At 51.6% G+C, this 67459-nt stretch overlaps 6 protein-coding genes across 21 annotated transcripts in view; 3 read left to right on the top strand and 3 right to left on the bottom strand.

Annotated features, from left to right (window-relative positions):
- CTC1 (CST telomere replication complex component 1) overlaps window positions 1-3710 on the bottom strand; it is a 19250-nt gene extending 15540 nt beyond the window's left edge. For 3 of the 5 annotated variants that reach the window (XM_060082136.1, XM_060082138.1, XM_060082137.1), the window contains exons 1-2: window positions 3661-3710; window positions 162-325 (exon numbers count right to left, since the gene is read on the bottom strand). In XM_060082136.1, the coding sequence (XP_059938119.1) occupies window positions 162-325; window positions 3661-3693 (197 nt within the window). In that variant the 5' untranslated portion in view covers window positions 3694-3710. Of the gene's footprint in view, window positions 1-161; window positions 326-3660 lie in introns of those variants that run through there. The other 2 variants (XM_060082141.1, XM_060082139.1) reach the window with 2 other exon arrangements.
- A 108-nt stretch (window positions 3711-3818) lies between these two features.
- Window positions 3819-25260, top strand: PFAS (phosphoribosylformylglycinamidine synthase). Of its 9 annotated transcripts, none has more exons than XM_060080680.1 (29): window positions 3819-4007; window positions 10718-10957; window positions 11896-12055; window positions 12141-12276; window positions 12745-12850; window positions 13228-13417; window positions 13506-13611; window positions 13955-14095; window positions 14214-14338; window positions 14507-14635; window positions 15249-15380; window positions 15511-15639; window positions 18958-19031; window positions 19143-19299; window positions 19587-19648; window positions 19796-19957; window positions 20202-20327; window positions 20462-20593; window positions 20840-21070; window positions 21206-21386; window positions 21465-21548; window positions 21774-21929; window positions 22151-22270; window positions 22578-22723; window positions 22848-23055; window positions 23205-23296; window positions 23376-23490; window positions 24387-24710; window positions 24801-25260. In XM_060080680.1, the coding sequence occupies exons 2-29, from the start codon at window positions 10922-10924 to the stop codon at window positions 25109-25111; spliced, it is 4071 nt and encodes a 1356-aa protein (XP_059936663.1). In that variant the 5' UTR covers window positions 3819-4007; window positions 10718-10921; the 3' UTR covers window positions 25112-25260. The 9 variants fall into 9 exon arrangements, with proteins under 9 accessions (XP_059936663.1, XP_059936668.1, XP_059936661.1 ...); XM_060080678.1 differs by lacking the exon at window positions 3819-4007 and adding an exon at window positions 9024-9065 and having other exon boundaries at window positions 10724-10957; XM_060080679.1 differs by lacking the exon at window positions 3819-4007 and adding an exon at window positions 9034-9065.
- A 1009-nt stretch (window positions 25261-26269) lies between these two features.
- Window positions 26270-26640, bottom strand: LOC132478009 (cytochrome c-like). The gene has a single exon (XM_060080688.1). The coding sequence runs from the start codon at window positions 26638-26640 to the stop codon at window positions 26323-26325; it is 318 nt and encodes a 105-aa protein (XP_059936671.1). The 3' UTR covers window positions 26270-26322.
- A 15306-nt stretch (window positions 26641-41946) lies between these two features.
- Window positions 41947-43378, top strand: RANGRF (RAN guanine nucleotide release factor). Of its 3 annotated transcripts, none has more exons than XM_060080539.1 (5): window positions 41947-42144; window positions 42233-42349; window positions 42551-42686; window positions 42798-42883; window positions 43106-43378. In XM_060080539.1, exons 1-5 carry the CDS (start codon window positions 42068-42070, stop codon window positions 43227-43229), a joined length of 540 nt encoding a protein of 179 aa, XP_059936522.1. In that variant the 5' UTR covers window positions 41947-42067; the 3' UTR covers window positions 43230-43378. The 3 variants fall into 3 exon arrangements, with proteins under 3 accessions (XP_059936522.1, XP_059936521.1, XP_059936523.1); XM_060080538.1 differs by having other exon boundaries at window positions 42551-42707; XM_060080540.1 differs by lacking the exon at window positions 42798-42883 and having other exon boundaries at window positions 42551-42707; window positions 43106-43189.
- A 263-nt stretch (window positions 43379-43641) lies between these two features.
- Window positions 43642-47046, bottom strand: SLC25A35 (solute carrier family 25 member 35). 2 transcript variants are annotated; one of them, XM_060080536.1, is made up of 5 exons: window positions 46129-47046; window positions 45171-45236; window positions 44588-44740; window positions 44097-44231; window positions 43642-43942 (listed from the first exon to the last, which is right to left on the bottom strand). In XM_060080536.1, the coding sequence occupies exons 1-5, from the start codon at window positions 46501-46503 to the stop codon at window positions 43769-43771; spliced, it is 903 nt and encodes a 300-aa protein (XP_059936519.1). In that variant the 5' UTR covers window positions 46504-47046; the 3' UTR covers window positions 43642-43768. The 2 variants fall into 2 exon arrangements, with proteins under 2 accessions (XP_059936519.1, XP_059936520.1); XM_060080537.1 differs by having other exon boundaries at window positions 43642-43801.
- Window positions 47047-57488: 10442 nt separating this feature from the next.
- ARHGEF15 (Rho guanine nucleotide exchange factor 15) lies at window positions 57489-65465 on the top strand. The gene is made up of 15 exons (XM_060082188.1): window positions 57489-58098; window positions 58571-58903; window positions 59135-59189; window positions 60001-60059; window positions 60162-60373; window positions 60496-60656; window positions 60829-60981; window positions 61116-61245; window positions 62637-62711; window positions 62813-62905; window positions 62994-63154; window positions 63238-63390; window positions 63551-63633; window positions 63744-63848; window positions 65314-65465. Exons 1-15 carry the CDS (start codon window positions 57489-57491, stop codon window positions 65463-65465), a joined length of 2535 nt encoding a protein of 844 aa, XP_059938171.1.
- The last annotated feature ends 1994 nt before the right edge of the window (window positions 65466-67459 follow it).

The following is a 67459-nucleotide window of genomic DNA, read 5'->3' as shown; positions in this document are numbered from 1 at the left end:
AAAAAAAGGAAAGCAGCTTGATGGAGAATGAGAAAGACTGGCAGAAGGGGTTTTCTTTAGACCACCTTTTCCTCCCCTTAAGTTTCCCCTTACTCAACTCAAATAAGTCCTTCCTTTTCAATCCCAAATTTAACTTTCCTGGGAACCCCACTTCTCCTTACCTGTAGCTGAGGGGCAGTGTTAAACCCTGGTTCCTTCCCTGGGACAACCAGATAGTCTTCACACAGTCAATTACCAACTGAGTCAACTGGACATCAGGCTCCTTGCCAGGTGGACACAGGGTCTCTTCGATGAAGGCCTGGGCAGCCTCAAGCCAGGCTTGCTCCTGAGGAAAGTGAAGCGAGTTCAAACACCTTCCTGACCATCTTGCCCACCAAGGAAACTGGGGAATAATAAAGGAATAGATTTTTTTTGTTTTTTTTAAATCAGGAGGGAGGACTTCCCTGGTGGCACAATGGTTAAGAATCCACCTACAGATGCAGGGGACATGGGTTCGACCCCTGGTCCTGGAAGATCCCACACACCGCGGAGCAACTAAGCCTGTGTGCTACAACTACTGAGTCTGCGCTCTAGAGCCTGTGAACCACAACTACTGAGCCCACACACCACAACTACTGAAGCCTGGGTGCCTAGAGCCTATGCTCTGCAATAAGAGAAGCCCCCGCACTGCAACGAAGAGTAGCCCCCGCTCGCCGCAACTAGAGAAAGCCTGCGTGCAACAACAAAGACCCAACGCAGCCAAAAAAGAAACAAATCAAGCGGGAAAAAAATGAAGATGTAAAGTAAAGCAGTTTAGAGCTTGAAGAAACCTTAGAAGTCTTAGTTTAGCCAATCAACTTAGACAACTGGCCATCCAGCTTTGGTCTTGCCTCTTTCTTTAACAAACCTGTACCAATCCTTCAAGTGCTCAATTAGAATAAATATTCCTTGTGAACTCTTCTTTGAGCATCCCTGGCAGAATGCTGCTCCCTCCTTGGAGCTCCCACAGTACCTTGCACATGGAGCAATGACCACCAGATACAGTGGCGGCCCACCTTCTATGGGGTCTGATTCTAAAGCCAGCAAGTTGAAAAACAAGACTGGTCTAAGGTCACTCTAAAAAAAAATCCTTTAAATTGCTCATAAGGAATAGTACATAACACTGTACAGTAATATGTATATGGAAATGGAAATGTGCCTAATAATAGACATTACATAAAAGGACATAAGCAGAGTATAATTTTTAATCATCCCCCTCTTTTTTTAGTGAAGTGTATACATTTGAATGCCTATAAGCTAAATATATATGAGATACAATCCCACTGGAATTGTTTCCTGTTCTGTCTTTGTAGCTAAGATGTGGGCTTCCTAAGGAGGACAGGAACCATCTTTGTATGTGTACCACATTCTGGGGACATAGTAGCCTTTATATATAGATAACTCTAGGGGAGAGGGCCAGTTCAGCCTACTCCTAGTGCTAAGCAGATTTTAAAATTCCAACAGAGTTCAACAATACTTAATGACCTTTACCCTTCTTGATCCCCAGTGATAATTCAAAACCATTATAGCTCTATCCCTGTTCCTCCAGTGCTCCTCCAGTCACTCCTCCACATCCAGTTAACCTTTAGCAGCTTGAAAACAGCTTGAAAAACCAGTGTTCAAGTTCTAGACGACTTCAGTGTCCTTGTGGATGGCCCTATCATTGACCTTCACCTTCACCCCATCTCAGTCAAACACTCTTGTTCATGGTCAATGTTGTCAAAATTGGACCAGGTTATCACTCAGAACTGCCCACCAACATCAGACTCCCACACTTTTTGCCTTCCTCTCTTGATCTTCTCTTTTAGCTCCTATTCCTGAGGACCTGTCCATTGGCACACTGAATACTACTGTTTCTCAAAGTGGTACTGATGCCTCAGAATCACCAAAGTTCTGTTTAAAATGCAAATGATATTTAGGCGATCCCGTCTATTGACTCAGAACCCAGGAGTGGGTGGGGTGGGGGGAGTTAGCTCCAGAGTGTGTTTTGAACTTGGGTCTTGTGTAGGGAAAGGAAGAAGTGAAAGAAGACATCCACATTTAATGGCAGAACTATTCGGTTGAGGGTTCTATTTGCCAAGTTAGTGAATATTGGAAGAGAGGTGGATTTTCTGAAAAGCTCAGTGTTGTTGGGCATATGTGGCGCCTGTAGGTTGGCCAGATGGAGAATCTGGCAGGCAGATGGATATAACTAAAGCTCAGGAGAGAGATCACAGCCAAAGTAGAGATTTAGGAAAAACCAGCATCTATCACTGGCTATTAAAGCCATGCAGTCAGTGGATGAGGTCGAGAAAAAAGTGTACAGTGTTCTCAAACTTCGGCGTATATCAGTATTAAACTGGGGAGCTTACCTAATTTAGATTCTATCTCCTCAGTATCTTTTTACTCTGTTTTCACCTCTGGAACCTCAACATTGCTGCCATGGTCGGGGTCACTACCATCTCTTACTACACTTAAACTACAGCGTTCTAACTGATGCTCTCTAGTCCAGGGGTCCCCAACTCCCGGGCCATGGACCGGTACCGGTCGGTGGCCTGTTAGGAACCAGGCAGCACAGGAGGAGGTGAGCAGCAGGCGGTGAGCAAGCGAAGCTTCATCTGTATTTACAGCCACTCCGCAACGCTCGCATTAAAGGCTGAGCTCCGCCTCCTTTCAGAACAGCGATGGCTGAGCTCCGCCTCCTTTCAGAACAGCGATGGCATTAGATTCTCATAGAAGCGAGAACCCTACTGTGACCTGCGCATGTGAGGGATCTAGGCTGTGCGCTCCTTATGAGAATCTAACGCCTGATGATCTGAGGTGGAGCTAAGGCAGTGACGCTAGCGCTGGGGAGTAGCTGCAAAAACAAATTATCATTAGCAGAGAGGTTTGACTGCATAGAGACCAGAATAAATCAATGTGCTTGAATCATCCCGAAACCATCCCCCCCCCCAAAAAGAAACTGTCTTCCACGAAACCGGTCCCAGGTGCCAAAAAGGTTGGGGACCACCGCAGTCCACTCTCTACTCTGCTACCTCAGGAAACGAAAACAAAACTTATCCACTCTTTTGCTTAAAACCCTTCAATAACTCCCAATTATCCTCCGGTTGAAATCACTGCCTACCAAGACTTACGAGACTGTCACCTTTGACCCTTCCACCACCACCCAGCTGAACTTTTTGAGTTTTTCACAGACACCTGCTCTGTCTCTTGCCTTTGAACATGTTTTTTGCCTCCGCCTTGAAACCTCTTTTAGCGCTTTTTTTTTTTTTCCTTGCTAACTCCTGCACGTACTTCGGGTCTCAGAAGCTTTTCCAGATTATCGGTTACCCCTTTCCCATACAGCTGCGTCAGGGGTCTCCCCCAGGAATTCACAGCCCCACAGTTAGCCGTTCGTCTGCTCCTGGCTTCCCACTGGGCTTGAAGACTAAAGAGTGGACAGAGGTGTCTTTATGGTTCACTGCCGGAGCCACAGCCATGATGGAATAAATATAATCGCAGAACCAGTGAGAGGGGCGGGACGAAGAGTCTCACCGTCCCCCCTCGCCTGGGGGCGGCCAGCTAAGTCAGGGAGGCAAAGAGGCAAGGTGGAGCTTACAGGAGCAGAAAGAAAATATGGGACAGGCAAGAAAAAAGGGACGAGGGACAGAGAACAGCACTCACGGAGGCAGAAGACTCAGCCCGGCACGCCGCCATGATGCTCCGGCGACTCCACCCCCTGGAAAGCGCGCCGAGGCTCGAAGGCGGGCTGGTCCGTGACGTCATCGGCGGGCGCCCCCCTGGCTCCACCTCCGACTTCTCCCCATTCAGCGTCAGGACCTCTCTGCTCCACTGCCACTTCTGTCTCCGACTCTGGCACTCCGACTCTGGCACCCGACTCTGGCACTCCGACTCTGGCACTCCGACTCTGGCACCCGACTCTGGCACCCCCACCCTCTTCCCCAGTGATATCCTGTCTGGTATCCGTGGGGTGAGGGAGCTCAGGAGCTCAAACACAGCCATTCTAGCTGGTAATTCCTATGCATCTTTCCATCTCCCTGATTCTGCCAGGCAGAGAGAAGTGTTTCCTCCTTAATGCAGCACATCATTCATACTTGCTTTATGGCCTTAACTTATTGCTGTAATTGTTTAGCTATTTTCCCCACTTGGCTGTGAGTACCTAAAAGCTTTATTCTATTCTTCTTTGTATTTGGTGCCTAGAACAGTGCTTGTTGTTAAATAAGAACTTGATAAATTTTTGTGGATCTACTAATAAAAGCCTCTGCTCTCCCTAATTTAGTCAACCAACCAATCAATCTATGGCTTAATAGGCAGTGGAGTGCACAGAATTCATGCAACTATGTGTCAGGCACTGTTCTAGGCTTTGGGGATACAACAGTGAACAAAGCAGATAAAAATCCCTGCTCACATGGAGGTTACATTCTAGAACATGGAGACTGATAGTAAAAAAAAAAAAAAGGTAAAAAGTGTAGAATGTTAGTAATAGGTGCTATGGAATACAGGGGGCAGTGTGGTGTGTCCCTTTCATATAAAGAAGGCTTTACTGAAAAGGTGACTTTATATTAAAGGATTGAAAGAGATGAAGGATTCATATGATGGGGATCAAAGAGAAAGAATGGACAGGTGAAACAACAAACACAAAGGCCCAGCGGTGGAAAGAAATGCAAGAAGTCAGTGAGGCTGGAGGGAAGGAGAGGAAATTAAAGACATAAAGTAAAAGAGAGGCATTTAACGCCATTGTACACTTATAGGAGCTTCAGATTGTTTTTGGAGCAAGATAGGATAAACATTGACTATAATATAGTAAGTATAAACACTTTAGACAATAAGAATGCTCTAGTCATAACAGGAGAATAAAGACTTTAACTCTACAAGTTATGGTATCCCCTAATTCAACTTCATTCAATGCAAGCTCTCTATTCCTTATTGCATGAACTAGTTTTGCACTGTGGCGCTAAGTTATTTATAAGGCAAATCTTTGTTTGCAGTTATTTCCCATTATTACATCAGAGATGTGTTCCTTCCCTTTTCACCAAAACAACAGCAATGAGAGATTACCGCAGAGAAGCTGAAACCTCTCTCCTACTCCCCTCCAGCCACACTGGCTCCCTAATTAGAACACCAGTCAGAGCCTAGTCAAAATCCCAAACCTAATCATTCCTTTTGCATTCAATATTTCTCAACTCTGGAAGACCCCCCGCCACCGTTTTTGTTTTTGTTTTTGTTTTTAATTTAATGTTATTTATTTTTTTAAACAGCAGGTTCTTATTCGTTATCCATTTTATACATATTAGTGTATATATGTCAACCCCAATCTCCCAATTCATCACACCACCACCACCACCCGCCCCCGCCACTTTCCCCCCTTGGTGTCCATACGTTTGTTCTCCACATTGTGTCTCAATTTCTGCCCTGCAAACCAGTTCATCTGTACCATTTTTCTAGGTTCCATATATATGCTTTAATATACGATATTTGTTTTTCTCTTTCTGACTTACTTCACTCTGTATGACAGTCTCTGGATCCATCCACGTCTCTACAAATGACTCAGTTTCGTTCCTTTTTATGGCTGAGTAGTATTCCATTGTATATATGTACCACATCTTCTTTATCCATTTGTCTGTCGATGGGCACTTAGGTTGCTTCCATGTCCTGACTATAGTAAATAGTGCTGCAGTGAACATTGGGGTGCACATGTCTTTTTGAATTATGGTTTTCTCTGGGTATATGCCCAGTAGTGGGATTGTTGGGTCATATGGTAATTCTATTTTTAGTTTTTTAAGGAACCTCCATACTGTTCTCCATAGTGGCTGTATCAATTAACATTCCCATCAAGAATGCAAGAGGGTTCCCTTTTCTCCACACCCTCTCCAGCATTTGTTGTTTGTAGATTTTCTGATGATGCCCATTCTAACTGGTGTGAAGTGATACCTCATTGTAGTTTTGATTTGCATTTCTCTAATAATTAGTGATGTTGAGCAGCTTTTCATGTGCTTCTTGGCCATCTGTATGTCTTCTTTGGAGAAATGTCTATTTAGGTCTTCTGCCCATTTTTGGATGGGGTTGTTTATTTTTTTAATATTGAGCTGCATGAGCTGTTTATATATTTTGGAGATTAATCCTTTGTCTGTTGATTCGTTTGCAAATATTTTCTCCCATTCTGAGGGTTGTCTTTTCGTCTTGTTTGTAGTTTCCTTTGCTTTGTAAAGGCCTTTAAGTTTCATTAGGTCCCATTTGTTTACTTTTGTTTTTATTTCCATTACTCTAGGAGGTGGATCAAAAAAGATCTTGCTGTGATTTGTCAAAGAATGTCCTTCCTATGTTTTCCTCTAAGAGTTTTATAGTGTCCGATCTTACATTTACCATTTTGAGTTTATTTTTGTGTATGGTGTTAGGGAGTGTTCTAATTTCATTCTTTTACATGTAGCTGTCCAGTTTTCCCAGTACCACTTATTGAAGAGACTGTCTTTTCTCCATTGTATATCCTTGCCTCCTTTGTCATAGATTAGTTGACCATAGGTGCGTGGGTTTATCTCTGGGCTTTCTATCCTGTTCCATTGATCTATATTTCTGCTTTTACGCCACTACCATATTTTCTTGATTACTGTAGCTTTGTAGTATAGTCTGAAGTCAGGGAGTCTGATTCCTCCAGCTCCATTTTTTTCCCTCAAGGCTGCTTTGGCTATTCAGGGTCTTTTGTGTCTCCATACAAATTTTAAGATTTTTTGTTCTAGTTCTGTAAAAAATGCCATTGGTAATTTGATGGGGATTGCATTGAATCTGTAGATTGCTTTGAGTAGTATAGTCATTTTCACAATATTGATTCTTCCAATCCAAGAACATGGTATATCTCTCCATCTGTTTGTATCATATTTAATTTCTTTCAGCAGTGTCTTATAGTTTTCTGCATACAGGTCTTTTGTCTCCCTAGGTAGGTTTTTTTTGTTTTTGTTTTTGTTTTTTTTTGCGGTACGAGGGCGGGCCTCTCACTGTTGTGGCCTCTCCCGTTGCGGAGCACAGGCTCCAGACGCACAGGCTCAGTGGCCATGGCTCACGGGCCTAGCCGCTCGGCATGTGGGATCTTCCCGGACTGGGGCACGAACCCGTGTTCCCTGAATCGGCAGGCGGACTCTCAACCACTGCGCCACCAGGGAAGCCCAGCAGGCGGATTCTTAACCACTGTGCCACCAGGGAAGCCCCCTAGGTAGGTTTATTCCTAGGTATTTTATTCTTTTTGTTGCAGTGGTAAATGAGAGTGTTTCCTTAATTTCTCTTTCAGATTTTTCATCATTAGTGTATACGAATGCAAGAGATTTCTGTGCATTTATTTTGTATCCTGCTACTTTACCAAATTCATTGATTAGCTCTAGTTTACCAAGTCCATGAAGGTGTGCCCTATATCCTGGGATTTACCTCTGCTAGTTCATAGGAGGGAGAGTTGAGTTTAGGCTACAGTGATCAGATTGTAAATTGAACTGGATCCACCAACACCCTCGTTGGTGTGATTTAAATGTCAAGTTAGCAGCTTAATCTGGTGGCAGCATGCAGGATCAAATGAGAGGGCCACAGGGTCTGTCAAAGAGTGGGGTAAGTATGGAGGATTGGGAGCTGTCTCAGATCCAGTGATTTTGAATAAGCTACACTTGTTCAGGGGGCAGTGGGAGACATAGGACCCAAGTCAGGAGAAGGATCAGGGACAAACTGATGAATCTGGAAGTCACTTTTCTTGTCCCTACATGGTCAAGCCAGGACTGTCATGGCACTATGGAAAAATTATTTCAGGTCTCAGTACAATGAGGGTCTTTTACTTTGATATGTCATCTTTCCATAAATTATTGTTTTTTATGTGTGCAGAGAGCATGTCCTAGGGGTCATTAACTTACTGAGCTCACTGGGCAGGATGTGGGTCTCATGCCACCAGGGTTTTATTGTTTTGGGGCATGTCTCATGCTTCTGTTGCATGGTTTGTTGCTAAGCAGGCCTGCTTGGTTTTGTGGTTAAGCAAACCTGTTTTCTTGAGTGATCATTAACTTACAGGGGTCTCCCATACTTTTTTCTTTACTTGCAATCCCCTAGTGGGATTAACTATTTAATTACCTAATTTGTCCCTTTACTCTGTCCCTATCACAGTCGTATATGTATATAGTATGAGAGTTTAAAGAATGTGCCAAAAAACAGTACAAAGCTGCTAAGTGTTTGAGTTACAAAACTAAGGAACAAGAGCATAGCAATGAGCCTCAGCTTGCACATCTGTAAAACAGGGTTGTTGTTTTTTTTTTGCGGTATGCGGGCCTCTCACTGTCGTGGCCTCTCCCGTTGCGGAGCACAGGCTCCGGACGCGCAGGCCCAGCGGCCATGGCTCACGGGCCCAGCCGCTCCGCGGCATATGGGATCCTCCCAGATCGGGGCACGAACCCGTATGCCCTGCATCGGCAGGCGGACTCTCAACCACTGCGCCACCAGGGAGGCCCTAAAACAGGGTTTTTGTGAGGATGGACGAGATCATGTAAAGTACCTTAATGGGTGCTCAGTAAATTCTTCCGATCATTATTATTGTCACCGTAACTAGCCAGAATACAGAAGTTAAAAACATATGCCTCCTCGACTTCCCTGGTGGTCCAGTGGTTAAGCCTTAGTGCTTCCAATGCAAGGGTCATGGGTTCGATCCCTGGTCAGGGAGGTTCCACATGGCGATCGGGGTGCGCCCTGCCCCCCCCCCACAAAAATATATATATATATATGCCTCCCACCCTGCTAAGAATTAAATAAATGAATTCATTCAGAAAAGATAAAAGTGAAAGAAAGAAAGCCAAGGGAGTAGGGGGAGGGAAACCGAGTCCTGGACAGGTAAGGTGCTTCTCAGTCCGTTTCCCCGCATGCAAGGTCTCCGTCAGAGCTCAAGCTGGATGCACGGATCTGACTGTATTTTCACAAAAGTTAAAACACCCCGGCGTGCAGGAGGGGGCGGGGGCGTTCTCATGCTTCGCCTCTTCCTGCGGCGCACGCGGATGACGTAGATGGGCGCGCCAGGATTCCAGGAGCTCAGGGACTGCGAGAACGGCTGCCACGTGCGTATGGTTACCGCGCGCAAACCCGGATGCCCCTGTATGCTTCACCCCTTAGCCACCCACCCAAAGCCTGATCCAAGCCGCTGCAGGATCCCCACCAGGCCGAGCTGCGCCTAGCGGGCGCCTGCGTGCCCGCGTTAGTGCAGGTGTCCATTCGCGTTTGTGGGACGCCTGGCAGGGGAGACCCCACGTAAACTCATCCCCGCTATGACCATTCATTCAACCAAGAAAAAATCCGTTGACAGCCTGTTTTATGTCAAGTACCATGCTGGTCTTTGGGGAGACAGCCCTGATGTAGACAATCCTGTCTTTGTGCTCTTGGAGCTTCTGTTTCACTGGGAATGATAGACGAAAATCAACTGGTATAATAAACAAAATGATTTCGGGTTGTGATAATTCCTGTGAAGGAATTATGGTATGGAGAACAACTGAGGCGCCTAATTTTAAAAAGGGTCATAAGGGGAATTCCCTGGCAGTCTAGTGGTTAGGACTCAGCGCTCTCACTACCGAGAGCCGGGTTCAATCCCTGGTCCGGGAACTAGGATCCCACAAGCCACGAAGTGCGGCCAAAGGAAAAAATAAATTTAAAAAAAAAATAAAGGGGGTCATAAGCATTGGGTGGGGGCCGCTGAGAAAGGGAGGAATCAAGATCTGGCAGGAACACTGGTTGCTGAAATGAGACCTGGCCTGGAACTTGTCAGTCTACAAGTTTGAGATTTTTTGGTTTTTAAGCCCCAGGTATTGTTCTAAGCCTTGGTAATCCGATGGAGGTAAAATAGCTACAGTTCATGCCCTCATCGAGATTTTGTTCTAGTGGGGAAGGCAGAGCTAAAAATAAAATGTCAGATAGTGATAAATACTATATAGGATGAAATCTAAATAACAAGAAAGCTAGCCATGCAAATAGCAGGGTGAGAAAAATGCCTTTCGGAACTGAGCTTGGCAAGTTAGAAAACAGTAATAGAAAAGAAGCCAGTGTGATTGGTGCACTGTAGGCGAGAAGGAGAGTGGTGTGAGGTAGGGTTAGAGAGGTAGGCAATGGCCAGACAACATAAAGCAGGGCACTGAGTTGGAATGTTATACCGTGTGTGATGAGAAGCCATGATTTCATTTATGCTAACTTGTGGCAAGTGGATTGTGGTTGGGGCAGTGGTAGGATCAGGGGTCCTGGTCAGGAGGGCTACTGGTGCATTAGTCCAAGTGAGTCCTGGTACTGACTTGAACTGGAGTGAGAGAGGAAAGGACGTGGACAGATTTGGGATATGTTTGGAAATGGATTCGCTGGCAGATTGGGTATTGAGAGGGCTCAGGGAAGGAAAAATTAAGATCGACTCCTGTGTTTTTGACTTGAGCAACAGATTGGATGATGGTGGTGTTAACCGAGATGGGGAAAATGGGGGGAACCACAGGTCTGGAGAAACGATAAATCAAAATTTCTGTTTTGGCCAAAACAGGCTATCTGTGTTTATGAGACATCTATATGGCAATGTCACCTAAACATTTGAATGTACTAGTTTGGAGTTTCAGGGAGAGTCAGAGTTGGATAAAGTTATGGAATCTGTTGGCAGATAGTAACTCGAATCATGTGAAATTGCCATTTTGAGTCAAACATGGTTGAATGCTGGCAGTTTCATAATAGATTGTATTTAAAGCCACAGGTCTGGATGAAGTCTCTTAGGAAGAACATTTAGAGGGAAGAGAACAAAGGGCACAGTCTTGGGCACCCACCATTGAGAGGTGGAGCAGAAGAGTAGGAGCCAGCACAGGTGACCGAGAAGGAGCAACCAGAAGGGAGAGGAGTATCGGGAGAGCGGCGTCAAGAAGCCAAGAGAGGAGGGTGTTTCAAGAGGTAGAGAATGAATAAGTCAAATGCTGCTGAGAGGTCGAATAAGGTAAGAAGTTAAGTGACCTCTAGATTGGCAATGTTGCAGTTTTTGGTGACCTTGACAGAATAGTCAAAGTCAGCCTTGAGTAAGTTAGATTTGAGATGCCTATGAGTCGTCCAAGTGAAGAAGCGGGGCAGTGAGCTTCCTTTCCTCCCACTTCCTTGGGAAGAGGCCGTGTACACCTGGGAGACCTGTGTGTGTGTGTGTGAGAGAGAGAGAGAGAGAGAGAGAGAGAGAGAGCGGGAGAGGGGGAGAGAGAGAGAGGGAGGGAGAGGGAGAGAGAGAGAGATCAGAGCTGAATGAATGGTATAGATCAGAAGCCCTCAGCTCTGCTAGGAGGGAGGTGTCCCTGAGCACTGGAGCAGTGAAGAAGGCCTCCCAGAGTTGGTGAGACCTGTACTCACCTTGACAAATGGGAAAGCTCTGGACAGGATAGGGATAGGCATAGGCATTCTAGGATGGGGCAAAGGAATGGCGAGGAGGCTAGGCAGGGTTTAGTGAGTAAAGCTAGGGTCCTATTGAGAAGCACTGGGATCAGAAGTTGAAAAGTAGTTGGGGAATAGATGTGGAGAGCCTATGACTGTTAGGCTAAAGGCTTTGGATTTACCTTGAGCAGGGAGATAATATTTTGAAACAGTGAAGTAGAGGCACTATCATTTGACTTCACTGGCCAGCCCCGTCCAGCTCATCCTTCAGGTTTACACTTAGATGCCATTTCCCTTAGGAAGTCTTTCCCACTCCTAAAGTGCTAGGTTGGTACCCACAGTCCCGTGGCCTTGACCACACTGGACGGGAAATATCAGGATACATTTATGCCTCAGTGCCCCCACTGCTTTCCCCCACCACATCCCTATGCTTCCGCAGCCTCAGCTGTCCTTGAAACTTGAAATCAGTTCAACAGATAGGCTCTAGTGAATGTTATTTTTTCTAACTCATCTCGCCAGCAAAGGACACCTACAGAGATGTCCTCAGTCCTTCACTTCTATGTCCGTCCCTCTGGCCACGAGAGGGCAGCCTCTGAATATACTCAAAGGAAACTGCAAGGGGAACTGCCAGAGCTGCAGGGTGTCCAGACCGAGCTGTGCTACAACGTGAACTGGACAGGTTGGGCCACTTACTGGATTCTTTGGGAGAGGTACCAAGTGCCAGGGGCAGTCTCTCAAGGTGTCCTTGCCCTGTCTCCCTGCAGCTGAGTCCTCCCCGAGCGCCGAGGAGATGAAGAAGCTGACATGGCTGTTTGGCTGCCCCTTGTTATTGGACGATGTCGCTCAGGAGTCCGGGCTCCTTCCCGGCTCCACTGACCTGCTGCTGGAGGTCGGGCCCAGGCAAGTGTCTCAGCCTCGGGTAGCCCATCCCGTGGTCCAGAGCCCGTCAGCCTTTCCAAACACACTGCCACCCCTTCCACTTTCATTCCTCTTCCTCCTCTTGTGGTCCTTGGGAGACTTGTTTTCCCTTCATCCTACTCCCCGCCTAGAAAGCTGTGCAAATGCTTTCCCCATGTGGGAAGGTATGTTTGAAGACTGAGCCAGCTGCCAGGCATGTTCTGGAAATATAACACGTTGTATTCTGGGAAGTTGAAATTGAAGTATTTTGTTGCTACAAGAACAGTTACGGTTTGATTTGAATGACCTTTGAAAGCAGGTTTCTTGGTGCCCAGGTCTGAGGCTGGAGGCCAGTGGTGTGGGCAGGTGCGGAGGGGTGGTTAGTAGAGGTGGGAGATTGCCTGGACAGCAGTGAGCAGGATCCACCTTCTCAGCTGGGACTCTAACCACCTGGTCCTAACCAATCCACAGGCTGAACTTCTCCACGCCAACATCCAGCAACATCGTGTCAGTGTGCCAGGCTGCGGGGCTGGGGGCCGTGGACCGCGTGGAGCCGACCCGACGCTACCTGCTCTCGGTGAGCTCGTAGGCAGCCAGGTGGGGATCAGGAGGAGGAAGCGGGAGAGATTTTGGGTCCTAAACTCTAAGGAAACGATGAGAAGCAGGGGGAGGAGTTCCTGCTTTGACGCCTGCCCTGTTTGCAGGTTGTTCACTGCCTGAGGCCACCTGGTCAAGGAGTGAATAGGACAGAAACCCAGCCTGTGCTCCCCTTACTAATCTGTGCATGCTGACAGGGACTCATGCCTGGAAGGAGCATCTTTTTCTAATCTGAACAAAGGTGCCAGAGAGGCTAGCAGTGGGCTGGTCCCGTGTGGCTTGGAGGACGAGGGTGGACCATTTTGTCCATTCTTCAACCCTGCACCCCTTGCCTTCTGTGTGTGTCTCCACCCCTAGTTTGCCCACCCGCCTTCGGCTGAGCTGGAGGCCATCGCCCTGGCTACCCTGCATGACCGGATGACGGAGCAGCACTTCCCCTGTCCCATCCAGAGCTTCTCCCTGGGGTGCATCCCAGCACCCCTCGGCGGCCCAATTGACATATTGGCCGAGGGCCGGGCTGCCCTGGAGAAAGCCAACCAGGAGCTAGGTGAGCAGGGGTCCCTGGAGGAAGGCCCAGGCCAGGCTAGTAGGGGTGCTGAGTCCCACAGTCAGCTCTTCTGGTGGTTGTCTCCTAGGTCTGGCCCTAGACTCCTGGGACCTGGATTTCTACACCAAGCGCTTCCAGGAGCTGCAGCGGAACCCCAGCACTGTGGAGGCCTTCGACTTGGCTCAGTCCAATAGGTGGGGAGGAATGGGGACATTCTGATGTCTGAGCCCGTGGAGGTTGGAAGGAAAGACCACAGGGACTCTCCATGGCTCTCTCTTGGCCTAGGGGCCTCCCTGAGTCTGTTTGAGTACCTGGGTTCCCCATCGATCCAGTAGTCTGCATTCACATCTTGGTTTTATCTTCACGCTGGATCTGGACCATCCACAATGACAGACTGTTGGAAGCTTATGACATCTGGAATCTATTTTGACCTGTGGCCATAACTCTGCCATTTATGCTGATGAGAAGACATGGCAAGGCCTGAGAAATGACCCATGTTTCCACCCTGCCTTTCCCTCCCCACGTCACCCCCTGCAGTGAGCACAGCCGACACTGGTTCTTCAAGGGCCGACTCCACATGGATGGGCAGGAGCTGGCACACTCGCTGTTTGAGTCCATCATGAGCACCCAGGCATCCTCGCACCCCAACAACGTCCTCAAGTTCTGTGACAACAGCAGGTGGGCTGTGCCCTTAGCTGGGGTGACCTCAGACCCAGGGAATGGGAGGCCCCAGGCTCTGGTGGGGTAAGTGCAGATGCCAGGAAGGAAGTGAGACTCAGAACGGATGTGTCCACAGTGCAATCCAGGGGAAGGAAGTCCAATTCCTGCGTCCCGAGGACCCCTCACGGCCAAGCTGCTTCCGGCAACGTCAGGGGCTGAGACATGTCGTCTTCACGGCAGAGACCCACAACTTCCCCACGGGTGAGATGAGTCCCCAGGAGGGATAGGCAGGGTCAGAGTATAGGGTAGGGCAAAGGCCCCAGGCCCACCTGGGGACCAGCAGGTTGGCTGCATGTCCTTATTTTCAGTGGGGTGGTCAGAGGTGGAGTTTGCCTTTTCAGTACCCATACCCTCCCTCTCTCTTCACAGGAGTAGCCCCCTTCAGCGGTGCGACCACTGGCACAGGGGGCCGGATCCGAGATGTCCAGTGCACAGGCCGCGGGGCCCACGTGGTGGCTGGCACTGCTGGCTATTGCTTTGGAAACCTGCACATCCCAGGTCCCGTCTTTTTCCTCTCGACCCATCTCCCCTTCCAGATCCCTTGTCCTGGCAGGCACCGGACACTGTTGTCTCTTAGGTCAAAGGGTCATCATGGTTACCTTTTCTTGGGAGGGAGGGCTCTAGAGTAGCTGGCCTTTCGCCAAGCATGGTTGTGAGGACAGTAGGCCAAGGAAGACCCAGATCTGGCTTTGCAGAACCACAATTTTCTTTATAAACTAGTATCTACTTAGCCAAGAAGAATTGAGGTACTGGGTTGGACTTACGGCCATCAACTGCCCCCAAAATCCAATTTTTTTGTTTTGTTTTGATGTGGACTATTTTTAAAGTCTCTATTGCATTTGTTTATTGCTTCTGCTTTTATTCTTTGGTTTTCTGACTGCGAGGCACGCGGGATCCTAGCTCCCCAACCAGGGATCGAACCCACACCCTCCCCCCCACCCCCGAACTGGAAGGGGAAGTCTTAACCACTGGACAGCCAGGGAAGTCCCCAAATCCAATTTCTTGGAAAGTGTTAAGAACTCTGATCCCAAGAGTCAGACTCTTCCTGAAGGGCCCTGACTCCTCCATCTTCCATCTTTACAGTCCACCCATCTTTCTCCTTCCTGCCCAGGTTACAGTATGCCCTGGGAGGATCCAAGCTTCCAGTATCCTGGGAACTTTGCCCGACCCCTGGAGATTGCCATCGAGGCCAGTAATGGGGCTTCTGACTACGGCAACAAGTTTGGAGAACCAGTTCTGGCTGGTGAGGCTTGCAGGGGCATGGGGGATGACAGTCCCAGAGGCGGGGTGGGGTGAGGTGTGTGACCCGGTAAGCGCTGAGGAGCCTGGCTGACTAGACCCCGTCCCCTGTCCCTGTGCCGTCTACGCTCCAGGCTTTGCCCGTTCCTTTGGCCTCCAGCTCCCAGATGGCCAGCGGCGTGAGTGGATCAAGCCCATCATGTTTAGTGGAGGCATTGGGTCCATGGAAGCTGAGCATGTGAGCAAGGAGCCCCCAGAGCCAGGTAAGAGCCCGCCACCTCGCTACCAGGTCCAACCAGCTTTCTCCCCAGCACGTGGCAGCCGCAGGAGTAGAATTTAGAGGAACTTCAGTGGTTTGTTTTTTACCTCCCAGCTCATGTTTCCTCTCCCCAGTACAGGCTTTTAAGGCAGGGCAGGGCTTTATGCCAGTGGGGCAGGCTCAGTCTGTGTGGCCTCTGTTTCTTCCCGGGTTGACTTCTGCATGGCAGGGGCCCACCCTGCTAAGTCAAGGCAGCCAGTGTTTATCCAGGGCCTGTTTTTATCTGCAAGCTCATTTCAATCGGTCGACATTTACTGAGCGCCCATCGGGTGCTGGGCACCATGCTAGGACCTGTGGTGGAATCTAGATAAAGGCCAGGTACCATTTATTGAATGGGTGACCCGTCACATGGCTCAGAATTTAAAAAGCCAAGAAAGGTTATACAGTGGAAACTCTCCTTCCCCTGACCTTCAGCCACCCAGTTTCCCTCCCTAGAGATAACCAATGTTAATTGGTTACTTTCGTACCCTACCAGAGGTTTTTCCTGCATACATAAACAGACCCATGTGTATATTTGCCCCCCTTTTTTAAACAAATAGCATGTGTGCACACCTTTTTTTTCTTTTTGGCCTCGCTGCGCAGCTTATGGGATTTTAGTTCCCCGACCAGGGATCGAGCCCAGGGCCCCAGCAGTGAGAGCACCGAGTCCTAATCCCTGGACCGCCAGGGAATTCCCCACCTATTTTTTTAATAACCATTTTATTAAGATGTAATTCATGTAACATAAAGTTTACCCTTGTAAAGTGTACAGGTCAGTGGTTTTAGTCTATTCACAAAGTTGTGCATCAATCACCACTAATTCCAGAACATTTTCATCATCCCAGAAAGAAACCCTGCACCCATGAGCAGTCACTCCCCATGCCCCTTTCCTCGGCCTCTGGAAGCCAATAATCTACTTTCTGTCTCGATGAATTTCCCTGTTATAAATGTTGTGTCTGGCTTCTTTCACTCTGCATGATGTCTTAAAGGTTCATTCATATTATAGTATGTATCAGTACTTCATTCCTTTTTATGGCTGAATAATATTCCGTCATGTTGCTATATCATTTTGTCTCTCCATTCATCAGTTGGTAGACATTTGGGTTGTTTCTGCTTTTCGGCTATTATGAATCATGCTGCTATAAACATTTTATTTATTTATTTATTTTTGGCTGCGTTGGGTCTTCGTTGCTGCGTGCAGGCTTTTCTCTAGTTGTGGTGAGCGGGGGCTACTCTTCATTGCGGTGCGCGGGCTTCTCATCGCAGTGGCTTCTCTTGTTGCGGAGCACGGGCTCTAAGCACATGGGCTTCAGTAGTTGTGGCTCACTGGCTCTAGAGCCCAGGCTCAGTAGTTGCGATGCACGGGCTTGGTTGCTCCGAGGCATGTGGGATCTTCCCGGACCAGGGCTCCTGCATTGGCAGGCAGATTCTTAACCACTGCGCCACCAGGGAAGTCCTGCTATAAACATTTGTGTACAAGTTTTCCTATGTACTTACGTTCTGAATTCTCTTGGGTAGGTAACTAGGAGTGGACTTGCTAGGTCACATGATAACTGTACTCAGTCTTTGAAAAAACTACCAGACTGTTTTCCAAAGCAGCTGCACCATTTTACATTCCCCTCAGCAGTGTGTGAAGGTTCTGATTTCTCCAGATCCTTGCCAACACTTATCTGTCTCTTTGATTATAGCCATCATAGTGGATGTGAAGTAGTATCTTATGGTGGTTTGGATTTGCATTTCCCTAATGACTCAGGATGTTAAGCATCTTTTCCTATGTTTCTTGGCTATCTGTATACCTTCCTTGGAGAAATATCTATTCATGTCCTTTGCCCATTTTTAAATTGGGTTGTCTTTTTTTTTTTGGAGTTTAAGTTAGAGTTCTTTGCATATTCTGGATACTAGCCCCTTATCTGATAGGTAAATGATTTGCAAATATTTTCTTCCATCCTGTGGGTTGTCTTTTTACTTTCTTCATGGTGTCCCCTGAAGCACAAATGTTTTTAATTTTGGTAAAGTATAACTTATCTGTATATTTTTTCTTTGTGGCTTCTGGCTTATATTGTCATGACTAAGAAACCACTGCCTAAGCCAGGGTCACCAAGATTGACTCATATATTCTCTTGTAATACTTTTATAGCTTTTAGCTTTTACATTTAGGTCTCTGATACATTTTGAATTTTTGTATATGGTATGAAGCAGGGATCCAACTTCCTTCTTTCACATGTGGATATCCAGTTGTTCTAACAATCCTTTTTGAAAAAAACTGTTCTTACCCCCATTGAATTGTCTTGGGACTCTTGCCAAAAATCAGTTGGCTATAAATGTTTGGGCTCATTTATGGACGCACAGTTCTATTCCAATAACCTATCTATCTACCTGTCTCCTGCTAGTAACACACTGTCTTGATTACTGTAGCTTCACAGTAAGTTTAAAAGCAGAAAGTATGAGTCCTTCAATTTTGTTCTTCTTTTTCAAGATTGTTTTGGCTTTGTTCTAGGTCCCTCGAATTTCTATATAAATTTTAGGATCAGCTGGTCAGTTTCTTTGAAAAAGGTGGCTGATTGTGTTGACTCTGCAGTTCGCTTTGGGGAGTATTGCCATTGTAACAATATTAAGTCTTCCAATCTATAAGCATGAGATCTCTTTCAATTTATTTAGGCCTCCTAAGATATTTCATAATTTTCAGTGTGTAAGTCTTAAGTATTTTATTCTTGTTGATGCTGTTCTAAGTGGGTAGGCATACTTCTGCACCTTGCTTTTTTTCAGCTTAGCAATATACTTGGAGATCATTTCATATTGATGAGATCAGATTACTTCATTATATTCATATGTAACTCTCTTTTTCGGGGGCAGTCCCTGGTGGTCCAGCGGTTAGGGCTCCGTGCTTTCACTGCTGAGGGCTTGGATTCAATCTCTGGCTGGGGAACTAAGATCCTACAAGCTGCACGGCATAGCCAAAAAAAAAAAATTCTCTGTTTTGGTGGCTTAGTTTTTCATTATATGGCTTATACCATAGTTTATTTAACCAGTTCTCTGTTGCTAGCATTTAGCTTATTTCTTGTCTTTGGTAATACAAATAATGCTGTCGTATTTAATTTTGTACGTAGGTGCTTTCTACCTGTGTGAATAAATCTGGAGGGTAAATTCCTCAAAGTGTATTTACCCAATCAAAGAATTTTGATTGCTCTCCTCTAATACCGGCTTCCCTTTATCCTCACACTGCTTCGTTCTCACACGTCTGGTCACTTCCCGGGTGTTCCGATTCTGCCCTCCTTCCTCGCAGGCATGGACGTTGTGAAGGTTGGGGGTCCTGTCTACAGGATTGGAGTTGGGGGCGGAGCTGCTTCATCCGTGCAGGCAAGTGCAAATAGCTCAGGTGCCAACTCCATGACATCTCTGGGCCCCATGCATGGGTGGGGTGTGAGCTCCCAGCCCCCCTGAGCTGAGATGTGCCATCTGTCCTCCCAGGTGCAGGGAGACAACGCCAGCGACCTGGACTTTGGGGCTGTGCAGCGGGGAGACCCGGAGATGGAACAGAAGATGAACCGTGTGATCCGGGCTTGTGTGGAGGCCCCCAGAGGAAACCCCATCTGCAGCCTTCATGACCAGGGCGCCGGTGGCAATGGTGAGAGGAGGGGTTGGGACGGAGGACCAGGCCTACCTGGTCTCCTGCCAGGTTCAGTTTGGGGAGAGGTATCGCGGATCTGCAACCAACCAGCTAGCTCTGGGCCCCACTCTGCACCCACTACACGTTCTGGACAGGCTCAGGGTTAGTTGCTGGAGAGGGTGCAGTAGCAGTTCAAACAGGGTTGCACAGAATTAGGGGCTCCTTTGGAGGCTGGGAACGGCCTTTTGTTTGCCCGGTACTGACCAGGGCCAGATGAGAGCCTCTCCCGGAAACCCTCTCACCAGGCAACGTCCTGAAGGAGCTGAGTGACCCAGCTGGAGCCGTCATTTATACCAGCCGCTTCCAGGTGGGTCTCCTCCCTGAAGTCTGATTGTCTCCCTGCCCCTGCCGGTCCCAGCCGGCCCCACCCATCTGTCCCCCACTCCCAGCAAAAACATGAGACTTGGGAGCACCCGCTGACCCTTCCCTTTCGTCCTCCCCCATGGATGTGCAGCTCGGGGACCCGACCCTGAACGCCCTGGAAATCTGGGGGGCCGAGTACCAGGAGTCAAATGCACTTCTGCTGAGGCCCCCCGACCGGGACTTCCTGAGTCGTGTCAGCGCCCGGGAACGCTGCCCAGTTTGCTTTGTGGGCACCATCACGGGAGACAGGAGGGTGAGTTGGCTCAGGGAGTCGGTAACAGATGCTGTGCGTGGGCTTGAGCTGCCCAGGAGGGAGCGTGTCTCAGGAAAGAGATGAGAGCATGGGCGCCGTGGGGACCAGCGTGGGGCCAGGGGGCTCAACAGGAGAAGCCAAGTCGGGTGGGCAGAGCACCTCTGCCCGGCTTTCCAGAAGGTGTTTATTCCCCGCTGGTGGTCACAGTCTCGTTCTCTCTGGGCGGTGTCCCTGTGGTCTACAGATAGTGCTGGTGGATGATCGGGAGTGTCCTGTGGGAAGAGATGGCCAGGGGGATGCCCCCCCAACACTTCCCCCGACCCCTGTGGACCTGGATCTGGACTGGGTGCTGGGCAAGATGCCCCGGAAGGTATATGGGGGGCGGGAGGTTTCTCCTTCTCTGGCCCAGCCCTTCAGACCATCGTCTGCCCTACACGTGCTTTGTCACCTGTGTGCCCAGCGCCTCCCCAGGCGCTCACACCACTGTTGCCACCTGTGTTGCAGGAGTTCTTCCTCCAGAGGAGTCTCCCCGTGCTGCGGCCCCTGGCCTTGCCCCCAGGGCTGAGCGTGCGCCAGGCCCTGGCACGGGTCCTCAGGCTGCCTGCGGTGGCCAGCAAGCGCTACCTCACCAGCAAGGTCCGCCCCGCCCCTTGCTCCGCCCCCTCAGCCCTCTGCGCCCTTCCCTCCGCTCGCCCAGCCCAGGGGATGGCTGTGGGAGCCCACCCGGCCCGAGGGGGACGTGGCAGGGGCAGGGCAGCTACCCCGATGGCCTGAGCCCCTGCTGTCCACCCCGAGTCTTGTTGTGTCCAGGGTGAGCCAGGCCTCCGTCCACCCCCTTGCCCCTGTTCCTTGGCCTCTTGCCAACTCCACCTGGTTCCGCAGGTGGACCGCTCGGTGGGCGGCCTGGTGGCGCAGCAGCAGTGTGTGGGACCCCTGCAGACCCCTCTGGCAGACGTGGCAGTGGTGGCACTGAGTCACCAGGAGCTTGTCGGGGCCGCCACAGCCCTGGGAGAGCAGCCAGTCAAGAGTCTGCTGGACCCCAAGGTTGCCGCCCGGCTGGCCGTGGCCGAAGCCCTCACCAACCTGGTGTTTGCTCTGGTCACCGACCTCCGGGTGAGTCCCCTGCAGCTTCTGCCCTGGAGCCCCAGGCCTCTGGGACGCAGACGCAACCACCGCCTGCTCACCCCTCCGCCCGCAGCCTCTCCACACCGCCCTCCCTCCCTAACGCAAGTATCTGCCGCTTCCCAGGACGTGAAATGCAGCGGGAACTGGATGTGGGCGGCCAAGCTCCAGGGGGAGGGCGCGGCTCTGGCCGACGCCTGTGGGGCTGTGGCGGCTGTGATGGCGGCCCTGGGTGTGGCAGTGGACGGTGGCAAGGACTCCCTCAGCATGGCCGCCCGGGTTGGCGCTGAGACCGTGCGGGCTCCTGGTGAGCTCTGGGCGCCCGAGGGCGAGGGGCGGGTCTGTGGGCCGGGCTGCGCCTCACTCTCCACTCCTTGCTCTGCAGGGTCGCTGGTCATCTCAGCCTATGCTGTCTGTCCAGACATTACAGCCACTGTGACCCCAGACCTCAAGTGTCCCGGAGGGAGAGGTATGCGTTCTTCCCTCTCCTCGGTGCACTGTGGATTCACAGCCTGGTCCTTTGTTTGGGGTCTGCTTCGTGAGTGCTGGGCCCCCTCGTTCAGCACTGGGGCCGTGGTGCCTTCTGGGGCTGGTGGTCTGGGTGCCTCACCACATCCTGGGAACTTCAGCGAGCATGGCGGGAGGGGTTCTCCTGAGCCACCCATCTCCCCTCACCCCGCCCCTGTCTCCCCAGGCCACCTGCTCTACGTGCCTCTGAGTCCTGGGCACCATCGGCTCGGGGGCACAGCTCTGGCCCAGTGTTTCTCCCAGCTCGGCGAGCAGCCTCCCGATCTGGACCTTCCCGAGAACTTGGTGCGAGCCTTCGGCATCACCCAGGGGCTGCTGAAAGGTGAGTGAGGCCCTGGAGGAGACGGTGCCTGTGGCTGACACGGGGCAGGCACTGACCAGCTGAGCGTGTGAGGGTGGGCCAAGAGGGATCTGACGCCCTTCTCTCTGGTTCTCTGAGTGAGCCCACACTCTCGCCCCCGCCCTCTCCCGACTGCCCAGAAAGGAGGCGGGGCCGCCAGGTTTGGGTCCCAAGGCTGCCGAGCATTTTATTCCTTCCTCCAGACCGCCTCCTCTGCTCAGGCCACGATGTCAGTGACGGAGGTCTCATCACCTGCCTGCTGGAGATGGCCTTTGCTGGGAATTGTGGGATAGAGGTGGCCGTCCCTGCCCCTGGGGTCAATGGTGAGGAGCCTGAGGTCTAGATTCCAGCCTGGGCTGCCTGCCCCATCCTGCGGACCCCAGGTCCTATTAAAGAGTAGAGTGTCCCCAACTCCTTCTCCCCTGAGTCCCTGGCTGTCTTCTGACCACTGAGCCAGGTGGCACCTCTGAAACCTCCTGCAGACCCTGCGGCCACATCCTTGGTCCTGCTTTCCCAGGCCTCACCCCATCCCTGACCCCTGCCTTCGTTCCTTTAGCCATAGCCACCTGACTCCACCTCTGAGTCCCTGGCAATACCCTAGTCACCTTGACCCCTCTGTTACTCTCCCAGCACTGCCTGTACTGTTCGCTGAGGAGCCAGGCTTGGTGCTGGAGGTGCAAGAGCCAGACCTGGCCCAAGTGCTGACACGTTACCGGGAGGCTGGCCTCCACTGCCTGGAGCTGGGCCGCACGGGTAACGCCGGGCCCCACGCCATGGTGAGGAAGTGAGGAATGGCAGGCCTGCAGAGGGAAGGTCGTGGTTTGCCTCTGCCAGCCTTGGAGGGGGCCCAACGTGGACATCTTTGCTCTCAGCCCCTGAAAGATCTGCCCCCCTCTCTAGGTCCGGGTATCAGTGAACGGGGCTGTCGTTCTGGAAGAGCCCGTTGGGCAGCTACGAGCCCTCTGGGAGGAGACCAGTTTCCAGCTGGATCGGCTGCAGGCAGAGCCCAACTGTGTGGCCCAGGAAGAAGGGGGGCTGAGGGAGCGGACGGGGCCCACCTACTGCCTGCCCCCCACCTTTCCCAAAGCTTCTGTGCCTCATGAGCCTGGTGAGGGAATGTGTGTAGTGGCTTGACTGCCCGGGCACTTTGGGGAGGAGCCCAAGGCTTGGACGCGGGGGCCTGCCCTGGACAAGGCGTCTGGGGGGCTGGGGTGGGGGAGTAACCCTCTGGCACATGGACACTCCTTCTCCCCCCAGGTGGTCCCACCCCCCGAGTTGCCATCTTTCGAGAAGAAGGCAGTAACGGAGACCGGGAGATGGCCGATGCCTTCCACTTGGCTGGGTTTGAGGTGAGCAGGTTGCCTGGCAGAGCCGGGGCTGGGCTTTGGGCCATGGGCCCTCTGACACTTGCCCTCCCCCTCCTGCCAGGTGTGGGACGTGACCATGCAGGACCTCTGCTCTGGAGCAGTCAGGCTGGACACGTTCCAAGGCATGGCCTTCGTGGGCGGCTTCAGCTACGCCGATGTCCTGGGCTCTGCCAAAGGTGGGTGTGCGGCCCTGCCCGCTCGCTCCCCGCACGTTCCTAAAGACCTGCCTTAGCCCCCTTCTCCCTTGACTGAGAACTGGCCTCTCGCCTCCACGAGGCTGGCCAGGGGAGTGAGCGCATTCATTCTGGGCCAGCCGCCAGCAGGCCTGCAGGTAGCTTTTTTTTATTCATTCATTCATTCATTCATTCATTGACTGCATTGAGTTTTCGTTGCTGCGCGCGGGCTTTCTCTAGTTGAAGCGAATGGGGGCTAGTTTTCATTGCATTGCGCAGGCTTCTCGTTGTGGTGGCTTCTCTTGATGTGGAGCACGGGCTCTAGGCACACGGGCTCTAGAGCACAGGGTCAGTAGTTGTGGCGCACGGGCTTAGTTGCTCCGTGGCATGTGGGATCTTCCCGGACCAGGGCTCAAACCCGTGTCCCCTGCGTTGGCAGGCGGATTCTTAACCACTGCGCCACCAGGGAAGCCCCCTGCAGGTAGCTTGTGAGGCAGGTGGGCTGGGTGGCGCCGTGCCAGCCCCAGGGGCATGTGCCCTGTCAGAAGCGGCAGCTGCTACTCAGCTCCAGCAGGCTATCCTGTCCGAAAGCAGGCTCGGCACAGCCAGATCTTTCTGTTTTTCAAGACAAGCCAGAAATCCTGATTAAATGTTAGGCAACTGAATAAAAATTTTTGAAAATGCTCTGCTGCCTAAGCAGAAAACTCGTCATGGGCCGTCTCAGGCCCAGGAGTTGGCAACATGTTTCAATCAGTTAAACCTGCTTTTTTTCCCTGGCGTTTGCCCTGAGCTCTGCAAAGGGGGGAGGTCCTGGGCGAGTGTAATGGGGCATGCTGGGATGGAAAGGCGACGGTCCCCCCTCATTCCGGCGCTCACCCCAGCCTCCTGTTCCCTCCTAGGGTGGGCAGCCGCGGTGACCTTTAACCCCCAGGCCGGGGCTGAGCTGAGGCGCTTCCGGCAGCGGCCAGACACCTTCAGCCTGGGCGTCTGTAACGGCTGCCAGCTGCTGGCCCTGCTGGGCTGGGTGGGAGGCAGTCCTGGTGACGAGGCGGCGGAGATGGCCCACGGGTCCTGGCCGGCCCGGCCCGGTCTCCTGCTGCGCCACAACCGGTCAGGGCGCTTCGAGTCGCGCTGGGCCAGCGTGCGAGTGGGGCCCGGGCCGGCCCTGATGCTGCGAGGGATGGAGGGTGCGGTGCTGCCCGTGTGGAGCGCCCACGGGGAAGGTCAGGCTACGGGGAGGCGGGGAGGGCCTGAGGGCAAGGGTGGGGGAGGACACCAGGGAGCTCTGCTCTCATGTCCCTCTTCTGCCCCAGGTTACATGGCATTTTCTTCCCCGGAACTCCAAGCCCAGATTGAGGCCAGGGGCTTGGCTCCGCTGCACTGGGCAGACGATGACGGCAACCCCACGGAACAGTACCCCCTGAATCCCAACGGGTCCCCAGGGGGCGTGGCTGGCATCTGCTCCCCCGATGGCCGCCACCTGGCTCTCATGCCTCACCCTGAGCGATCTGTGAGGCCTTGGCAGTGGGCGTGGCGACCCCCTCCATTTGACACTCTGACCACCTCGCCCTGGCTCCAGCTCTTCATCAATGCCCGAAACTGGACCCGGGAAGGAGGCTGCTGAGCAGGCCGGACAGACTCCCCTGGGCCCCGTGGTTTTCACCCACGGTGTCTTTAGAAGTACCTCATATTATTTCTGTATGTCTTGGACAGACAAGGACCAAAATGCCCAAAAAAAACCTTGGCTAATTTTATGAATCTGTCTATGCCTTACGCTGTTGGATCTGTTTTCAGTTCTGTTCTAACACGTTTTGTCCTTTGTGGGCCCGGGAAGCAACTTGCGGTTCAGAGAAAAGAGCCTGCGGTGGGAAGTTAGGATGCATGGGGGGAGGGGGTTCCACTGCCCCGCTTCCCTGCACCACATCACTCATGTCACTTATCTGAGCTCGGAAGGATGTCCTATGCCCCCCTTCCTCGTCGGGGTTTAAGGGGATGGGGGCGGACAAAAGCAAGCAAGTCAGGACCTCAGTGTGCTCATCTGGAAAACAGCAGAAGCTTCCTGGATTCTTTCTATTTTTATTTTATTTTTTAAATTTTAGATAGAGAATTTTAATTAAATTGGCATAGTTAAGACCAAAAAGATAAAGTGGACATTGTCAGTGTATCTTTTTTTTTTTTTTTTCTTTTGCTGTACGCGGGCCTCTCACTGCTGTGGCCTCTCCCGTTGCGGAGCACAGGCTCCGGACACACAGGCTCCGCGGCCATGGCTCGCGGGCCCAGCCGCTCTGCGGCATGTGGGATCTTCCGGGATCGGGGCACGAACCTGTGTCCCCTGCATCGGCAGGCGGACTCTCAACCACTGCGCCACCAGGGAAGCCCTGTCAGTGTATCTTCAGCCCTTGCTTTAACAGGCAAATGAACACAACTTGAAACACAGGTGAATTTTGCTCGTCTATGAGACAGTGAAGGGAGCTTCTCAGTATTTAAATATATTAATATAACCAGTTATAGAAATCTAAATATAAAACCAATCTCCTATAGGGTTTGAGAAGGCATTCACCATATCCCTGAAAAGTTTAACATTCCTTATTCAAGTTTAATCATCTCTTTAGAAGGGGAAAACAGTGATAGGACTTGTTGAACCAGAATTACTATCAAAACTCAAAAAGCTGACCATATTCATTTAGCCACAAGCCAATCTTATTCAAATCAGGACAGAAATACTATATCATCCATTCATGATCTGAATTCTAGTATATGAGATCAATTTAAATATGGTACACATAAAAAGTCATGAGACACTTGTTTCATAATAAATAAGGCAGTGGCCAACTATTACTCATTAGTAGCTTTTTTGAGATAAGCTATCAAGTCTGCCCTTTCTCCCTTCTTCTTAATGCCAGTGAAGATCACTTTTCTTTCAGGGATGTACTTCTTAGGATTCTCCAAATACACCATCAGCATCTCCTCTCCCCAGGTGATGCCTCTGTTCTTGTTGGCATCTGTGTAAGAGAATCCCACAGGCTGACCTGTCTTTCGTCCAAACAGACCATGGAGGTTTGGCCCAGTCTTGTGCTTGCCTCCCTTTTCCACAGTATGGCACTGGGCACACTTCTGAACAAAAATCTTCTTGCCCTTCTCAACATCATCCATTTTTAAATCATTCTTTCGACGTGCACGACTAAGAGGTTCCCACTCACAAGCCGAACATCCTGCTCTCTCGATTCTTTTTTTTTTTTTTTTTTGCGGTACGCGGGCCTCTCACCGTTGCGGCCTCTCCCATTGCGGAGCACGGGCTCCGGACGCGCAGGCTCAGCGGCCATGGCTCACGGGCCCAGCCGCTCCACGGCATGTGGGACCTCCCAGACTGGGGCACGAACCTGTGTCCCCTGCATCAGCAGGCAGACTCAACCACTGCGCCACCAGGGAAGCCCTCGATTCTTCTTTTTAAATGCAGCGCTGTGCTAAGTAAGCAGTTGTTGGCAGCTTCTATGACAGTGTCTCCAGCTGAGTCATAGGACTGCCCTACTGCTGGCCTCTGAACTCAATATTCCTGATCTTTGCTTCTCCTAGTTTAGCAGCTCCCTTCCTTATCCCTAGCACTGAGCCTTTAGTATGCATTTATTCTTTGATTCATTCACTCATTCATTCCATTAATTTTCGATGGTTTGCTACAGTGCCAAACACTGTCGCTGCCACCAGGGAGTTTATGGTCTAATAGGCTTTAAAATAATATCTGTGGGACTTCTGGTGGTGCACTGGTTAAGAATCCGCCTGCAGTGAGAAGCCCGTGCACCACAACGAAGACCCAACACAGCCAAAAATAAATAAATTAAAAAAAAAATCCGCCTGCCAATGCAGAGGACACGGGTTCGAGCCCTGGTCCAGGAAGATCCCAAATGCCGCGGAGCAACTAAGACCATGCGCTATAACTACTGAGCCTGCGCTCTAGAGCCCATGAGCCACAACTACTGAGCCCGTGAGCCACAACTACTGAAGCCCATGTGCCTAGAGCCTGTGCTTCGCAACAAGAGAAGCCACCGCAATGAGAAGCCCACACACTGCAATGAAGAGTAGCCCCTGCTCTCCACAACTAGAGAAAACCCGTGCGCAACAACGACGACCCAACGCAGCCATAAATAAATAAATAAATAAATAAATAAATAAATAAATAAATAAAATCTGTATGCGATGTATATATGTATATACACAACGGAATAGTATTCAGCCACAAGAAAGAAGGAACTCCTGTGTGCGACAACATGGATGGACCTTGAAGGCATTATGCTCAGTGAAATAAGTCAGAGAAAGACAAGTACTATATGATCTCACTTATATGTAGAATCTAAAAAAAGCTGAACTCAGAGACTAGAATGGTGGACGGGGGAAAGGGGGATGTTGGTCAAAGGGTACAAACTTCCAGATATTAGATGAACAAGCTCTGGGGATCTAAGGTACAGCATGGTGATTATAGCTAATGATACTGTATCGTATACTTGAAAGTTGCTACCAGAGTAGATCTGAAATGTTCTTACCAGGAAAAAGAAGTAGGAATTATGCGATGTGATGCAGGTGTAAGGTGTGATGCAGGTGTACGGTATGGTGGTAATCACTTGCTAGTGTATCAGATCAACAATCTGTACACCTTAAACTCACATAATGTTATATGTCAACTATATCTCAATAAAGCTGAAAAAAAATAGTTTCTGTATACGGCACCTACCATGAACCAAGCATATGCTAGGCATTTTATATGTAACTAAATTATTTTTCATAAGAGTTCAGCAAAGTACTTGATAGCCCCCCTCCCTTTTTAAAACAAAGGAAGAATTAAGGTTAAATAAATTGCAGCATTTGCTTCCTACTGCTCTGCAATCACATTTCCGGAGGCAGCATTGTCAGGACTTCTTGCTGACAGCTGTCCTTGCTCCCTTTGCTCACAGGAGTGTGTGTAAAGGCCACTTCCTCGTGACCTCTGTGACTGTCCTGTCGTACAGCTCAAGTCAGTTTGCTCCCTGAATAGCTCAACATCTTGGTTAAAGAAATTTCTCTGAGAATGGAGACTGGACTCTCAGATCCCTGAGGGCGTTGAACCTGTCGGGGAATGGGGAGGCTGAGTGGTGCACTCCTAGTAGAGTAGCCTAAGGAGAGACTGATGAAACAGTGTTGAATCACAGTTATGGAGAAAATAACTGTTTCAGGTCTTTTTCTCACTGCTTTGCAAACTGACCTCCCCTGAGCAGTTTGCGGGAGTAGGGGTCATTTTTGGCATTTCAGTATTCCTCCCTGATGCTGGGAAGCCGTGTGTGTGTGTGTGTGTGTGTGTGTAAAATATAGGTAATCTCAAATGCACAATTCTGAGGGCTGATACCAAGTCTTGGATGTCAGGTTTACAAGCGCTTGACGCAAAAGCTTCTAGAAGGATGGTATGTGAGGTACCCTGCTGATTGGCTGTGATAGGTAAATTCATGCATTTTGGAGTTGGAGCGGTTTCTGGTTTAGATTACCCTGGCTAAGCAAGACCCACCCTCGGACACTACCAAAACCAAGTCAGCTCAGCTTCTGTTTTTATCCAGAAGCCTCACAACCCTGTCCTTGCTGGTCCCGACCCAGCTTCTATCTCCCCACCTCTCCCAAAGGCCGTCTAGCAAACTACCGGCTAGCTCTTTTCTGCCTCTCTTTGCCTTCCCGGGAAACCAACTGCTCTGAAAGCCACTCCACAGCCCCTCCAGGTGGTGGCGTTTATTCTCAAACCTCATCTCACCTTCCTCCGGCCAGGGAGTTGGGGTTTGGGTCCTCTCTGTACCACTCCCAGATTATTCTCCACCCCCTTCGAAGAAAATCTTGCCCATTTTAGGTTCATGCCATCCTATATCACCTTCACCCCCTACTTTGTGTTCTGCTGACTTCCCCATCACTCCCTGTGGAAGGGGATGCCAGTTGTTCCCCGATATCTGATTCCCTTTTCTAGAAATAGGACCCTCCAGTATTTTAGCAGGGGTTGTGGCTGCTCAAAATAAAGATGACATCTCTCAGTGTCCCTTACAGCTGTGACTAAATTCTGTTTTGTTTTTGGCCATGCCACATGGCATGTGAGATCTTAGTTCCCTGACCAGGGATTGAACCTGTGACCCCTGCAGTAGAAGCATGGAGTCCTAACCACTGGACTACCAGGGAATTTCCTGTGACTAAATTCTGATTGGTAGGAGAGAAAATGATGTATACAACTTCTACGTGTTCTTAAAGGAAGGGGTGCAACCTGAACCTTTTTCCAATGACTTCCTCCATTCTACCTCGGCCATGGAATTTTGTCATCACCCAGATGGGCTTCATTTCCACACTCACTCAAGCACCCTACCTCTGACCATAACCTCCCTTCCTTCCATCATGCATCTTCCTCTTCAGTACTCGGATCTCAAAGTCATCAGGACCTCCAGCTCAATCACATCTTTGCCCCAATCCATTTCTTCTCTCTTTTTCCCTCCTTATCCAACTTCCAGTAACAGCTTTTTCCAGTGCCCTTCAACTTGACCCAGTATCTTTTCATCATTCCCATTTGACAAAATCCCAACCCATCAGCTTTCCCAGAGAAAGCCAGACAACAGGGCAGATTGTCCCATTAGAAATTCAGCATTACCCACCTATGGGGGAAGCGGGGAATCGGAATGAGAAACAGAGACCAAAGGTAATAAGAGAGGGCACCCAAGTGGAGCAATGATAATAATGTACCATGAACAGAAGGAGTATGGTGACCTCAGCTCACTACACCCGAGGTCTGAAACAAGACCATTAACAATGTCCAAACCTAAGTCTTGTCTTTTTTGGGGGTCTCATCAGTCAACAGCTCTCTGACCAAATTCTTTGTTAGACACTGGAGGCCCCTACGGTAGCATCACACACCTCCTTTTCTAGCCCAAGTCACTGTTGTAATTTCTTTTTCAGCATTGCAATCTTTTGTTGTTGTTGTTTTGTTTTGGTGTTGTGGTTTTTTTTTACCATTGCAATCTTAACATTGAACGATGTGTTTCTTTGCTCAATGAGTCCTCTCCTCAGTAGAGTGTAAACTCCATGAGGGCAGGAACTCCATTTCTGCCCTCCACTGTATCCTACCACCTAGCATGGTGCCTGTCACCTACAAGGTGCTCAATAAATATATGTTGAACAAATGAATAAATGTGAATGTTAAAGTTAGTAAAGGTTGATACACATTTTTTTCCTTAATAGAAGAGTGAACTTAGTGAACTGGGCTTATGGGTGGCTTTGCTTTGCAAGTCCTCAAGCATTTCCCTTTTTTTACTTCATTCCTCCAGTCATTCAAAGTTACAAGCTCTGTCCTCATGTCAAATGAAGGACGGTGTATGCATGTGTTGGAGCGGGGCGGGGTGGGGCGTGGAGAGACAGGGAGAACCAGTAAGTCTTGTCTCTGTCTTAACACCTGCCTGGCAGCCAACAGGGCCTTCAATTTCACAGAAAAAGACACGGTACTGAACTGAGCATGCGTTCATCCCTTTCAGCCTGATATGTGCTGGAAGAAGGGCTCCAGGAGGGCCGGGCACAGAGATGGGTACGTGTGTGCAGGGGTCCGGATGGGACCCCTGGAGAAGGCCACTTTCTCCAGAGCGGCTCCCAGCCTCTCTAACAGGCCAGCGCACCCCTGGGCGGCCCTCCAAATAGCACCTGGGACACCCCGCCCAAACCCAGGTGTGGACAACAGGGGTAGAAAGGAAAAAAGGAGGTGGACGCCAGACAGTTGCGAGCCTGTGGGAGGAGGGTGTCCCCCAAAGCAGCTGAGCCTTCAGAGGCCCCAGGGTCCCACAAGCTGTATTTATTTCCCCAGCACCTGCTGCATTCAAGACCCTGGGGCGGAAATCAAAGAAATCCTCAGCCTGTCATTAGACACTTGGGAGCAGCAAACAGCCAGATGGTGGAGCCTCGGGCACTGCTGCGGTGGGGCCTGGGTTAGAGACCTGTCTTGGGCTTCAGGAAAGACCTTCCTATGTGAGCAGTCCACTAGGAGTGCGGCGACTGTGGGCCATTTTCTCCCAGGACGGGTGGCTTTGTGCAGCTTCATCTGTCTGCTCAGGCTGGAGGAGAAGCCCGTGGCTAGAGAATGGGACAAAGGGTGTGAAACAGGGAGCCCCACCCCATCTGTCACTCAGGTAAGAAAACTGTCAAGGGCCTCCTCCCTGGGCAGGTGCACACACAGTGGGAGAGGGCCGTGAAGCAGACAACTTCAATGAAACATCTTTGAGAGGAAGCTCAGGGTACAGGTGGGAGCTCACAGCAGGGGATGCAGCCCAGACACTCTGGATCAGGGAAGGGTTCCCAGGATTAGCTGACACCTGAGGGATGACTAGCGGCTGGTCACGGGAGAGGGGAGGGAGGGAAAGCTGAAGATATTTGCAAAGCCTCAGAGGCGAGCAATAAAGCGAGTTAAGGAACTGAACAAAGATGAGTCTGTCTGGAACATTAAGTACAATGGGAAACAGAACAGGCACAGTTAAGGGCCTAACAGAGCATGTCAAGGAATCCGGATTTTATCCTAAGAGCAATGGGAAACCACCCAAATGGGTTTATATTAGGGAGAGACATGATCACTCCAGCTGCAGAGGAAGAAGACAGGAGAGGATGTGGGGAGTCCCATAAGAGGGCTTTGCACGCTCCAGACAGAAATAGTGCTGGCCAGGACTAGGGTGGCGGCCGTGGAGATGGAGAGGGATGAAAGGACTCAAGAGATGTCAGGAGGGACTTCCCTGGTGGCGCAGTGGTTCAGAATCTGCCTGCCAATGCAGGGGACACGGGTTCGAGCCCTGGTCCAGGAAGATCCCACATGCCGCAGAGAAACTGAGCCCGTGCACCGCAACTGCTGAGCCGGTGCTCTAGAGCCCTTGAGCCACAACTCCGGAAGCCCACGCGCCTAGAGCCCGTGCTCCACAACAAGAGAAGCCACAGCAATGAGAAACCTGCGCACCGCAACAAAGAGTAGCCCCCGCTCGCCGCAACTAGAGAAAGCCCACGTGCAGCAACGAAGACCCAATGCAGCCAAAAATAAATAAATGTATTAAAAAAAAAAAGATGTCAGGAGGTAGAATCACCAGGCACTGGATGTGAAGGGAGGAGAGAGAGGAGCTGATGATGAAGCCCAGACTTTTTGCTTGGACCACTGGGTAGGTGATAATTTCATAACTGTGATAGGAACACGGGAGATGGCACATGTATGGGAGGAAGATGATGTGCTCTGCTTAGGACGTGTTGAGTTTGAGATGTCGGTGGGACACAAAAATGGAGGTGTCCCCCAGGTAGTCAGAAGAGATCTGGGATGGAGATGAAGGTTTGGGAGGCACTGGTCTGTGCGTGGGGAAGGTGATCTGGGAGGAGTGAGTAGAGCCTGGTAACCCAACATTGAAGGGTTGGCAGCAAAAGAGGAGGCTGAGAAGGAAGGGCACCACTAACCTTACAGTCTAACCAGCTGAGTGGCTTCCCACTGCCCAAGTCACTGGAGCATTCTGGGATGCCCCTGGGAAGGTATCCAGGGCAACAGAAGGGACTAGGGAGCCAGCCTGTTCTCCTCACCACTGAGTCCTAGCTCTGCTGACCCCACCTTCACAGCGAGGCAAACCCTTCTCTCCCCTAGATCCTTTCCCAACGTAGTACAGACAGCCCTCCCCACTCCCAAACACCTCACCTGCAGAAGGTTACAAGGAAATGGCTTGGCTAAACAAAGCAGGTGAAAAGAGCTAAATTCTGTGGCACTTTGGAGTCTGCGGCCCCGTGGACTCCCAATGGCTCCTTATAGGAGGTTCCAAGGGAAGGAACAGGGGGCATCCCCACTGGGTTAAGGACACAAAGATCCTGGCCTGGGTCACAGCCCGAGGAAACTTCTCCTTACCCTTGAGGATGTGATGGGCACCCCCCTCTCCATGAGGACCCATCAGATTATGAAACGCAGTGATGGGACCAACCCCCAAGCCCCTCACCCCCACCACCCTCAGACTCTAAGCAGGTCACCAGGGGGGATATCCACCACCACGCACCTCCTCTCCCATCTGACCACGTCCAAGTTGCCTCCTGCTCCCACTTCTGGAATAAATGCTGAGAAACAGGTGTGAGATGCAGGAGGGCAGGTTAAGGAGGCAACACTGGGAGTTGCCAGAACTTTGTCAGAAGAATACGTAACTCGTTCTGAGGGTGGTGGGGACGTGTGTAGCTCACTGGCTCCAGACACAGGGGCCTTATGAAGAAATGGTACAGAGCTCTGACATACGGCTCAGTCATCCCTGCTTTGCTGGCCAATGAGAATCCCACAGTGAAAAGCGATGCACAGCAGAATTCCACTGTTGGCGAGGGGGGGACAAAGGGTAAAGTGCCCCAATTGTGACCTGGGGGCAAGAACAGAAGCCCTCTCTCCTCGTTGCCCTATCCACAGTCAAACCCTTCATCAGAAGCCCTGTTTCTGTCACTGGTGTCTCCGTTCTTCCTGGCAAAGTCTCCATCTTTGAACCTGCTCTTTCTGCTCCATACTTTATGGATCATCCATATCACTACTGCCCTTGCTTTTTGCTTATCTGGCTTCATCTCCTCTCCCACCTCTACCAGCTTAGTGCAGACCCTCATCACCCCAAACTTGGGATATTACAATGACCTCTTCTATTTCACCCCTAACTGGTCTAACACCAACTGGATGTACTATAATACAATTCTGGTATATATACACACACACACACACACACACACAATTACCAACTGTGTATATGTGTGTGTGTGTGTATATATATATATATATACACACACAGACATATATATATATACGCACACAACACACACATACATATATATATATATACCAATATATGTATATACATATACCAAATATTTTATGTTCAGATCCACTTTTATTAAAATTATTTGGCAATTCTGGCAGCAGTATAAAGTCTTTGACCACTGGACACATTAGCCATGAGTTTATAATTTTGGTTTGTTGTGGGTTTGGGCACATGTACTTTTCTAAATCTTCTGCCCTTCATTTCATCACCAAATGGCAAAGTGCCTTAAGTTTCTCTATCTGAAATACCCTATTATTTATAGAACAGGAATTTGTAAAATAAGATTGAAAAAATAAAATGCACAGATTCAAAAAATTCTCTTCAAATATCAAAAACGTACAAAGTATATTGAAGACATCTACGTTTAGTCCAATATGTGTGTGTGTATATATATATATATATATATATATATATACCAATTTACACACACACACACACACAGTTTTTAAAGGTTACACTCCATTTACAATTTTGTTTTTTAATTTTGATAACTGTATTTAAGTAGTTTAATTTTCTTTGTATTCCTATATATTTTATTTTTTTATAATGGTTATATTTTCCTGTACATATTATCCTTGTTGCTTATCCATTAAATTAAATTAATTTATTTATTTTTGGCCACGCAGCATGTGGGATCTTAATTCCAAGACCAGGAATTGAACCCACACCCCCTGCAGTGGAAGCGCGTAGTCTTAACTACTGGACCGCCAGGGAGGTCCCCTATATATTTTATCTTATGAATTTAAGAACATTATTCTGAGTAGGAGGGGTCCATGGGCTTCACCATACTGCCAAGGGGGTGCATGGAAACAAAAATGTTAAAAACCCTGCTTGGAAGAAATAAATATTGTCCTTACTCTTCCCAAAGGGATGCTTGACTTTGTGCACTGAGTTACCTCTCTGGTCTGAGTCCATCACTTCCACCGCTTGGTGCCCTCAAAGGTGATGGGGGGGGGCGCTCTGAGACAACTGTCCCCAAAGCAAAAAAACTGCATCAACTGCATGCAGGGCATTGGAAGAGGGGAAGTCCCAGGGGTACAGAATCAATCAGTTGCAGGCCTACTTCAAACCAGTGAGTTGAGAGCTGGACACACCCTCACACCCTCTTGAGAAAAGTAGCTTCGGGCCATCTCAGCCTTCTGAGATCTCTCCCATGATACTGGTCATCCTAGCCACAGCCAGCTGGACAAGGAAGGGATCTCATCCGTGTCTGGCTCGTGGCCAGGCAAGAGAGCTGGCCAAATGGGTACTTTCAGATTGGATGGTGACTAACTGACCCAATTTGATCCTGTCTCTTGGGAAGTTTGAACTTGAACACGCAGGGGGAGTCAGCGGTTGGGAAGGCCAGAAGAAGTGACAGACACAGAGAAAAAGGTGAAAGGTGAGGGAGAGGAAAGTGGAGTCAAGAGCAGGAACTTGCCAAGTTAAGGTTTCCTTCCACCCTACTCTCCCAGAGGAGGTCCCGCCCTGCACCTCTGTCACTTCCTGGAGGTCTGCTTCCTACCATCTGGAAGAGCCCACCTAACCTGTGCCCCAAGGGCTCCAGAATGGTGGAGGGCCAGGCATCCCGAGATGCACAAGAGGCTCACAGCAGAGCATGACGCCTAACGTGCCAGAGACCAAAAGTGAGGAAGCTGGGGGGATTCTCCTCAGTGTCCCGAATCTAGTCTGACCTCCTCCTGGCCCATGAATAGGCCCCCACCCCTTGTGCCTGGTGCCAGGGCCCTGTTAATTTCTATGTCCTTGCAGGTCCCTTTCCAAGGGCTCCCTACATGCTTGACTGCTCACCAAAGCAGCCAGAGCCAGTATTGCCAGTGGGGGCCAGGTGGGAGCAGAAGGCAAGCCAGCAGAAATGGGGAGGGAGGGATAGAGAGGTACATCACCCCCTACGTGAGGGAGGCAGCATGGGGTTGATCCCTGTGACCTGGCTCCCTTGGTTCCCCATGTCCAGGTGCCTTCTCTCCCTTGGGGGTCTGTAACACACCCCTCTTCTTTCTAATTGCTCATGGATCAAACTTAGTCCACTCTCTTTGCCCCAAAACAGATTCAGTTCAACTACATCCGTACTTCCTTTACTCCTAACAATGTTTTAGAGTTGAGGAAATGAGGCTCCGAGAGAAGCCTGATGCTGGCTGTCAGAAGTGAGGGGTCCACGCTCCTCAGCACACCCTGACCATGGCCAACCCTCCAGCCTCACAGCTCCCTGCCATCCATTCCCCAGGGCACCCTCGCCAAACTGATATACATACACTCCCCAAAACATGGCCCTCTCATTTCCAAGTCTTTGCTCCCAACGTTCCCCTTGGCTAGAATATCCCTAGGTTACCCTGGTGAATTCTGAGTCAACCTTTAAGACTCAGAGTGTCCTCTACTGTTCATTGTATACTCCTGGTGAGGCAGGGGCTCTGTCCTAATAGCCTTTATATCTCCAGCCTTTTGTTTAAGGCCTGGTAAGGTGAGGGACCAAAGAATATGTGCCCCTTGGCCCCAGTGTCACAAAATTATTACGGTACAGAGGTATGATCGGCACTTGGAACCCAGTGGGTAGACAGGCTGGGACCTGGGACCTTTTGCTGCAGTGCTGCAATGCTTCCACCTGGACACACCTCTCCTCCAGCAACCAAATACAAAGAAACGGTATGGGACTAAAAATAACTATGTGTGCATGCACAGTTGAGGTAAATTCTGGACAAAAGATACAAAGAGACCAAAAAACCCAACTGCCACTTTTGAGGAGCCTGGAGCAAAAGCAGGGGGTGGCAGGGCCTTGGCTTCTATGACTTCATCTAGACTAACTGTGGCATACCCTGCCTTTCGGTTTCCCATTTCTAGAAAACTGTTCCCGTCAGTAAACCATTCGACCTTAGGGCTGTCAAGAGGCTCATCTAGAAGATCAGGCCTGCTGGAGTAAGTAAGTTTGTTCTCTGGTCTCTATACACTGGTGCAGCAAGTCTCCACTCTCCACTGCTGGAAGCAGAGTTGCTGGGTTCAGGGTTTGGCACACCTTTAAGGTAATGTCGGGGGTGTCCATTAGGAGGGACAGATATCTTGTTAACCTTCCTCTAGTCAACCAATGATGTCCTTTGACCTCCAGCACAGACTGTACCTGATGAGGGGTCAACACATCTAAGTTGTAAGGCCAACTGGCCCGAGGCAGGGGAACGCAATCAGATTCACAGGTTGCCTCAGACCGAAACTCTCCGGACCACCCAGTTCCAGGAACTGACCTGGGGACCTTCCACCCGGCCCAGCCTTCCCGCCTTTCGAGGGGTGGGACTAACGGTCCCAAGACTGATGCAACTGGCACCAGATATTGCCACGATACCCGAAGAGACCACCAAATAAGGAATACCCTGCGCCCTCCCAGATTCACCACACCCCTTTCCCTTCTTCCCCTATAAAATCTTGCCCAACCCTCGCCCGGGTGCGACTTCTCTGGCCCCTTTCTCTTGGACCAGTGAACCTCGCCCGGGAGCGCCCCCTAATAAAGCTCACTTGAAGCTTTCCTCTGTTTCGCGATGCCGTTTGTTAAGATCCGACCTTACATAAGTGTTGTCCCAGGGTGAGCTTGGAAGCCTCATTAGCCAACAGGGCTGCAGCTGCTACTGCCCGCAGGCAGCTTGGCCATCCCAGGCCCACTGGTCCAGTTGTTTTGAAAAGAAAGCCACTGGTCTCTGATCTGGTCCCAGCTTTTGGGTCAGGACTCCTGGTGCTCTCCCTGACCTCTCGTGAACATAGGGTGAAGGGCTTGTCCAAACGTGGAAGCCCCCCTGCTGGTACTCTGATCAACTCAGGCTTTAGAGTCTCAAAGTCCTGCTGGCGGTCCTTATTCCATTGAAGGCATTCCCTTTCTCCTCCCTTTAGAGCGTCATATAGAGGTTTTGCTACAAGGCCGTAATTTGGAATCCAGGTACGACAGAACCCAGCCATCCGGAGAAAGTCTCGGAGCTGCCTCTTTGTGGTTGGAGACGGTAATGCACTAATTGCTATTTTTCGATCTATGGCCAGGACTCATGCCCCTGGGGTCAAAACAAATCCTAAATATTGAACCCCTTGCTATGGGATCTGAGCCTTGGTTGGAGAGACTTTATATCCTCTTTTTGCCAGAAAATTTAGGACCCTAACAGTATTTTGATCTGAATCTTGTTTGGTCTCACTACTTATCAATAACTCATCAACATATTGTAACAGAGTTCCCTTCTCAAGGCTCAGTTCCTTCAGTTCCCTTGCAACGCATTTCCAGAAAGATGGGGGCTGTCCTGAAAACCCTGCGGACGCACCATCCATGTATACTGGGTAACCTCCAGGGGGTCAGGGTCCCTCCAATCAAAGGCAAAAAGGTATTGAGAGTCTGAGTGTAGGGGAATACAGAAAAATGCATATTTGAGGTCCAAAACAGAGAAATACTGGGCGCTCCCTGACACCTGGGTGAGGAGGGTGTATGTATGGGTTTGGCACCAGAGGGTGAATAGGGATGACTCCCACATTCATGACTGTTGCACAAACCGACACTCCCTGAACGGGGAGGATCAGGGTGGTGCAAGGCGATTGGCAGGGCCTAATGAGGTCGTGTTTTAGGTTGGATTCCCCTCAGGGCCTCAGGCTTTAAAGGATATTATCTCTTCCAGGGGTATTTTTCCCTAGGCCTTAACCTTATTTTTATTTGGGGAACACATTTTGCCCTTCCTGGCACCGAGGTATCCCAAACTGCAGGATCTACTTGTTCTCTAATTTCTTGAGGGATGTCTCGGGGAATATTTTGATGCCCAACAGGTGGGTCATCTGGGGCTACTAATAGATGCACTCTCTGTTCGAATTCTTCACCTCCTTGGACTTCACCCTGTCCTAAGAATACACTAGCTTCTAACTTATTTAGCAAATCTCTCCTGAGGAGAGGGACAGGGCGTTCTGGCATGTACAAAAATGAGTAATAATAACGGACCCGATTCCGCAGGCAAGGGGAGACGTAAATCGCCTTACCTTTAGCTGTCCATCAACTCCTGTCACAGTACAGTCATGGTTGGAGAAGGGGCCGGTTGGCCAAGTCAGAACAGAGCAGGCAGCTCCAGTGTCTTCAAGAAATTCAGTTCTCCTACCTGCCACATGGAGGGTGACCCGAGGCTCCACTGGAGAAATGAGGATGGATCGAGCGGGATCTGGAATCGGGTTTGCCCCTCGGGCGTCCCACAGGAGGGCGCTCAGAGCATTCCCCCTTCCAGTGCCCCTCCTTCAGACAAAAGGCACACTGGTTTGGGCCCAGGTGGTTTCTTGGTGGTCTGTCCCGCCTTCTTGTCCTTCCAGGGTCCCCTTGAAGTGGTGGGTGAATCAGAGTAGCCAAAAGCTGCGTTTTCTTTATTAGCCTCTTATCCTTATTGGCCTCCTCCGTTAAGTCTCAGTTGTTATAGACCTTGAAGGCCTCCTCTACCAGGGTTGACAATGGGATTTGGGGCCCAGCCTCAAGCTTTTGTAATTTTCTCCGGATATCAGGAGTAGCCTGGGTGATAAAATGCATGGCCGACAGTGTCCTCCCTTCGGCAGACTCAGGGTCTGTACTGGTGTCCTTCCTGAATGCCTCTGTCAACCGGCTCAGGAAGACTGCCAGGTTTTCATCTTTTTCCTGTGCAACCTCTCAGACCTTATCATAATTTACAGGCTTCACCATACACCTTTTCATTCCTTCTGATAAACGAGTAATATAATGTCTCATCCTAGCCTGGCCTACACAGTATTCATAGTCCCAGTGTGGGTCATATTCTGGGATTGCATCCCCATCCACCTGATAAATCTGGTGGTGTGGATTGGTGGCCAGTAGGCCATCTGTGTGTTCCCTGGACTTCCTCAGTATACGCTCCTTTTCATCCGGGGTACAACAGTGGGCCAGAATAGCCATGATGTATTTGGGGAGTCTGTCAAAAATTTTAAAAAGTTTTAAAACACCCGGTTGGATAGGATCATATGTTGCTGTGAACCAATATTGATTCCTTGAGCCAAGGTAGGGAAAAAAATCAAAAGTAAATATAGATAATTTAAAGGCACAGGAACTCACACGATCTGTTCTCAAAAGCAGCATTCCAGGACAACTTTGTTCTCTTATGAGAGACACAAACCAAATCCAGTCTTGCATCAGCCTGATCTTCATAGTCTATCTACCTAATTAAATTTAATCCAACCTTAGAAAATCCTGATCACATACAAAATTCTTTTCTCACTGTTCCTGTTCCGCAAACCTTCTGAGGCCATACTCTGTCCCGTATTCTTTTCCCATTCAGAAATAGCCAGCTCTAGTGATACAGGCTGCAACATGGGACCCTTTGCTGCAGTGCTGCAGTGCTTGCACCTGGACACACGTCTCCTCCAGCAACAAAATACAAAGAAATTGTATAGGACTAAAAATACTGCACGCATGCACAGTCGGGGCAAATCCTGGATAAAAGATACAAAGAGACCATAAAACCCAACTGCCCCTCTTGAAGAGCCCAGAGCAAAACCAGGGTACTGCGCATGCCTCCTGCACACACCACCTACGGGGTGGTAAAACCACCAAAGCCCCCCCTCCGGCCTGACCCCTGGACACACCCCTACCCTCACCCACATAAAGAACAAGTTCACCACCCCCTCAGGGAGCCAGCAAGCAAGGGAAACTGTTGTTTGCTCTCACTTCCCCCTGCTGCAGCAGGGGCCCCAATAAAGCCTTGCCTGAATTTCTTGTCTGGCCTCTGATCAATTTCTATTAATTAAGGAGGCCAAGAACCCTGGTCAGTAACAGGATGGCCTCAGGATGAGAATCACTCTTGCTCAGTTTTTGGATTGGAAGTAGATGACATCTAGAACCCCTGAGGGTATGGGTGGTCCCCTGGGTTCCAAAATTCACCCTGTTGGGTTTATTCAATCACTCAACAGTACATCATGGGTCTGTTATGCTCTAAACACTCTTCCAGGTGCTGGGGATCAAAGATGAATGGAGCAATTAGCTGGGAGGATACACTTGAGCTGAAACCTTAAGAACACTCAAAATCTATTAAAAAAAACAGTTTATTCTGTGCTTTCGTCCAGGCCTGTGTGTGAGGGGTGGGCCACGCCTCCCTCCCCACCCCTCCATCCCCTCGCCTCACCTCAGTTTCCAAGGCGAAGATTTGAAGGGGATCACATGTATAATCCCCGGTTTGGGTCTTGCTTTCAGGAAGGCGTGAGGCCTGAATCCTAACCCGGCCCCGCACACCTGGCCCCACTGTTCCCCTAATTCCATGCATCCGAGAATTAGCGAACTGGCTGGCAGCTCATTCCCTGTCAAGAGGCCCGGGAAAGTGATATGGGAGACCCTGAAACTATCCCCACCAACTCAGGAGACCCCAAAGATATCGGTCCCTTGGACGAGCAACGCCCCTAAGGAGGGTCTCAGGCAACACTCTTAGAAAGTGCGACCCCTTTAGAAGGGGGAGACCGGCGGGCGCGGGTGAGTGACCACGAGAGTGTCACAAGTCCTAAACCGAAGTCTCAGCTCCTAGCGGATCCCCCGGTCCCGCCCCGCGCCCTTCTAAGAGCTTGGCTTCCGGGAGGAGCTCCGCTGGGGCACCGCCCCCCCCAAGGCGCGGGCGCCAATTGGCCAGCGTGATCGCGGGGCGGGGCCAAATCCTAAAGGGTCAGGAGCAGAGGAAGACCTGAAGCGGGCCGGGGCTGCTGCGAAACCGAAGTGATGCCAAGTGGCCCCATGTGGGTTTCTTTTAAATCTTTAATGCCCATACCCTAGTCTCAGGCCCATGGAGCCTACGCGAGACTACCCACTGTTTGGGGGCGCCTTCTCCGCCACTCTCCCTCCGGGGGCCATCGACGTAAGGTAAGAAGGCCCGGGTGCCAAAGGAGGCTGACCAGGTGGGTTGCGGAAGTGGCCGGGGTCAACCAGGGCCTGCCTCGCCTCTCTTCAGCGACCTCCGACCGGTCCCGGACAATCAAGAAGTTTTCTGTCATCGCGTGACAGACCAGAGCCTGATCGTGGAACTTGTGGAACTGCAGGCCCACGTGCAGGGCGAAGAGGCGGCGCGGTGAGGGAGGCGGGCCCGCGGCTGGCCAATGGGAGGACTAGAGCCGAAGGAGTGGGCGGGACCTGTGGCGGGAGGGTTAGTCTGGGCAATGAAAACTCCAAGGGTAACACCACATCACCAGAAATGAGCGAAGTTTAGGATGAGATGCTTGTAAGGGGCAGTGAGAAATGCCCCTCCCTGACCCTGCTCCCCCAACTCCAGGTACCATTTTGAGGACGTTGGCGGGGTGCAGGAGGCTAGGGCTGTGCAAGTGGAGGCTGTGCAGCCCCTCCTTTTGGAGAACCTGGCCCTGAGGGGCTGCTGTCAAGAAGCCTGGATCCTCTCTGGCAAGCAGCAGGTAGCTAAAGAAAACCAGCAGGTGAGGGCCAGGGGAGTGTGAGACGTCTTGGAGGGGTGAAGGGGGTGGCTCTAGGGAATCAGGTAAGCATCCTGACTCTGATCACTTTAGGTAGCAAAGTATGTGACAATGTACCAGGCCTTGCTGCGGCTGCCCCAGTACCAGACTGATTTCCTGCTCACCTTCAATCAGCCCCCGTAAGGAGAACAGAAAGGGCACATGGCTCATGACTGGGTCCCCAGGAGAACTGGCTTGGAGGGGCAGAGTAGGGAGACTGGCTGGTGGGGTCCTCCAAGGAAGTGGGAGTGGGCCAGGGGTTTGGGGTCACAGATAACCAGGTCCTCTGGGAAACAGGAAATGGGAATTTACAAGCCCAAGGCCCGGATGATGTTCTCTCTCTATCTCTTCCCCACCCCAAGCCCTGAGAATAGGTCATCTCTTGGCCCTGAAAATCTGTCACTTCCGCCCTGGAGCCTGGGTGACTTTGAACAGTTGGTGACCAGTCTGACCCTTCACGATCCCAACATCTTTGGTCCCCAGTAAGGAGGCTGAAATGCTGCATGCTGCTTTTGAAGACTTGGGGCCTCTGTTCTGCAAGGGGATCAAAGGGTTGGATATATTCCCCTAATTCCTTCCCAGTGCATAAACATAAGACACCTCCTCTCTGCAGAAATAAACTTGCTTTATAACCAATATAATCTGTGCCTTTGAATCTAACAGAACACCTGGGTCCCCCCAATTCCCTTTGGTCTTGGACAGTGGAGTTTAAAATTGTGCATGGGATCAGAAGGGACCCAAGGCCGGCAGTGGAAGAAGGGAGGACATACACTTTGCAGTGACTGGTTCAGCCCTGAGAGAGGGGTGTGAAATTCACAGGGGTACGGGTAGGGAAGGTTTAAAGCGACACCCAAGGAAGGGAGGGAAACGATCCCTTGTAGTGATTCAACCCTGAGAAAACAGATGGGGAGTGGGGTTGGTGGTCCCCCTCTGATGGATGAAAGATCATCTGGTCAGAAGTCACCAGGTCATAACAATGGAGTCAGAAGAGTCCAAGGAGTGCCGACTTGGTGGAGTGGCTGTTGTTATTTGGTATACATGTAGTAGAGTGTGCGCAGCTGGTCCCAGAAGAAGAGGGAGAGGATGGTGTGGGGGCCGAGGCGGAAGTAGGAGGCACCTATACCCTTGTACATGCCCCAAATGCCCTCTATCCGAGCTGTCTGCAGCAGAGCATCCAGCAAGCCCCGGTACATGAGGCCCTGAAAGGTTGAAGAGGAAGAGCAGAGTTTGTCAGAGCCCACCAGGGGCCTCACCTCAGCAGGCTGCATTTTAGGCTTTCTACCTGCACCCACAATCTGCTTCCCTCACCCCATGGCTTTCCCTGCCTGCCTGCACACCAGAGCACTCCCTTACCTTGCCCTGAGCATCTGTGGGCTGGTTGTAGAGCCTTGTGCTGACCACATCAAAGGGTGTCATGGCCAGGACCACCGCAATGCCACTCACCATGGCGGCCACCAGAGCCACCTTCCAGCTCTGGGGTGGAAATATCTAAGGGGGGCAGGGAGGAAGAGCTCTGTCAGTCAGCCAATCATTCAGCCCCTCGGAAAGCCCAGGCCCTGCGCTGGGGGTACAGTGGAGAGCTGTTAACTCAAGGAGCTTCCACTCCACCGGTGATAACACTGTGAAGGTGGAAGAGCAGAAGGCCCTGAGGACTCAGGTACACCTGGGAGGAAGTGACGACAGAACTGTGGGAAGGTTGTAAAGAGACAGTGATCCCCCCAAGCCCTCCTGCCGCTCCCTCACATTGAATGTTGGCACTGTCCCTCTTCAAGCTGAGCCCACTTCAGCTTGCCCTCCCCCTGCCCACATTCCCAGGGTGGCCCCACCCCTTTCCCAGGCAGTACCTCCTGCTGGGTCACGAGGTCCTTGGTGGACGAGAAGGTGCACAGCTGGGTGGAGGAACCGACGATAACTCGGGGCAGGCCGCCCAGGGCCCCACGCCACAACCCCACCAGACCATGTTTCTGGCCAATCTTGATTAGCGCCTGAAACATGCCCTGGTTGGGGGCGGGGGGGGCAGAGAAAAGACCATGGGGGTGGTGTTCAGTCACCCAGGCATCAGGGACTGCCACCCCTTAACACTGCCAAGTATGGGTCCATAAAAGGCACCTGATGTCTAGACAACCAGTGCCATGTGGGCTTAGAGCATGAATGTGGCCCTCTCTTGCCACCCCAGAACAGGGCAGGGTATATGCAAATGAGGACATTAGCAGGTCAGGAGAATGGGGCAAGAGAAATAGGTGCAGAAGCTAGAGGAACAGGGAACGTGGGGATAAGAGGGTCTGGGTGGACTCCAGGGGCAGAGTAGGGCTGAACTGATGGGCTGGGCAGAGCCGTGGCTGGGTTGCAGCTGTTGGGTGCAGGCAGAAACCTGGGGGAAAATGGAAGAGAATGGGCAGGGATGCCAGTGTGTTGGAAAACCCTCACCTGATGGTTATACTGGTGCCCCACAGCAATTTCTGTGGCTGCCTGTGCCTGTAGGTGTGTCTTCACCTGGAGACGAGAGAGTATCACAGCCTATTGCCCAGCGGCCAGCCCCCCACCTCAGACAGCCAAATGCCTGACCCCTTCACACTTCCTCTGTGGTGTTCAGCAATGAATATCCTTCTAATCTGACAATTGTTGTTGTTCCCACTTAATAAATTGGGCGTGAGACTGTGTCCCTTGGCTCCAGTCCCGGGGGATGGCTCTCCTAGCGCTGCAAGACTCCCTCTACATCCTTCTTCCCTTGGGGGAAGGGGCGGGGATGGAGAGGTTGGAGAATGGCAACAATTCCTCAGACTGTTCATGTTAGGCAAGACCTGGTGTCCAGCCTCTCATGCCAGCTCCTACTCCCAGACCGGCAGACAGGATCTTCAGCCACCATCATGACCAGGCTCCCCATCAGACTCTGGGGCAGGTTGTGAGAGGTCATCGGTAAAACTTGCTCTCTGGCCCCCAAGCCCTGTGGGGGGCATGTGTCCAGCTGACTTTGGAGAAGTCACTGTCCCTGAATTTCATACCCTGGGAGGGAGACCAGACTGCCTCTCCTTCTACAGAACTCATTGCCTCCCAACGTCTTTGCAGAAAGGGCGCTAAGCAGGGCCAAGTCCTAGCAACAAGCAGCTGTGGTGACCTTGAGCTAGTCACTTCCCCTTTCTGGGCCTCAGGTTCCTGACACTTCACCGATACCAGATTAACTCAAAGGGGCAGACTGTGGGATAGTAATTCTGTAATGCCCAGGACTTCCCCTGATCCCCATGCTCAATGATGTATGTTAATCAAATTCCTCACCCTCCCCTACACAAATCCACTTCCAACCTCAGTATCAGGTTGTCAAGGCCCAGGCACCCACCCTACACCAAAGGTCTGCCCTGAAGGCCCCAAGCAAGACCCTTCTTCTCACCATGTAGATGGGGCTCCCCAAGTAGGCTCCCATGACCCCAGCCAGGGCCCCAGCTGCTGCGCTGCGGACAGGGCTCAGGGTGCCTTCAGCCGTGTGCAGGCAGCCCCCAGCTTCAGCCAGCCCGTAGGTGCCCAGCCGGACTCCGTTCATCAGGAACTGGTATAAGAGGGCAGGGGCCAGGCCCTTCTGCAGGGCTGCCAGGCCGTCCACCTTGCCGATGGTGATGAAGGCATGGAAGACGTTTCGGTAGTGTCGTCGGTAGGTCCCGGGGGCCTGCAATTCTCCCTGCAGCTGCATCCTGGTCTTCACCACCTCCAGGGGATTGGTGAACAAACAGGCCCCGCAGGCTGCCAGGCCGCTCATTAAGAAGTCCATGGTGGGACAGCAGCAGCAGGAACTGGCCCAGGGGCAAGAAAGTTAAAATGAGCTTCAGAAACGGAGTCAGAAAATCAGGGGAAAGCCTCAGTTCTAGCAGTCCAGGCTGCAGGAGGTAGAAATGCAGAAGTCTGGAGTCAAGAGTGTCAGGGTCAAATATCAAGAGGTCAAGGGTTAGCTGGAATTTGGGGGTCAGGAGATGGCAAAGAGAGAAGAAATATGAGTTTAGGAGAGTCTGGCGAGAAGGTTATGACAGGGACTTGTTAATCAAGGGATTTGAGGTCAAGGAGGGGCAGAAGCCAGGAGGGCGGCAGGTGGGATGCTGAGGATGGCCGACTATGGGGGCCGGGAGTAGGTGAGGGAAACGCGGAGCTGGGAGACCGGAGCCAGGGAGGAAGGAAAAAGAAAATCAGCAGGAAAAAGAAAATCCAGGAGAAGATCCAGTGGCGTCCCCGGACAGCAACGAGGTCTGGATCGGGGAAGGAAGTCGAGGCTCCGGCCGGGTATGAGCGCCCTCAGGCAGCTGCCGGAGCCCGCAGCAGCTTCACCCCAGGGAGCCTGCGGAGGCCGGGCCGCCACACTCCAATCACTGGAGAGCGACGCCCAATGGGGAGCCTTAGCCGAGAGCCTCAGCCAATCAGCGCCGAGCCGGCTCTGCGGCCAATGGGAGGTGCTCTCGGCGACCCGGCCTCCGGAATCCGCAGAGAGGCGATTGGAATTAACTCTCCCCACCCCGGTACCAGTGCCTGGGTTGCGGACTCGGAGTGCTGGGAGGGGTCCCCGGGGAGCAGAGGTTTTATCACTGGCGGGGAGGAGAGGTTGGACCCTGGGTTACTGGACGGGCGCAGAGGCCGAGTACGGAGGCAGCGGTCCCTCATCTGCATGTTTTGGGCTGTTGCTCTTGCGGGCGGAGGGCTCCCCTCCTTCGCCTTGTATCCCGGGTCATCGCCGGGTGGGGTTGCCAAACTGTAGGTCCACTCCCTTCTCGGTTCAGGCGCCAGGAGAGCCCGGAAACTGCGGCTCTTCCCGCGAGGCAGGTGGGACACACCTGCTGGACGGGACAGATCTCCTTAGGCTTGGTAAAATATTTGTAGGTTCCAGCGCGGGGGTGTGGTGGCTGCGGGCGCGGAGGAAGGGGTCCCGAAGGATGGCGAGGGAACATAGTCACATCCCTACGCTCTTTTGATCCTCACAGCAAACCAGGGAGAAGACCAGACAGGCTAAGTAAGACGGGATTTTGATCCCTGGGCTTAGGTTACACAGGGCCAGCAAGTGGTGGGAGAGGTCCTGAGACTCTGGACTCCCTCCTGTCCTAGTTCGTGAGCCTGGTAATGGTTAATTACGCAAGAACTTCTGAGGAAAGAGACTAGGGAAGCTAGCTGGGAAGGGGTTGAGGGGGGAAGGCTTGGAGAAAGGTGGCAGGAGGATAGGAGATGTCTTCTGGGGCGGGAGGAGGAGGCAAGGGGGCACAGCTCTGTGTGAGGCAGCCACCAAACTTAGACTCAGAGGCCTTTGGAGTTCCAGTTTGGGTCTTCCTGCTTACCAGCTGGACAGCCTTGGGCAAGCTACTTAACATCTCAGAGCCTCCTTTGTAAAATGGGAATGATAATTATTTATTGCACAAACCTGAGTGAAAGTGTTGCATTTTCTCTAGATTCTCAATTATCAGTCTCCCTGTGCCCGTGCGTATCCTGTTCCCACCGCCGGTGAAAGTCCTTGCACCCTTATTTTGGTGACCTCCAAATCACTTCATCTTGAGCTTCATCTCCTGATCCTTGAAGCTTTTTAGCCACTTCCATCCTGCTTTGCTCCTCAGGCATTTACCCTTGTTTCTCATTTGATTAGTAGTTGTTTACTCTGAGTCCTCCAGTACTCTGGGAGTTCTTGGATGCCCCCGGGGCTGGGGGGCTGAGTCTGGGTCTTATCTCCCCAGTGTACTGCTAAATCATTGAGCCTCTGGGTTAGGCAGGAGGGGTGGAGCATATAACGGGGCTTCTCAGGAGAGGCTCTGAAAGGGTCCCCTGAAAATTTCCAAGGAATGCTCCCCAAATGCCTCCACCTGCTGGCTGGGATTGACACCCAGAAAACTGAATTCATCTCTTGGTGAGTGTCGAGCCAAAAGACACAACCAAGCCAAAGAGCGGGAGAAGGAAGGATTTGTAAGTAAGTAAGAACACAGGGGATCTTTCCCAAAGCAGTGTCTCCCGAACAGCAAAATTGGAGACGTTTTAAGCTAAGGATACATGCATATTAGTGAATGGGTTTGGGTGGTGTATGCTTATTCGTGAAGGGGATTGAGCAGAAGAGGAATCAGCATAGAATAGGGGCGAAGGTTGCTAGAGTCCAAGCTTTAGTTGATTGAAGTCTCAAGCATCTGAAGAAGGTTAACATCATTAGGTTCCCACCAGTCTGCGTGTTAGCCCCTAGTTACTTACCAACCTCCACCTGCATGGGGGACCTTGGTTCCTGTAGAACAACTAAAAAGATCAGATTGTTATGCATATCCCTTGAGGAGGACCTAGGACTCTGTTTTATCGCTGAATTGTTGCTTCTTGAATGCTTTTCCTTTGTTCCTGCATTCTTTTGTTCTCCTAAGATCATTAATTACTGAGACCTGTTCTAGGGCAAGCATTGTGGCCAGGCTGAGATCACAAAATGGCTTAGGCCTAAAATGGCTTCTCTTATGTCAAGAAAGCCATGCGGGGTTCTCTTTCTCTGGGACCCCCTACCCTATCTGCTTATAGGATGAGAGTTCATCATTTTTTTTTTTTAAGATGTTGGGGGTAGGAGTTTATTAATTAATTAATTTATTTTTGCTGTGTTGGGTCTTCATTTCTGTGCGAGGGCTTTCTCTAGTTGTGGCAAGCGGGGGCCACTCTTCATCGCGGTGCGTGGGCCTCTCACTATCTCGGCCTCTCTTGTTGCAGAGCACAGGCTCCAGACACGCAGGCTCAGTAGTTGTGGCTCACGGGCCTAGTTGCTCTGCGGCATGTGGGTTCCTCCCAGACCAGGGTTTGAACCCGTGTCCCCTGCATTAGCAGGCAGATTCTCAACCACTGCACCACCAGGGAAGCCCCCATCATTGTTTTAATCTTTGAGTTTATACCAGTGATTCTCAAAGTGCAGTCCCTGGAGCAACAGCAGCAGCACCTGGAGACTTTTAATAGAAATGCAGATTCTCTAGGCCCATCCTAGACCTCCTGCACTGAAGGTGGGGGCCTGACAGGGGCTTAACAAACCATCTAGGTTATTCTGATATGTGCTAAAGTTTTAGAACCACTGCTGAAGGCTTTCATTTTTAATATCCAGATGCCCTACAGATAGACAACTTTTAAAGTGTTATTTTTTAAAAATAAGCTTAATTTTTATTTTTTTAAAAAAATATTTATTTATTTTTGGCTGTGTTGGGTCTTCGTTGCTGTGCGCGGGCTTTCTCTAGTTGCGGCGAGCAGGGTCTACTCTTTGTTGTTTCGGTGGCTTCTCGTTGCGGAGCATGGGCACTAGATGTGCAGGATCCAGTAGCTGTGGCACATGGGCTCAGTAGTTATGGCTCTTGGGCTCTAGAGCACAGGCTCAATAGTTGTGGCTCACGGGCCTAGCTGCTCCGTGGATGTGTGATCTTCCCGGGCCAGGGTTCGAACCCATGTCCCCTGCATTGGCAGGTGGATTCTTAATCACTGCGCCACCAGGGAAGCCCTTTTTCCTGTTTTTTTTTTTTTAACTGGGTTGTTTATTGTTGAGTTTGAGTTATTTGTGTATATTGGATAACAGTCCTTTATCAGATAAGTGTTTTGCAAATATTTACTCCCAGTCTATGACTTGTCTTTTCATTCTCTTAATAGTGTCTTTTACAGAGCAGAAGTTTTTAATTATAATAAAGTCTAACATCAATTTTTTTCTTTCATGGATCATGTTTTTGGTGTTGTATCTAAAAACTTATTGCCAAACCCAAAGTCACCTAGATTATCTCCTATACTCTTAAAAATTTCATAGTTTTGTATTTTACATTTAGGTCCATGATCTTTTTTGAGTGTGAATGATGTCTGTGTCTTTTTTACACATGGATATCAGTTGTTCCAGGAAGTTTTGTTGAAAATACTACCTTTTCTCCATTGAATTGCTTTTGCTCCTTTGTCAAAAATAGGTTGACTCAGGGAATAGAGCCAATATTTTATCATAACTATAAGTGGAATATAATCTATAAAAATTTTGAATCACTATGTTGTACACCCAAAACTAAATCAACTATACCTCAATTTTTTAAAAATTGAAAAAATATCAGTTGACTGTATTTGTGTTGGCCCATTTCCATTGATCTATGTGTCTGTTTTTTGACCAATACCATGCTGTGTTGATTATCATAGGCTGTTATCATTTTATTTCCCCCTGGGTATGAATGTCCTGAGACACGTGTGAGAGGAGTGGAGGGGAAGCACAAAGATGGCCCCAGGTCTGAGAGAGGAGGTGAAACCACAGAGACGGGAGAGTGGACGATGCAGAGGCCTGGAAGGCACGGAGCTGTGCCTCTTCTGCCCCTCTACCTGGGGTGGCCTAGACACCCATAGCTTCATATTGGCTGCCAGGCCCCACACCTGAAGTGCTCACACTCCACCTGGTGGCAGTTGGACAGAATCCTCTATCCTCACATAGATTAGAACCTGCTCGGATTCCCAGAGCAGGCCAGCGTTTCCTCACTGCCCGCTTCCTGATTTATCCCACACCACAGGCAGGCTACCTACCCCTAATAGCTTTCTAGACAGAAAAGAGGGCCTAGGTGTTTTGTACTCCGTGAAGGATTCTACTGGAGTTCAATGTCCTGGCCCTATCAGAGGCCAGTGGGACTCAGCACTTCTTTCATCACTCCTCTCCCATTGGAAGGGATTTTTTTGCATGAATTAAGCTTTGTCCCTGCTTGTGTCACACGCTCACCCCTGAGCCAATCTCAGTAGCTAGGGAAGAGGAAATGTGCTGACTGGCTGCTTCTGGGCCATACATTCCCCCCAGAATGGGCCATGTGGACCTAGAATGATGGAAGGGCGGGTCCCCAAGAGAAAACTAGGTGCTGGTACCAGAAGGTGTGATGGGTGGGGAACTGGTTAAAACTCTTGCCACCCACTCCTCCACCTGCTCAGAAACCTCAGTGCCTGTTCTGCCCTGTCTGGTTGCCTGTGGGGTGGCCTCTACATGTTCCTCCAGCCTCATACTCCTCTTTTCATATCATCTAAGCTTCCCTTTCACAGTTCTCCAGATGGGCCTATTCTCCTCTTCACTGTTTCTCTACCTCCATGGTCTCCCCAGATGGTCACCCATGCCTTGCCTCTTGGCATGGCCAAACTTTACCTGATTTTCCTAACAACCAGGTGAGTGACGTAAGGAGGACTGAAGGAGGGTCAAAGCCACCTGATGTGGAGGTAAAGGGGTGAGATAGAAAGACCTAAGGACTCCTCCAACCTTCCAACAAAGAGTCTTTGGGTAAAATCAAGACCAACCACCTTGAAGCTTCTGGGGCTACTTTGTTAATCATTTTTATTTTTTTAAATGTTTATTTTTTTGGCTGCACCTCACAGCTTGCAGGATCTCAGTTCCCCAACCAGGGATTGAACCCAGGCCACGGCAGTGCAAGCCCGGAATCCTAACCACTAGGCCACCAGGGAACTCCCCTTAATCATTTTTACATTGAAAGTATTTCATTTTGTTTTTCACAAAGATGTTTACTGCAGCATTAATTGTAATGCCAAAAACTGGAAGCTGCCCAAATGCCCTGCACTCGAGAATGAATTACAGCGTTTAAGGTTCTTTCAACAGTAAGTGACAGAAGCTCAGCTCAAACTAGCTTAAGCACAAAAGGGAATTCAGTGGCTCCGGAAACTGAGCAGTCCAAGGGGGTTAAATGATGTCAGGCCCCCTCCATCTCTTGGTTCTGCTTCCCTCCGGTGTGGGGCTCATTTTCTCTCACTATTGACTAGTTTCCTCCATTGTGGGGAAAGGGAGGCCAAGACACAGATTGCTCCAGACTTATATTATTCCTGCTTTGTGACCTTGGAAGAAAGAGAAAGATGCCCTTTCCCAGAGACCCAGGGCAGGACATCCTGGCATGGGTGATTTGCTCATTCCTGGGCCAGTCTCTGTGGCCAGAGGAATGGGATCCTGTGATTGGCTGAATCTGGTTCTGGTGGCCAGGAGGACGTTGCTGTGATTGACCGACCCACCGGAACCACATGGAGTGGGGTGGTGGATGAAGAGTTTCCCAGAAGACTTCTACTGCTGTTACCAGGGTGACAAAATCTAGTTGATGTAATATTACATTCCAGGAAAAATTATAATTACAAAGTCCATGTATGTAGTAACATGGCAAATAGTTATGAAGCAGAAAACAGAATTGAAACTATGATGGCACGTTTGGAAGGTAGAAAAAGAGAAAACTTCTGCTTTGTTGGGGTGGTGGAAGAATGTATCATTATATTAAAAATCTTCTGGGACTTCCCTGGTGGTGCAGTGGTTAAGAATCCACCTGCCAATGCAGGGGACACGGGTGGTTCGAGCTCTGGTCCGGGAAGATCCCACATGCCACAGAGCAACTAAGCCCGTGCACCACAACTACTGAGCCCGAGTGCCGCAACTACTGAAGCCTGCGCACCTAGAGCCCATGCTCCGCAACAAGAAGCCACCACAATGAGAAGCCCGCGCACCGCAATGAAGAGTAGCGCCCGCTCACTACAACTGGAGAAAGCCTATGCGCAGCAACGAAGACCCAACGCAGCCATAAATAAATAAATTTAAATAAATAAATAAATAAATAAATAAAAATCTTCAGTACCTTTGAAAAAATATTTGTACAATAAATAAAAGGTGTTTGTGCAAAAATAATCTGGCACATATCACAGGATACGATTTTCAGAGCTAAGTTTCTTTTCGGAATGAGATGGGGCATAAATAGACAGTGATTTGTATAGATCTGAAATGTCATGCTTTTCATCTTTGTGGTTGCTTTGAGCAGGGGGCCCAATGGAACCTCTTTGTCAGGAGTGTTAGAACATTCTCAGTGTAGCTCCAGTGAACTTTAGTTCCCCAAAACATGCTATCCTGCCTTTGGGAGTAGAGGAAGTCTCTCCCCACCAGGCAGGCAGGTGAAAAGCCTCCAGGTGGGTCTCTGATAAGGACAGAGAGAGGACAAGGAAATAAGCTCAGACGAGCCAGGAAGGACAGGTAAAGGTGCATGGGCAGCCCAGCCCACCTAATTCCTCTTTTTGTGCCCATACCCCCATGCAGAGCTGGGGTGGTTCATGTAGTACCAAGTGCCAACATGTCTGCAGCCGACAACCAGCACTTTGGGGTTATCTTTTTATTTATTTTTCTTTTTGGCCATGCTGTGTAGCTTGCCGGATCTTCCTTCCCCAACCAGGGATGGAACCCGCACCCTAGGCAGTAAAAGCGTGGAGTCCTAACCACTGAACCGCCAGGGAAGTCTCAGTTATCTTTTTAAATGTTATTTTTGTAAGTAGTAAAACTAATAAAGACATTCCTATTTTAGTAAAAACAAAAAACAGGATTTGTTTGGCTACACACATGTATCTAGCTTTCTTGATAGGGTCTCTGAGGCACTCTTGTAGAGATTTCCTCTCCCTGGAAGCCGAAAAGGATCTAGAGGTGAGGGCTGGGAGACTGGATGTCTGGTCCTGGTGTGTGTGTGTGTGTGTGTGTGTGTGTGTGTGTGTGTGTGTGTGAGAGAGAGAGAGAGAGAGAGAGAGAGAGAGAGAGAGATGGGAAACTGGTGAGATCAACAGAATTATGGAAATGGTCTGTAGGAAAGGAGAGCCAGGGAGTAGTGAGTGGGCTGTGGGGAGGATTCAACTCAGTTTGTTCAATTCACCAAAATATTAAGCACCTCTTATTATGTGCCTGAACTTGTTCCAGAATTTTAGGGTATATCAGTGAACAAAAAAGATAAAGATCACACCTCCAGGAAGCTTACTTTCTTCTTTGTAAAATGTCATCATTTATTTATTGACAGGAAGCTCACTTTCTAATGTGTATGTAGCTATAAACATACTATGTCAATTTAATAGTAATACACTATATGCTATGTTATAAGGCATGATTGCTATGGGAAAAAAGGCAGGTCAGGAATTTGGTGTGATGCAATTTTAAAGAGTGGTAGGGCAGCTTCACTGAGAAGGTGATATTTGAGAAATGAGGTGAGGGAATCTTTCATGGGGATGTCTTGGGAAGGGGGTCTCCAGGCAGAAGACACAGCCAGTGCAAAGGCCCTGGGGCAGGAATGTGCCTCAGAGGAGAGGTTTAGGTTCATTGTTGGACCTTGTCTTTTACTCTGAGGAAAAATGAGTTAAAACATATGTTTTATCCCAGTTTTCTGGCTTTTCTTCTTAGTGTTTTGTTTGGAGTGTGTGTGTGTGTGTGTGTGTGTGTGTGTGTGAGAAAATCTGGCAAAAGCAGGCACCTGGGCGTGGGCAAAGGCCCCCTGAGTTCCTAACTGCCCTTGCATCTTCCTCTCATTACCCTACTTCCCAGGCTGAGGTGTGGCTCATTCCGCCCCCTCAGTTGTTTTTATGACACACTCTGAGCCCTGGGAACTCAGCTCTTCAATCACAGAGCAAATTAGAGGTGAGAGGGACCCCTGCCCACTGCCCCCGCCCCCAGGGGTACCGACTCCCAGCCAGTCAACATCAAAGCCTCCCAGGGGGACAGGGAGAGTCAGGGGCTGGGACCCTGAGAGACAGGGACTGAGAATGGGGAGCAGGCAGGGGGCCCAGCAAAGGGCATATCCACCTGGGGTGCACCGAGATCTCACACTGACCCCTTGGTCCACTACACACACACGCTCGCCCGACACAATGGCCGGGTGGGGCTGAGGAACTGGCTTCCTCTGCGGAGATCTCAATCTGGGCCCTCAGTTCCCACCCCAGAAACACAGGAACAGACCATCAGAGACCTGGCCCCGTGTTCCTTGCTCCAAGGGGCAGGCAGGACGGGCTGAAAATAGAAACCGCTTCCAAAAAGATAAAGGTAAATTTACGGAGGGGGAAACCGGGGCGGGCGGTGGGGTCCCTTGGTGTGAAATAATGGGCTGACTCACCCCCAGGGGACAGGTTGGATGCGAAAGGGACAGGCTGTCATGCGAGGTGTGGAAGAGATGGTCAGACACGCCGTCGAGGGACACACACCCCATCCCTCAGCGATCCAAAGGTGTCTGGAGCCCACGCCCTCCTGCCAGCCCAGCCAGTGCTATTGCCACCCTGCCCTCACCCCCACCCCTGTCCACCCCCGGCCGCTGTCCACACAGCAATGCGGACCCAGGACAGAACGTGCACATACAACGTGCACAAACAGCCCACTCTCCACGGCTGAGTTTCATCCTTTCCCCAGACTCTGTTATCCTCCGAAACCCAGCATTCGGGGTCCCTCACATCTTCCAGAGCCCCAGTGTGCGCATGTGGAGTGTGGTGTGGTTTGGGGGGGGTGTCCGGTTGGGAGGAGGATCCGATTCCTGTTTCCTGCCCCTACTCACTCGGCCCCGGGAGGTGACCGAGAGTGGAGAGGCCTCGAGGGTGAGTGCTTGGGCCGAGTACCTGGATCCCTGCGAGAGGCCTGAGTGGGGGGCGGGGGAAGGAAGTTAGGGCAGGTACCTGAGGGGGACAGGGATCTCTGAGGGGGGCAAGGCTGGGGAGGAGCTGGCCAGCTGGCAAGGCTACTGCCCGGGGTCACCTAAGGAGCTTCCTGCCAGAACACAGAGGCCATTGAGCTGCAAGACTCCCAGCCTACAGCTCCCAGCCCCCACCCTGCATCATTTCTCAAAAACCAATCTGGGGCCTGGAGGGATCTGACTCTCCTGCTGACTCCACAGGGGAGTTTGGGGGCGCCAGGTCTCCCAGCCCGGACCTTGCTGCCTTCTCAGGATTACAGCGCCTTCCCGACGGGAAGAAGTGAGCCCAGGCCCCAGCATCTTGGCCCCATTGGTCCTCACCTTTAGTCTGGCCTCCTGACCACCCTCTAGGCATCCTGGCAGGACCCAGGCTTCCACCGGGGCCTCTCTTCAGGACCAGGTGGGGGGCTGGGAGACAGGCAGGGATGAGGATGGGGCAGGAGAGACCATGCCGGGGCCTCCTGGTTTCTTGGAGTCAGAGGCTCCAGGAATCTTCATGGCAGGAAAAGGAGACTAAAAATAATCCGGAAAGGGAGAGTCCGGAGAGAGGAACTGGGAAATGGGGGCGGAGGGCCCGTTGGAGCAGGGAAATAGTGATGCATCTCTCACGGCCCAGGCATGGGCGGGCGCGCAGGCAGACGCACACCGCACATACGCCCCACACGACAGCACAGAACACACACACCCTTGCAGCCCCATCTCACACAACACACTAGACACACTGTGTACTCCACTCTCCCACTGCATACTCGCGTGTAACAGATACACTCTGAAACACAGCATCCAACACCCCATTCATGTAGCACTAGAAACACACCATGTCCACTCACGCTTAAACCACACACGCAAACCTCCACAGCACACACTACAGACACAAAACACAATAAATCAGGTAGACACATAGCGGCTCTACCGGCATACCCCATTTCCCTTACTGATCCAGTTCTCTTGCACCCCTCCCGCAGCCTGGGTCTCTACCCAGGTGCCCCAACTCTGGCCTCACTGTCTCCTCTGGCCTGACTGGGGCAGCAGAGGCTGAAAGACAGAGCACAATGGAGGCTGGGGGTGCCAGGGAGGGTTCAGAGTCCTCAGGGGATGGAATAAGGAGGGGTGAGAGGTAAAGGGAGAAGACAGTGGGAATGGGAAGAGAGGAAGTGTACCCGCCTTCCCTCCTGACTCTGAAATCTTGGCTTATTTACTTGCAAACATTTCTGCTCACAGGCCTCAGTCTACTCCTGGGCACTAAGGGTCTCTCCTCCTGCCCCTCTTCCTCAGGGGATGACTCCAGCAGTGTACCCCACTCCTTGGAAGAGCTCAGAGGAAGATGTCAGCTCAGTCTCTTCCTGCAGCAACACCCCCTACCCAGAAGCCCCCTCGGATCATCCGGCCCCGCCCCCCTTCTCGCCCCCGGGCTGCCCAGTCCCCGGGGGCGCACCACAACGGCTCCTCTCCACAAGAATTTCCCCTCACTGCCAATGAGGCACCAACCCTGATGTGCACCCCCATCTTCTGGGAGCCCCCAGCCTCGTCCCTCAAGCCCCCAGCCCTTCTGCCCCCGTCAGCTTCTAAAGCCAGCCTCGACTCCCAGACTTCCCCAGACTCGCCTTCCGGCACCCCCAGCCCAGCGTCCCGGCGCTCCATCTCCCCAGAACCTGCTCCCCGGTCTCCAGTGCCCCCACCCAAACCCTCCGGGTCACCCCGAACACCTTTGCCCCTGCTCCACTCGACCCGGGCCCCTGGCCAGGATGGCTCTGCCTCGGCCACAGGCACCGTGCGGAGACTGGCTGGCAGGTTCGAATGGGGGGCTGAAGGCAGGGTCCAGGCTCCAGATGCCCTGGAGCCGGGTCCTCCCGGGGGACTGGATGTGAATGGGGAGAGAGAGACCGCCCAGGGCATCCTCGCTGGGAATGGGTCCCAGGAGAACGGCACTCCAGGTAAGCCCGGGCTGGCTCAATCCGGCTCCTCTTCTTTGTTTTCAGGGCTTTGGGTACTTTAAGGGGCTACTTTTTTTTTTTTTTTGCGGTATGCGGGCCTCTCACTGCTGTGGCCTCTCCCGTTGCGGAGCACAGGCTCCGGACGCGCAGGCTCAGCGGCCACGGCTCACGGGCCCAGCCGGTCCGCGGCATGTGGGATACTCTCGGACCGGGGCACGAACCCGTGTCCCCTGCATCGGCAGGCGGACTCTCAACCACTGCGCCACAAGGGAAGCCCAAGGAGCTACTTTTTAAAAACTGGATTCCATGTTTGGAAAATCTGGTTTTCAGATTTCGGGGGGTTTGAAGAGAGTCAGGGTAGAGGGGATAGATGCCTAGGGCTGACCTCCACGTTCCTGCTGCTGGGCAGGTTAAGGAGAGGGCGGAGGCCTGGGGAGGGTGGGTGTCCTAAGGATGCCCCTGTCTCCCACAGATGCTGCGCTGGCCTGCCCTCCCTGCTGCCCTTGTGTCTGCCACGTAGCCCGGCCCGGCCTGGAGCTCCGATGGGTGCCACTGGGGGGCTATGAGGACGGCCCCAGGGCACCCTGCCGGGCCTCCCCGCTGCGGACCTCCCGCTCCCGCCCCAGCCCTCCAAGCCTCAGCCAGCCCCCAGTCGTCCTCACGTCCTACCGCTCCACTGCTGAGCGCAAACTCCTGCCACCCCTCAAGCCCCCCAAACCAACTCGGGTCAGACAGGACGTCACCAGCTCTGGGGACGCCCCACAGGCAGATCTCGATCTGCCCTCCGAAGATGGAATCCAAACAGGTACAGGGCCCCCGGGGAGTGGAACTCTGGGCTGGGAAGGAGCCTCTGGGCTCCACGGGGTGGAGGTGGACCCCCAGCGGGCCCTGGGCTTCTTGTTCCTCCACCAGCTGCTGCTCTGGGACTGACCGGAGTTGTAGTTTTTATAGTAACAGTCTCTGCTGGGCGGGAGTCAGGAGTCCTGGGCTGGGGATCCTGGAGGCTTGCTCTCTTCTCTCTGGATTCTCTCTCTAGGGGACAGTCCCGATGGCGCCCCTCAGAACGATCCTCCAGCCACCGCGGAGGGCAGGTACCGAACACTCCCACCCTTATTCCTACCTGAGAGCAGACTAACCTTCGGGTCCACCTGAATCCCACCCCCACAAGTGTGGAGTGAAGAAGGCCTAGGCCTCTAGGGACAAGCAGTGCTGGTTTCTAATCCCAGCTCTGTCCCTTATCAGCTGTGTGACCTTATACAAGTCACTTAACCTTTCTGGGTCTCAGCCGCCTCACCAGTAAAATGGGGGTAAACATACCAAATACTTCATAAAGTTGTTGGGGTCTGATATTGGTGACGAGCCAGGGCCATAATAAACCATTTTAGTTCCCCCACTTTGAGCTGCTATCGAAATTATTGTCTGCGAATCCATGTACCAACCAGGAACATCTCTCCTGTGCTATCTGGGCCTGTTAATCATTTCACCACCATTATCAGAGTTAATCTGAGGCCATCCATTTATTCAACAAACATTTACTGGAGTTTATTCTCCCGGGCTTTTACTTTGGGTGAAAGGGTGCATGGTGGTGCTGATGACCAGAACAGAGCGGGGAGGTGTAAGAGCTGGGTTTGCCCATGTTGAGTTGTACCGAAGCACCCATAGGACATTCCAGACAATGGTCATTCCATGAGAGCCCTGGAGATGGAGGCTTGGAAGTCTCCGGTGCACAGTAGTTGAGACTGCAGGAATGGATGGGGCCCACTGAGTACAGGGCCTCACATACAACAGGCATATACAACGATCCGGGGTTTGGTCACAGTCCCTGCACACAACCTGCAGGCACGCCGTGTACCCCCTTACACTATCACGTGAGGAGCACTCCATCCCTTTCTCTTTCCACAGGGAGGATGAGGAGCTGGAGGAGCTGAAGGGGCAGAACTGGGAGCTGCCCCTGCAGGACGGTGAGGGCCTCTGCACCTGGGGCGTCCCTGCTGAGACCGTCAAGCGGTGGGCAAGGGTTCCGGGGCACCGGACTTCGCTGATGTGCGACATCTGCTCTCCAGAACCCCTGTACCAGACCTATCGCGCAGCCGTGCTGTCAGAGGAGCTGTGGGGGGTCAGTGAGGACGGAGGACCCTCTTCAGCAAATCCTGGGGAAGCTCCCCCCTTCGCCCGGCCCCCCGGACCTCGCAACACGCTGTGGCAGGAGCTTCCGGCTGTGCGAGCCAGCGGCCTCCTGGACACCCTCAGCCCCCAGGAGAGGCGCATGCAGGAGGTGGACGCACCTGGGGTCGGGCGCGGCAGTGGGGGGGGCGGGGGCGGGGAGGAGCTTGGGACCCGGCGCCTGGGCTGCCTGGGAGCTGGGCTTTCCATTCTGGCCCTGCTGTTCCTCCTCAGAGCCTGTTCGAGGTGGTGACATCCGAGGCCTCGTACCTGCGCTCCCTGCGGCTGCTGACCGACACCTTTGTGCTGAGCCAGGCGCTCCGGGACACGCTCACCCCCCGGGATCACCACACCCTCTTCTCCAACGTGCAGCGCGTCCAGGGAGTCAGTGAGCGGTCAGTGGGGCCGCCACCTCTCCGCAAGCGGGCCTCGGGAGGAAGCACTCCTCAGCGCTCTCCTGTCCCCGGGTCTCCCCTCCAGGGCCCCCTTAGTGCCCAGCCCTTCCCTCGAGAAGCCGGGACACCTGGCTCTCTGCCCGCCTCCATTGCTTGTCGCCCACTCCTCCAGGTTTCTAGGGAAGTTACTGTCCCGTGTGCGCTCTTCCCCCCACATCAGCGACCTGTGCGACGTGGTGCACGCCCACGCCGTGGGGCCTTTCTCCGTGTACGTGGATTACGTCCGGAACCAGCAGTATCAGGAGGAGACGTACAGCCGCCTGATGTGAGCGTCCCAGGGGCGGGGCCACGTCACCAGTGCTGGCGGGAGATGGGGAGCAGGGTCGGGGTCCAGGCCAGGGCAGGTTGCGGGGAGATCGGGGCCTCGAGGCAGACGCCAGCCTGCGCCTGCTTCTACAGGGACACGAACGTGCGCTTCTCCGCGGAGCTGCGGCGGCTGCAGAGCCTCCCCAAGTGCCAGCGGCTCCCGCTGCCGTCCTTCCTGCTGCTGCCCTTTCAGCGCATCACGCGGCTCCGCATGCTGCTGCAGGTACCCGTCCTGGCTTGGGCCCTTTTCGGCCCCACCAACCCCGTTGGAGAGCTCTCCCCAGGGGCCTCCTGCCCCGCCATCACCATTTCCCAGCCCACCACAAACACAAGAATCCCCTAAGTCCGCCATCACCATTTCCCAGCCCACCACAAACACAAGAATCCCCTAAATCAGGACTCCTAATCAGGGCCTCTCCATCCAGGACCCACCAAACCCTACCTGGAGCTACCCAAATGTTTCAAGGGGCCGTCTGGGTGCAGGAAAAGAGCCTCTGGCTAGAGGCCTGAATTCTAGCTTTAACTCTGCCACTAACTGGCTGAGCGACCTTGGGCAAGTCCCTTTTTCTCTCCAGGTCTCAGGGGGAATGTGGTGAGTGGTCTTTGAGGTCCTCTCAGTCCTGCCTTTGACCGTATGCCTTCCCAGTGGGGTGATATCACCCTCAAGGAGGAAAAAACTCGTTCTTTGGGGGGCGAAAAAATCTTCAATATTCCAATGGTTTGTGGTACTCCAAAGGGCCGGGGTGTATAAATAGATACACAGTATATTTGTGGTATTAAAATTTGATGGGGGCGGGGAGAACAATTAGGGAAAAAATATCTAAAAAGACGCCTTAGTGGGTTGATACTGAAAAAAGGGGTGAGAAACACTCTTCTGTTGCAGAGTAGAAACTTCTCCCTAAACTAGGTCGCCTGATGTGGGGATCTCAATGTGAAGAGTCCCCAACTAGATCATCAGTGCCCTTGCCTTATTCAGCTTTATATATCCCCAGTGTAGACAACACCAATGTAATAATGATGATGATATTAATCATAATAGCTCAACAACTCTTGGGTGTCTGTTCTAGACATGGTTCTAAGTGCAATACGCTCCTTTAACCTTACCAACGACTATGTGAGGGTAGGAACTATTATTGACCCCACCTTATAGATGAGGAAACTGAGGCTCAGAGAGGTTAAATAACTTGCCACAGGTCACACAGATAATAATTGATGGAGACAAACTTTAAATCCAGGCACTCTTAACCCCACGCTATATTGTTTGAACTGATAGCTGTGGTTAATAATTATTAAAATAATAGCAATCCTCTTTTCAGCATTTACTATGTCCCAAAGACTATGCTATGTACTTTATGTATATTTGCTTGCAGAATCCTCACAACAATGCTAATGGTTTGGAAGGTGGGAGTTATCCCCATTTTACAGATGGGGTAACTGAGACTCAGAGAGGTAACCTGACTTGCTCAGGGTTATGCAGACAGCGAGTGGTGAGGCTGGTTCCCCAGCCCTGTGAACCCCCAAATGCCAAGCCAGGCAGGGTCCTCTGAGCTGCATCCCCTCTGAATCCCAGAGCCACAGCGCAGGGGCCCAATTACCCTTCTTCCTCATCCCCAGAATATCCTGCGCCAGACAGAGGAGGGGTCCAGCCGCCAGGAGAATGCCCAGAAGGCTCTGGGTGCTGTCAGCAAGGTTGGAGGGGATGCTGGGGCTGGAGGAGGTGAGGAGGCGGTAGGGAGGGATGGAAGGGGTGGACGGGAGGAGGGGTGGGTGACTTGGCTCCCCTCACCCAGATCATTGAGCGGTGCAGCGCCGAGGTGGGGCGCATGAAGCAGACAGAGGAGCTGATCCGGCTCACGCAGAGGCTGCGCTTCCACAAAGTCAAGGTTAGATCCTGCCCAGGCTCCCTGCTTCCCTTTCCCCACGGTGCTGGTGCTGCAGGGAAGTCAGAACTTCCTCCCTGCTTCCTCACAGGCCCTACCCCTGGTCTCCTGGTCCAGGCGCCTGGAGTTGCAGGGGGAGCTGACGGAGTTAGGATGCAGAAGGGGGGGTGTGCTCTTCGCCTCCCGCCCCCGCTTCACCCCCCTCTGCCTGCTGCTCTTCAGTGACCTGCTGCTCATCACTCAGCCCAAGAGGTGGGTCTCCGGGAGGGAGGGAGCCCAGGCAGGATTCCAACTGGACCTCTGCTCGCCCTCTGAACTTCCTCTTCCCTGGGCAGCGGTCAGCGGCTACAGGTTCTGGACTATGCCCATCGCTCCCTGGTCCAGGCCCAGCAGGTCCCGGACCCATCTGGACCACCTACGTTCCGCCTCTCCCTTCTCAGCAACCACCAGGGCCGTCCCACCCACCGGCTACTCCAAGCTTCATCCCTGTGAGTTGTGTCTCCTTCAGAAAACACCCTGGGGACCCTCACCTGACCTCTCCGAGTCCACCACCCTCCTCCCTAATCTCTCTCCTCCGAAGCCCCTGCCTAACTAACCCCCAGGAGGATCTCCCGGGCCAACTGTGACCCTTCCCTATATTCCCACCAGATCAGACATGCAGCGCTGGCTGGGAGCCTTCCCTACCCCAGGCCCCCTTCCCTGCTCCCCGGGCACCATCTATGAGGACTGTGGTGAGTGTTCCCTAGAGGGGAGGAGGGAAGGAAAAGTGAGTCTTCAGGGGAATATGGGGAGAAGCTAAAAAGAGTCTGGATCCCACTGTAATGTTACCCGCCCCGACCAGACTGTTCCCAGGAACTCTGTTCAGAGACTTCCACACCTGCCAAGACTGAGGGACGGAATCTGGAGTCCAGGGCTCCCCTCAAGCACCTACACAAGAGTCCCGAAGGTGAGAGATTCTTTTACTTATTCATTCAATAAATATTTATTAAGCACCTATGAGGTGCCACTCACTGTTCTCGGCACCAGTGAACCAAACACACAGATATTCCTGCCCTGCTGGACTACACATTCTAGTGGAGGAGAAACAAGTAAATAAGTAACATATATACAAGGGAATATTACTCAGCCATAAAAAGAAACAAAATTGAGTTATTTGTAGTGAGGTGGATGGGCCTAGAGTCTGTCACACAGAGTGAAGTAAGTCAGAAAGAGAAAAACAAATACCATATGCTAAGCATATATATGGAATGTAAAAAAAAAATGGTTCTGATGAACCTAGGGGCAGGACAGGAATAAAGACACAGACGTAGAGAATGGACTTGAGGACACGGGGAGGGGGAAGGGTAAGCTGGGACGAAGTGAGAGAGTGGCATGGACATATATACACTACCAAATGTAAAACAGATAGCTAGTGGGAAGCAGCCGCATCGCACAGGGAGATCAGCTCGGTGCTTTGTGACCACTGAGAGGGGTGGGATAGGGAGGGTGGGAGGGAGGGAGACGCAAGAGGGAGGGGATGTAGGGACATATGTATACACATAGAGCTGATTCACTTTGTTGTACAGCGGAAACTAACACCACATGGTAAAGCAATTATACTCCAATAAAGATGTTAAAAAAAAAGATAAGTAAGTAAATTATACTGTCTGAAGGTGGCTAAGTGCTGTGGGAAAACGAAAGTGGGGCAGAGTTAAGGGGGTCAGGAGTCCCGGGGTTGGGCAGGCTTCCATGTTTAAGTAGGGAGGTTGAGGGGGACCTTGTTGAGGAGGCACCATGTGAGCAGTGACTTGGTGGAGGTGAGGCATTTAGGCACATGGTGTCTGGGGGAAGAGTGTCCCAGAGGGAGGCAGGAGTCAGGCTGGTGTGTTTGAGGAGCAGTAAGGAAGCCAGTGTGGCTAGAGGGAGTGAGGAAAACGGGGAGAAGCAGATGACATCGTAGGCGTAACGGGGACCAGATCACGTGGGTCCTCGTAGGTTCCTGTAAGGAGTCTGGCTCTCACTCTGAGTGAGATGAGCAGTCAACGCAGGGCTTGACAGAGGAGGGAGCCCGATCCTCTTTTCTTTTTTTTCTTTACCTTTTTATTTTATATTGGAGTATAGCCTATTAACAATGTTGTGATAGTTCCAGGTGCACAGCAAAGCGACTCAGCCATACATATACATGTATCCATTCTCCCCCAAACTCCCCTCGCATCCAGGCTGCCACACAACACTGAGCAGAAGGACCCCGACCCTCTTTGATGTTGATGTTTCCTCTACCTCTAATGGCCTTTTTACCAATTCTCCAAGGCTTCTCCACTAATCCCTGCACCCGCCATGACCTTCAGGCATTAGAACCCACTGGGCCTCCTCTCTGTCCTGACCTGCTCCCTGCCCCGGTCCCACTTAGGCCCTTGTCTCTCTTTCCCCAGGCTGGCTGAAGGGGCTTCCTGGGGCCTTCCCTGCCCAGCTGGTGTGTGAAGTCACGGGAGAACATGAAAGGAGGAAGCACCTTCGTCAGCACCAGAGGCTCCTGGAGGCTGTTGGGCCCTCTTCAGGCTCCCCCAGTGCCCCCCAACCCTAATGCAGGCCGGGGGGATGGGGTGGCGGCACAAGTTGGGACAGCTGGCAGCCTGGCACAGAGGAGACAAAGTCCATCCATCCATTGGATTTGCTGTCAGTGGAAACGCTACCTCAGTGGCAACCAGTAGGGACCGAGCTTCAAGACTGGGCAGCCAATGAAAACAGGGCCGTCTGAGCCCACGCACAAGGGAGAATGAAGATGGCTTGAGTGGACTGCCAGTGGAGACAGGCTCCATGCAGAGTGGCCAGTGGGTGCTGAGCTGGCTGAGCCTCTGGCCAGTGAGTATCCCTGCTATGCTCACAGCCAAGAAAGAGGAAGCTAGGTCAGTGCAGCTAAAAGAGGGCTGCACTGGAGATAAAGTCCTGGGATAAAATAGCCAACAGCAGGGACACATCCAGCCAAAGAAGATGGTGATCTGGGCCCGAGAGACCGGTAGGAACCCTGCTTGGTGCTATAGCAACGACCGTCTTGCCTTTTGAGTCTGGGAAGTGTTAGATTCCATTCCTGGGGTGCCTCCTGTGTCCTCTTAAGCCACTTCCTCTCTTCTAGAAGAATCCAGAGTGTGTATCTCAGAGAATCTGTGTGTGTGCATATGTCTGTATATGTATCAAGGAAGGTGATTCTGCTGAACATGATGTGTGTGATGTCTTGCCCCCTTCCCAGATGATTGAATCCTCTGTTTCTCCCCTCACTCCCCATTTTTCCTATTAGTCTCCTCAGGAAAGACACTAGGTCTGAGCTCCAGAGGAGAATGTGCTGGGTGTGGTTGGCAGCCAGAGACCAGAGCTGGGGATGAGAGGCCAGGGTTCCATGACAGTTGGAGGAAGATATTGTGGAGCAGCCAAGCAGCCTGGCAGAGGAGTCCAAGGGGCTGAAGATGGCCAGTAACTGGGGTCCAAGGCCTCCTGAAGCCTGCAGGCCCTTCTCCTTGCCCAAAGCTTGGCCTCCATAATCCCTACCTGCAGATCCTCCAACCTGAACTATAACTAGCCATTCAGTCTCAGCCTTGGGCTTCAGACTGGCTCTGGGTCCCAGGGTTGAGTGAAGAAACAGGAGCTGTGGATCTCGGGCCAGCTGAGCCTCTAGGGCTTTCTTGCCTTCATCCTGATCCTTTCACAGAAACACTGGGCCAAGCAGTGGGGAGAGAACAGAGAACCAGCATTACTGCCTAATCCCACCCAGAGCATCTGCTTCCAGATGAGAAACTTCCTCCACACAATGCCAGAAGGAGGTGAAGAATGGAGACAGAGCAGAGCAGACAGTTGCTGGCAAGTGGGGGCCCGGGCCTGGCACAAGGTCGTCCCTGAGCTAAGCCATCACACCTTCCCTTCAGCTCATGCATGGCAACTTGCCCAGGACAGAAACTGCCACACCGACCACTGGAGGTGCAAGGACTCTGGGAGACTGAGCGGGAGAAAGGCACTGGCATTTGGCATGTCCATGACTTTGGAGATTCACCTAGCACAGTGCCTGACATATGAGAAACCCTCAATAAATGGTGGAGCTGCATTGAGGCGCTCCTGGGAGCATGCTTAAAGGAGCATGTGGTTTCCAAATGTGACTTTATTAGGGGGGAGGGGCTGGTTGAAAAGGGATCCTTTGAGAGCAGGGGTCAGCTCTGCTGGGAACTGGGGCTTGGAGACCAGGTGCAAGGCGTGTTGGCGCACTCATAGCTCCTGAGGGATCTATGGCGGTGTGATGGGAGGAGGGTTGCAGGTGCTGAAGCAGAGAGCTGCTGCAGGTTGGGGAAGAGGACAGGCAGAGCCAGGTATGGATGGGGCTCTGGCAGGGGATGAAGATGCAGCAAGAAGGACACAAAGGGCAATCAGTCAGCAATAAAGATCCTTTACTGACCAGCCAAGCATCTCTGTGTCTAATTCATTTCAATTCTACACCTATTTATTGGGTGCCTTCTATGTGCCAGGCACTCTTCTAGGATCTGGGGACACAGAGATGAAACAGACAAAGGCCTTGACCTCAAGGAGCCTACATTC

Source organism: Mesoplodon densirostris, chromosome 18 (assembly GCF_025265405.1).
Source record: "Mesoplodon densirostris isolate mMesDen1 chromosome 18, mMesDen1 primary haplotype, whole genome shotgun sequence".
In the NCBI taxonomy this organism is placed as follows: domain Eukaryota; kingdom Metazoa; phylum Chordata; class Mammalia; order Artiodactyla; family Ziphiidae; genus Mesoplodon; species Mesoplodon densirostris.
Note: the sequence above shows the minus strand (reverse complement) of the source record. Positions and strands in the feature narration are given on the sequence as shown.

Excerpts from the sequence above, each read along its gene's own strand:
- PFAS (XM_060080680.1), top strand. The coding sequence starts at position 10,922 with ATGAATAAGTCAAATGCTGCTGAGAGGTCGAATAAG. Across the intron at positions 21,387-21,464 it reads TGAGACCGTGCGGGCTCCTG|GGTCGCTGGTCATCTCAGCC; the intron begins GTGAGCTCTGGG and ends CTTGCTCTGCAG. Across the intron at positions 23,056-23,204 it reads TTCTGTGCCTCATGAGCCTG|GTGGTCCCACCCCCCGAGTT; the intron begins GTGAGGGAATGT and ends TTCTCCCCCCAG.
- ARHGEF15 (XM_060082188.1), top strand. The coding sequence starts at position 57,489 with ATGTCAGCTCAGTCTCTTCCTGCAGCAACACCCCCTACCCAGAAGCCC. Across the intron at positions 58,099-58,570 it reads CCAGGAGAACGGCACTCCAG|ATGCTGCGCTGGCCTGCCCT; the intron begins GTAAGCCCGGGC and ends TGTCTCCCACAG. Across the intron at positions 63,155-63,237 it reads CTCATCACTCAGCCCAAGAG|CGGTCAGCGGCTACAGGTTC; the intron begins GTGGGTCTCCGG and ends TTCCCTGGGCAG.
- LOC132478009 (XM_060080688.1), bottom strand. The coding sequence starts at position 26,640 with ATGGATGATGTTGAGAAGGGCAAGAAGATTTTTGTTCAGAAGTGTGCC.
- RANGRF (XM_060080538.1), top strand. The coding sequence starts at position 42,068 with ATGGAGCCTACGCGAGACTACCCACTGTTTGGGGGCGCCTTCTCCGCC. Across the intron at positions 42,145-42,232 it reads CCGGGGGCCATCGACGTAAG|CGACCTCCGACCGGTCCCGG; the intron begins GTAAGAAGGCCC and ends GCCTCTCTTCAG. Across the intron at positions 42,884-43,105 it reads CTCACCTTCAATCAGCCCCC|CCCTGAGAATAGGTCATCTC; the intron begins GTAAGGAGAACA and ends CCCCACCCCAAG.
- SLC25A35 (XM_060080536.1), bottom strand. The coding sequence starts at position 46,503 with ATGGACTTCTTAATGAGCGGCCTGGCAGCCTGCGGGGCCTGTTTGTTC. Across the intron at positions 45,237-46,128 it reads TGGGGAGCCCCATCTACATG|GTGAAGACACACCTACAGGC; the intron begins GTGAGAAGAAGG and ends TCTCGTCTCCAG. Across the intron at positions 43,943-44,096 it reads CCACAGATGCTCAGGGCAAG|GGCCTCATGTACCGGGGCTT; the intron begins GTAAGGGAGTGC and ends TCAACCTTTCAG.